This window comes from Humulus lupulus, chromosome 5, assembly GCF_963169125.1.
Source record: "Humulus lupulus chromosome 5, drHumLupu1.1, whole genome shotgun sequence".
In the NCBI taxonomy this organism is placed as follows: Eukaryota; Viridiplantae; Streptophyta; class Magnoliopsida; order Rosales; family Cannabaceae; genus Humulus; species Humulus lupulus.
In genome coordinates this window covers 240996178-241057125 of record NC_084797.1, presented here as the reverse complement: position 1 = coordinate 241057125, position 60948 = coordinate 240996178, and the positions used below count along the sequence as shown (strand labels likewise).

At 33.7% G+C, this 60948-nt stretch overlaps 4 protein-coding genes across 8 annotated transcripts in view; 3 read left to right on the top strand and 1 right to left on the bottom strand.

The window, feature by feature from the left end:
- Positions 1-217: 217 nt before the first annotated feature.
- On the top strand, positions 218-5198 carry LOC133778562 (uncharacterized). 4 transcript variants are annotated; one of them, XM_062218531.1, is made up of 4 exons: positions 218-398; positions 1055-1242; positions 2333-3250; positions 4308-5198. In XM_062218531.1, the coding sequence occupies exons 3-4, from the start codon at positions 2338-2340 to the stop codon at positions 4775-4777; spliced, it is 1383 nt and encodes a 460-aa protein (XP_062074515.1). In that variant the 5' UTR covers positions 218-398; positions 1055-1242; positions 2333-2337; the 3' UTR covers positions 4778-5198. The 4 variants fall into 4 exon arrangements, with proteins under 4 accessions (XP_062074515.1, XP_062074514.1, XP_062074513.1 ...); XM_062218530.1 differs by having other exon boundaries at positions 1051-1218; XM_062218529.1 differs by having other exon boundaries at positions 1051-1242.
- Positions 5199-11098: 5900 nt separating this feature from the next.
- On the top strand, positions 11099-18841 carry LOC133778561 (protein SPA1-RELATED 2). 2 transcript variants are annotated; one of them, XM_062218527.1, is made up of 8 exons: positions 11101-11327; positions 11877-13496; positions 14504-14661; positions 15538-16363; positions 16650-16796; positions 17206-17511; positions 17686-17745; positions 17904-18841. In XM_062218527.1, exons 2-8 carry the CDS (start codon positions 11961-11963, stop codon positions 18093-18095), a joined length of 3225 nt encoding a protein of 1074 aa, XP_062074511.1. In that variant the 5' UTR covers positions 11101-11327; positions 11877-11960; the 3' UTR covers positions 18096-18841. The 2 variants fall into 2 exon arrangements, with proteins under 2 accessions (XP_062074512.1, XP_062074511.1); XM_062218528.1 differs by lacking the exon at positions 16650-16796 and having other exon boundaries at positions 11099-11327.
- Positions 18842-19121: 280 nt separating this feature from the next.
- On the bottom strand, positions 19122-22310 carry LOC133778560 (uncharacterized). The gene is made up of 3 exons (XM_062218526.1): positions 21883-22310; positions 19545-21567; positions 19122-19455 (listed from the first exon to the last, which is right to left on the bottom strand). The coding sequence occupies exons 2-3, from the start codon at positions 21493-21495 to the stop codon at positions 19295-19297; spliced, it is 2112 nt and encodes a 703-aa protein (XP_062074510.1). The 5' UTR covers positions 21496-21567; positions 21883-22310; the 3' UTR covers positions 19122-19294.
- A 35651-nt stretch (positions 22311-57961) lies between these two features.
- LOC133780180 (uncharacterized) overlaps positions 57962-60948 on the top strand; it is a gene marked incomplete at its 3' end in the record, with an annotated part of 4457 nt that continues 1470 nt past the window's right edge. The window contains exons 1-3 of the mRNA XM_062220052.1: positions 57962-58094; positions 58718-58779; positions 60072-60948. The exon at positions 60072-60948 is cut by the window's right edge and continues 1470 nt beyond it. Coding sequence (XP_062076036.1) covers positions 60088-60948 — 861 coding nt within the window. The remainder of the gene's footprint in view (positions 58095-58717; positions 58780-60071) is intronic.

Genomic DNA, 60948 nt, shown 5'->3' with positions numbered 1-60948 from the left:
TTTATATTTAAAACTTTGTTACTATTTTTGCTAAATTTGAATGCATACCATTGGTGTGTGAAATACCATATTATACATCCTCTCATCAAGATAATATCAAGATTAAAAATAAAAAGAAATTACAAGTTATTTCTAACTATGGCATATTTAAAAAAAAATGAAAATGGCAGAATTTCTAAAGACATACATATTTGAAAAAAGAAAAAGAAAAACAAAGTTAAACAGTGGTGGTTGGAACTTGGAAGTATTAACGACAACTGATGTGTAAATAAATAACCCTAAAATCCCTTTCTATTCCAGTCTTTCTCTCTTCCCAATTCTCTACGGTGCTCCGGTTTGACTTCCTGCTTCAGTTCACTACTTCACTCCTCCGAGCTCCACATCCTTCTTCCCCTGAGGTATTTTGATTTTGATTTTTTTTTTAGAACAATGATACTATCAGTGTGAAATTCATTTGAGCTGCATTGTTATATTGATTCGTTTATTTGATGATCTGTAGTGAATATGTGATATGAGAATCGGGAAATGGATGTTTTTATAGATACTGATGTTTTTAAAGAAAGGAATTGGTCTGAATATGATAGTTGTGTCCTATATATTTGGTTTTAATCTGAGACTGAGACTGAGACTGAGAATGAGATATAATCTTTTATGTTTATATTCCCCAGCTTTCCACTTCTTCACTCCATTTCTCACTTTTTTGGAATTGGTCTGAAAATGATACTTGTGTATATAGCTATTTATTTGGTTTTAATCTGAGACTGAGAATGAGATATATCTGCTATGTTTTTATTCCCAGCTTTCAACTTCTTCACTATGGGTGTGATTGGTAGTGAATCCAGATACAATTTTATCATTTTGGGATTTTAAAATCTGTGGTACCCATGTAAATATATGATATTATGATTGGTAGTTTGTTTTTGAAAAACATATCCAAATCAATCTTCTAATTTTGAGTTGCAAAATTGAAAACAACAATTTCTCGTTTTCTATCTTTTCTGAAACTTTATGCAAAATCCCTAAAACCACTATTCTCCACCATTCGTAAAGACAGCAGAGGAGCCGCCCTTCCTTCTCACCTCACAAGACCGTCGGCGGCGGCATGACTACTCTAACATTGACGGTGCAACTCCTCTAACTCAGCGATCCCAGTTGACTCGTGACCCCTCCCAACTGCCCAGTTGAAGCTAACTTCGGATCTCCCTCTCCTCTCCTCAGGTTTTTGTTGCCATCAGCCACAAGGTCACTCTGAACTTTGAGTTTGAATATCTTTGAATATGCTCTGAGAGTTTTTTTCTTTACAAACTGAATGTTATATATGTATATATACATTATTGTGTGCATCATTTTTGGAGGCTGAATTGAGAGCTTTGCATTGTGCTTTAAAAATGGCTGTGGAAATGAATTTGTTTTCTTTTCTCATTCTAGACTAATAGTGTTTTTGATCTCACTGAATGAGTTTTTTATTTGGTGTTTATGATATCATGACTTTATATTCATAGTCCTACATTTTGATCTCCTCATAGAAGAGATAAAACAATTGTGCTTCGTGATTCCTATGCTGTCTTTATTATTCCCTGTTGTGATTATTTGGAGTCAATACTTGAAGGAAAAAAAATGTATCAGACTGTAATAAACACATAAAACAATGAATGGAATATCATATTTACTAATTAAGCTGGAAAATAAGTCCAATTAGGAATATATATATATTTATATATATACACAGGAATAGATAACTTTTTTTTTGTTAATTAGTGTTGTTGAGTATATGTGTAATAAGGAGTTAATTGATGATACTGTTTGACAAGTGTTTTCAGTTAGTGGTTTGTTATTTATGTTTAGAGATTTGTAACTCGTCTGGTAATCTTGATCTGTTGAGATTACTTATAGGGGATTTGTTTTGAGCAGTTGAGTGACTTTGGAAAGTGTAGAGGAACTTAGTATGGAGTTAATATTAAACTCAAGTGTATAAAATGATTCACTTTCCACTTAAAATACATGTGAGACCCACAAAAATTATTAACTTTACCCCTAAAAAATTGAAGCAAACATAGGAAGTCTTTTAGATTCTCATTCCCACCTTCACTTTACCCTATACCAAACACTCCCATATGGTCTAGTCTTGTGTTACTGTGGTTAACTAACCACTTATATGACCTGTATAAATAAGCCATTTGGTGAGTACATTTTATGGTGATGGTCTTGCAAATTTGGTTAGCTTCTCCCATACTAGAATAGTTGCTATATTTTTGAGTTTCTTAAGCGCTAGTAGTTTGCATTCAATTGCATTTGGATATTTCTCACTTTTTTTGTGGGTTTTGTGGGGCAGTGATAATGGAGGCCGGGTCTCCACCTGGTTGCAGTTTGGACCGTAGTGATGAAGTAGGTGATTATATGAGCATTTCGGAGCTCATTTCAGACCTCAGGACGGCATTTCGGTCCTCTGATTTTGACAGGGTCGAGGAGATTCTGGTCATTAAAGAAAACAAGCTTAAGAAAAAAATCAAGGAGATGGAGTCTGAAAATGTACAACTTGATCTTGAGCTTAAGAGGTTGAGGGAGGACAGTTCAGAGAAAAGAATTTTGCGACAGAATTATGAGATCATGCAAGAGAGAGTGAAGGTCGCAGAGGAGAGAGCTCGAGAGGCTGAGGAGAGAGGGAAAGAAGCTGATGAGAGAGCGAGAGTGGTGGAGGAGAGAGTAAGAGGAGCTGATGAGAGAATAAGAGTGGCAGAAGAGAGAGCAATAGAAGTTGATGAAAGAGCGAGAGTTGTGGAGGAGAAAGCAAGAGAAGCTGATGAGAGAGCGAGAGTGGCTGAGAAAAGAGTTATGAAGGTAGATGAGGGAAAGAAATTGGCGGAGGAGAATTCTCGAAAATTTGAAGAAATGTTAGAACGATTACTGAAAGATGCTAAGAAGAGTGAGAGAGAAAAAGTGGATGAGATTGCTCAGATCATGGAAAAGAACAAGGTTTTAGAGTCTGCAAAAATTAGAGCTGAGGAAGATGCAGAGGTTTGGAAGAAATTTTTTGAGGGATTGGAGAAAAGGGTCTCCTTATTAGAGGCTGAAACGGAAATATATTTAAAAATGGATTCTTTGGTTCCAAGAGTAACAGCCACATGTTCCTCTGAGTCTAACAAGGCAAATGGAGAGAAGGGTGCTGGTAAAAATGATGGATTCGCTGTCGTTTCAGGCTCTGCTCATCTTCCTTCATCTTCAACCGTTTCAAGGAACCAAGATTTGTCAAGTAAGATCTTCATTTGCTTTGATTCTTGCCATTTACTTATCAAGCATGTTTATTTGAATCAAAGGAAAATGCTAAATTGCTAATAGAGTGTAGTAAAAACAGGCATCTGATTCTATGAGAAAAAGTTAAATCAAAATGTGGTTTGAAAGAATTAAATGTTGTGGAAAGGACTTTGTAGTTTGTACTAATAAGTGATAAGTGTAGGAGGACATTTTTGTAGGTAGATTACGGTGCCATTAATGCATTTTGTTGTGCTAGGGACTAATTTATATTAAAGTATGAATGTATCACTACCCGAATGCTGTAATCACCAAAGAACTTGATTGATACGTAGTGAAAGTTATGACTCAATTACTAAACTATGTCCGGGATGAGAAATAATTCACAAAGGAAACAAAGAGAATTTATTACTTTGTTTGCCTTGATTAGGTGGTAGTCATTGGGTATTTGTATTGCTTTATTATGTTCAAGAAACAAGCATAGCAGGCTGATTCTTTTTGCCTGAATTAGCCTAGGTTTTTCAATGACTTTTGCAGGCAAGGTAAGTCAGTGGTACTTAATTAAAGCCTTAATGTTGTCAAACTTGTCAAAGATGAGCTTTTGTTACTCTTTCTCTATAATGAGCTTGTGCTTTGTGTTCCAATCCGAGTTGGCATAAATTTATATAATGAGAGGATCCATGATATGTGCATCAGGTTTCATCGCCATTAATCATTCTATTAGATAAAAATTGTTCTGCGTTATATTTGAAAATGATCGTCAAGTATCGGCTTGCTACTATCTAAGAATACAATGATCTAGTCTGATGTGCTTACCATCTACTTTTGTTATATGCTTCATGTATCAAAGATCAAGTTTGGAGTGGCAGCATAGTTACAATTGATAGACTAAGTAGCACTGCCTAAGTTGGGATTGAAATTTGGTCAAAGAAATTTTTTATCAGGCATTCCATAAATATAACTGAACAAGGATATTCCTTTTTTGAATTTGAAGACAGGTCTAGTACATTTGGGTAGATATGCATTAATAAGATTCCTAACTTCCATGTTCAATGCAGGTGACAAGAAATCTGCTTTTGAACAACAAGCTATTGTTATCATTGATAGTGATGATGAAAATGCTCCACCAGGAAGCAGTTTGCATGATAAAGAATTTTCGCGAAAACTTCCCGATAAAGACCCTATTGATCTGATGGATTGGGATATTAAGCCCATACCACTGTGCAAACGAAAAAGACCTTGGTCACCGAATGTAAGTGAGAGCAAGATGAAGCTTGATGGTTCAACAATCAATAATATGTCTGCAACATCTACAAATGATGCTGAGAACCTAAAAACCCCATCAAAACATGATCAAGTAAAATGTGAAGAGAAGACAGTAGGAGAAATAAGCTCTCCAACTATTCTTAACAAGCTAATGGTTGACGATGAGGCTGATGCTTTCAAATTTGAGGTTAGTACCTCTTCTGACAGTGATGGTAGCATCGATTTAGATGAGATCATCTTAGAAAGCCAGAGATTAATTTAACTAAGTTAAGTGAGTGTAGAAGACCAGCAGTTTGGCACACCATTTTCATCTACTTGATCAGGGCAGTCAAGAGGATTCTTGTACTCTGCATTTTGGATCTTTTGTTGCTGGTTGTTCTTGCTTGCTTGTAGCTCTCGATAGTCAGATGGATTAGACTAACACTAAATGCTGCCTAGAACATCTGTATATATATATATATATATATATAATTAGTCCACTACCTTAGCAGGGGTCTAAAACCCTCTCCTGCCTTTGTTAAGTCAATGTTGATATGATTCTTTTGTCTCCCTCTTGTACAAAACTTGCTAAGTGACTGTTATAGTCAAAGCTGAACAGATAGTAGTTACTAGTATATGTATATCTTTTGCTTGAAGAAAGCTAAATCTCAATAGAACATGGAGAAAAAGCTTGGTGGCCACAATGGGGGGACCTTCCAAAAGCCCATTTGGCCATAGAATGGGAAGCAGTGTTCTGTTCCTTTCTAATCCCAAACAGAAAGTGAAATCCTAAGCTCAAATTTTTCTGAAAAAAAATATAAAAAATCTGCCACGCAGAGCACTTAAAACAAAGAGTAATGATATGTGCACTCAAAATATATACTCAAATATTACACACAATGACGTGTCAATGTTTTTTAAAACAGTGGGTCCTAGTTTTAATAAATATGATTGACTAGGTTAAACGACTATATCACTGTGTGTAATGTTTGAGTGTATATTTTGAATCGGTAAAGCATTTGATTTGTGAGACCATCCTTATTGAGGCACACATCTTGAAAGCTAAGTAAGCAAGCTCTTGCTTGAGCTTCCATGAGTTAATTTCACAAATGAATCCATTTCCATCTTTGGCAATCACTGCTGCTAATACTGACCAAAACACTTGAAAACTAACAAGTATATATTAAGTCACATTGTTTGGGGTTTCAAGCACAAGAAGAAAAGGAAAAAAATAAAAGAAAGGAAAAGTTGATAAATATCCAAATTTCATATCAAGTTAATCATAGATAAAGTAGTTTAATTTAGGTAATGTTTGGTTGGTAAGAATTGGGTGGAATTGATTCTGATTACCATGTTTGGTTTCCTTTTTTATTTAGGAATTTATTTTCCAACGTAATTGCTTTTCAATGAAACAAAGGAGATGTTATTCCATTGTAAATTGGATGGAAAAGCCATTCATAAACTGAGTCATTTTTATGCTAAAAAAAAAAAAACTGGGTCATTTTTAATCATACTTTTTGTTTATAAGTTTGTAATTTCCGCCTTTTATTTTTGTTTTTTCCTTGTACTTTTTATTGTCTAGTTAGTCTTTGGGTTAAAAGAACGTGTTTGATATATATATATATATATTTATATAATAGATACATGCATGTTTTTGCTTAATTTTATTTATGGAATTTATTAATTATTTTTATTAAATTTATATTATTTTCATATAAATTTCAAATAAATAAAAATATTATATATAAATAAATAACATAACCATATTAAATAAAAAATTAAACCAAAACATCATTAATAATTAAAAAAAATATATATATAATATAACAACATTTTTAAACATAAATGATAATTTTTTTAATAAAACTTTAGATTATGTATTATATTATATTATTATAATGATATTTTATAATATTTAAATTTATATTAATATGAGTATTAAATATTGTTATAATAATAATATTTTATAATATTTGAATTCATATTAATATAATTAGTAAAAAAATGTGATTATATATTATTATCATAATAATATTTTATAACATTTAAATTTTTATTAATATAATTATTAAATATCTATTCTTGTATTATATATATTTTAAGAAATTGTATTATAATTTATTATAATAATGATATTTAACAATATTTGAATTTGAATTATATTAATATAATTAATAAATATATATTTTTAATTAATTTTAAATATATATTTCGTTAAATATTTAGAATATGAAGTTAACAAAACAAACTATTAAAATTAAGAATTTTCGTTATCTACACACTTTTTATATAGAAGAGATATAATTTTTTTTAAATTATAAGATATTCAAGTGATTGTGCTTATTTTCCATTGGTTTTTGAAAACCATTAATATAGAAATAAAATAAAAATAAAAAATCAACTTAAAATAAGATGAATATTTTATAAATATTGGTTCTCTAAAAAAATATACTTACTATATTTTTAATATATTACATGTAGATATGCTATAATTATATATCTTATATTTATTTATGTACATAGTATTGCGATTATTTTTTTAATATGATTATAATAGATAGATCATCTTTTGGAAATATATGGATTATATGCTTAAATTATATGTGTATGTAATTTTTTTTTAAAACAAACATTCTGGTTAAAATTTTAAATTATATAAAATATAACACCAATTACAAACTATTAATAGTGAAATATATATATATATCTTACTATAAAAAGTATATTTTTATAGTATTATGTAAAAATAGTTTATTAATTTATTTTTAATAATCAAATCTAATAAAATACAATAATAATAATGCGATACTCATATTTAAAAAAAAAAAAAAAACTAGATCCATTTAATTAAGTACATTTTTCTAAGAATCAATGCTAGTTTATTGTATTTCTTTCTACAAAACAATGATGTATATTATATATTCTTTATTTGTTTAATTAGTATATAAGAGTAATTTAATTAAAAAATAGGGTTTATACCTTTTTGGACCCTGTGTTTTTTCCCATTACCTGTTTGGACCCTGTGTTTTGACAAATTACTTTTTAGACCCTATATTTTATAAAATGGTTAAAATAGAACCCTAAACCCGATTTTGATTCATGTTTTCTCAACTAAAATCACAAATAATTTACCAAACTAACAATTCAGAACAAAAATAAAATCATTATGGTTAAAAACTGTGTTGTTATATTCAATTTTTTCTTCATCAAAATTGAGTTTAGGGTTTTATTTTAACAATTTTACAAAACATAGGGTCCAAAAAGTAATTTGTCAAAATACAAGCTCCAAACAGGTAATGAGACAAAACACATGGTCCAAAAAAGTATAAACCATAAAACATATTTTCTAGAGTAAATAAAAGAGGCAATTGGGTCAAAATAATATAAATTTCATTACATTCCATATTATACCAAATTATTATGTTGTTGATTTCAAAGTCTCGGTCGAACAATAGAATCAAAATTACATTCCATTCCTATTACCATTATCATTTTTGTTTTGCAACCAAACGACACTTAAATTCTTACCAAACTATCATCATTTACATTGATTATTATATAATTTCTCCTAGGGGTGTGCATAATATATCCAATCTAATTATATCCGACCGCCAAAAATTAAATATCCAATTACTATTGGATTGGAATAGATGTAATTTTTAAAAATCCAAATTGGATCGGTCGGTTGTTGGATGGTGGTCCAACATCCAATAAAAATCGACCGAACCGATCCAACAATCATCCAGTTACATATATGCTTCTAATTTAGATGAATTTGTGCTGTATGCTTCTAAATTATTAGAACTAAATAGTGTTTTCATTTTGATGATTAATTTGTATGTTTTATAATGGAAATATACATGAAAATTAGATTTAAAAGACTTTAAATGATTTGATGGATTCGATCCGATCCAATAAATAACCCAGAGATGCATCAAATGGATGAAACTGATGCAATCCAATTGAATTAGATCAAATCGGTTAACTCTATTCAATTGGATTGGATTGGATTGGATCGAATGTAAAAATTCAATATCCAATGAATAATTAAATTAGATTGGATGAGCTTAAGTTTATTGAATGGATCCAATTAACCCCTAATTTCTCCTGCATCATCTTGTGACACGTAGAAAATTCCCACATATTCTATTAATTTTAATTGGGAATTGGGAATTGGGATTTCATCAGTTAGAGCAACTCCAATGGTGGATACCCTAATGGTGGCTTAATATATCCAAATCATCCCAAAATATAATTTTTTATTTTCTCTCTCATCCACATCACTTTTGGCAACTTTTTTCATAAAAGTGCTCAAATGCTAAGTCACTCCAAAAGTTGTCAACTATGGCCCCACATATTATTATTTAATATATTATTTTGTAATTATAAATATTGCCACACTAAATTTTTAAATCCATATATTAATATAAATAAATATTACATCAAATTTAAATTAGATGAAATTTAAAGGAGCTTATAAAATGACATAATCATAATTAATCAATCTAACATAATTAAAAAATGCTAATTAAAATGATTTCTAAATTTTGACCATATGTGCTCTACCAAGTCTGCTTGAAGATTGCGATGATAAATTTTGAAAATTTGGATTTTGGGGATTGGTATGTGGAGAAAATGATGAATTTTGAAAATTTAGATTTTGGGAGTTGGTATTTGGAGAATTTTGGGAATCCATTGGTAAGAAAAGAAATTTTGTGATATTGATAATTTGGAAGAAGATGTATGTAATTATGTGAAAATTGAATGAAATAAATGAGTATTTATAAAAAAAAATAATAAAAAAAAATTATGTGATAAACGGTAAAAATAAAATGGTAAAAATAAAATAGTAACAAATATATATACATCTCTGTAAAACATTTTATTTATATATATATAATTTTAAAAAAAAAAGAAAAAGCACCGTTGCCTCATAGTGGCAACGGTGCCTTAGTTTTGTTTAAATTTTCAACTCCTCCAATGCATAAACTGGTATGGTGTCAGAAAATGGTCAACAGCCACCTTAGTGGCAACGTGCGTTGGTGATGCTCTTAGTGTCTAAAAATGTAGTTATTCAAATAGCCCAACATTGGTGTTGGGCCTGGGAACCAGAGTTCTGCTCGCAACTTGGTGTTGGATCCAACAGATTGGACCATACAACTCCAACTCCATGGTCAATACGTGTCTTTAACGCCCGCCACGCCCACCTGAATCATCAGTAGTTGGCCAATCAGATTAAACTAAAGGCGGTCAACAATTAAAATTGTATCTAATTCAATTACATATAATATATATTTAAAAATATTGAATTATTTATATATTTTTTTGAATATATTATTATTGACTAACTACTAGTCTTTTTCTATACCTTCCTACATATAATTAGAGAAAAAAATACTAAAGATACACATTTATTCTCATCCCTCTCTTATTTCATTATAGGTTTTTGAAAATGAGTGAATCCGAAACAATTGTAAAATCTTCTACATGGTTTAATACAACTCATTTTCAATACTATATAACTTTAATCAAACTAATTCATCTTAATTCAATAATACTTAAAATTTTTAGTTGAATTAATATGTAAAATTGATAACTTTATGTAATATTAAACCTAAATGAATGATACTATTTATTTTATATTTTTAAATTAATATTAAAAGTTACGTTCAAACTTAAAATCTAATTGAAAAATCAAACCAATCCAATTATATTGGATTTAATTTTAAAAATTAATTAGATTAAATTAGATGATAATTTTCAAATTCCACTCTCTAATTGAATTAGATTGTATTGAATCAGTAAAAGAAAATTGGATAGGATCGGGTGTACGGATGCACACAGCTAAATTAAATTATCTTATGGAGTGAGATGATTTAGTGATGACGTGGCAGAAGGAGAGCCTAGAGTTTATTTAACGTGCCACAGTTTGTGGCCCCATGCTGGACCTACGTGCCCCATTCCAATCTAAAATCAAAACAAGGTTCTTCTTATATCACCATCAAATCAATCTTTCTTCTTTTTTTAACCTCTTTTCTTTAATCTATTTTCTACACACAAATTACTTCCTCAAGAAGAAGAATACTATTCTAAATTAAATTATATAAAACAAAATTAAATTTCACACAAAATAAAATTCTTTTGTTACATATTTATCAACAATTTTATTTCTGAACTCAGATTTTTTATTTATTTGTATATGATTTTCCAGAGTTCTTAGTTATTATTTACTTGAATGTTTATAGTTTGTATAATTAATTTAATTTTATATTATTTATTTCTAATAATTTTATCAAACATAAACTAAATTTCGTATTTTCGTTTCGAAAGCAAAAATAAATTTAGATAAAAATTTATATATATATATATAAATTAGTGGTAGTGAGCGCCAGTTCACACCATACACCGTTTTTTATAAATATCTTTTGTTTTTATTTATTATTTTTAATTAAAAAAAGTCGGTACTCTTTTTTATTTATTTATTTATTTTATTTTTTATCTGCTGTCTTAAAAAATGAATTATCTAAATTCTCAAAAAAATTATATAAAAAAAGAAAAAAGAAAAAAGAAAAAAGAAAAAGAGGTGAAATGAAAGGATTGTGAGGTTGCTGAAAAGATATTTGTCATTGCAATACATTTTCTTTTTTCTGGTAAATACCATACGCTTCTCCATCCATCGCTTTATTATTATTGTGTGCTTTTGGATTGTTCTTCTTTCACCACTGCTCTCAGTTTTGCTCTGCCTTTTAGGGTTTCCTTCTTACCTCGTTGAGGTTGCATTTCGCGGCTTTTCATGTTCCGGTGCTTCGTTTGCTTTGTTGGAATTCGTATAGGTATGCCTTTGATTTCATTGTTTTTTCTACAGTTTGAGCTTCCAATTCTTTACCTGTTTGGTTGCCGAGAAAATTGATGAGAATTATTAGGTGATTGTGTGTGTGAGAATTGTAGAATTAACAACTCATTTGAGCTGAATGAGATTTTGTTTCATGTTTTGAGTCAGTTTATATATGTGAAATGGAATTGTATGCATACTGTTACGTTTTTCTTTCTTTCTTTCTCCCCCTTTCGTTTTGTTTTCTTGGCAGCCAAACGGAAAATAGTTGTGGTCTATCTCTCGTGTAAGTACTAGAGACTTTATAGAGCTGTTTGCCTCCGTCCATTGATCGATCATGAATATAACGTACGTGGTGTGGTTGCTAGCTTTGTTCTAAAACTTGTTGTTTGTAAAATTGAAAGTAGCATATTACTGAGGTCTGGCTAGATATTCATATTTTCTAGTTAAGATGAAGGGTAGCTAGAATAATTTCATGTTTTGATCTTTTGGGCATTGCCTTTTAACTTGCTAGTATTGTAATATTGACAGTGGTATTTCTTCTATGCAGAAGTATTTAGTGTAACAACATTAGTTGGTTTCGGAGTTTTGACTGATAGTGCAACTCTTGTTCATGGATATATGTGAATAAAGTATGTTTAGAAGCATGGATGATGGTGTGGGGGAGGAGGTTACCCCACTGGATGCAGTTGAACGTGGACGCCTTCAAGGCAAAGAGAACGAGTTTTTTCTGAAACCCACAGGAGAAATGTTGAATTCGCAGGAGATGCTACTGCCAGGTGAGGGTGACTATGCAAGGAGCTCGCATCAGGAATTTGAAGAAATGTTAGATGGTAAACATGTACAGAGTTTAAACCATGTAAATACACTAGAAAACCCGTACAATAGTTGTCCTCGCACAATGGATGATACTGGTGTCTCAGTGGAAGAATTAACCGTGAGAAATTTCAATGGGTCTAATTTAGCTATTGTTGGGACATCAGCTAATTTAGGAAGAGTGCAGACTAGACAGACCCAGTGGCAACATCTATATCAATTAGGAAGTGGTTCAGGCAGTGGAAGCTCACATGCAAATACTGCATACAGGGATAACGGTCAGAGAATGCCAAGTAGTTTGGAGGATGTGGGTTACTCATCTTTCCCTGAGTTTTTGGCACAAAAGGCATGTGATGATAACCAAAATGAAGTTGTGGAGGAATTTGCAAATTCTGAAAATAGGATGATTTCAAGTAATGCTCCAGGTTCTATCCGAACAAAGATTCTATCTAAATCAGGATTTTCGGAATTTTTTGTGAAAAATACATTGAAAGGCAAGGGGATAATTTGTAAAGGCCCGCCTAATGTCACCTCTCATCCTGAGGCTAGGGTAAAGAATAAATCCAGGCTTGGTGGTGGAAGTATGGCAGCTCCCGACACATCACAGGGTCTGGATTCTAAAATTGTTAATCCGCCTTCCCATGAGTTGAAAACTAGATCTAGGGCTGGTGGTTCTGATTGTAGAGGAGTCAATTTGAGAGAATGGCTCAAGGTTGGGCGCTTAAAAGTTAATAAAGGGGAGCGCCTGTATATTTTTCGACAAATCGTGGAACTGGTGGATCATTCTCATTCTGAGGGAGTTGCCTTGCAGAGCTTAAGTCCATCTTATTTCAAGCTGTTGTCTTCAAATAAGGTCAAGTATCTTGGATCACCCGACAAGAAAGAGATATCACAGAGTGTGAAGGATCAAGATTTTTCTCACTCAGAGCATGGTTTGCGTAGGAAGAGACCAGTGGAGCAGAATAATTTTGCCTCAAGGCCAGTGGAGCAGAATAATTTTGCCTCAATTGGTTTAAGTGCAAAGAAGCAAAAGTTCATCCAGAATGCAAGAGGTCTTAAACAGTGGTTCCAGTTTTCTTCAAATTCAGGCTTTAAACAGGAAATTGCAAATGCTAGTCACATTAACATTACAGATCAAAAAATTACCTTTAATGAATTTGATGAAGGTGACTTAGTTACAAAACATGGAATGGAAAGCAAGTCTAGTAGTCCCCCAATCTCTCATGCAAGAGAACAGATGACATATGGAAGTGAGCAGTTGGAAGAGAAGTGGTATAGAAGTCCCGAGGAACTCACTGAGGGGAGCTGCAAAATGTTATCAAATATCTACTCGTTGGGTGTTTTTTTGTTTGAGGTATGGAGATTGTCGAACAACATTTTTTCTCTTACTTGCTTTCATCTACCATCTATATCCTGCTGAAAATGTATATATATTCTTTCATGTTATGTGAAGTATACGGGTACAGCTTAATCGCATTATTGTTGCAGTGTTATATAAGTCCCAGCTTTTTTTTTTTAAAATTATTTGAGATTGAACTTTTTCCTCAATTTTATGGTTACAGGCATCTTTTTTACATTTTGTGTGTGTTAAAAACATCACTTAACATTTTTTTTCCCTGAATTTAATAAGAGTTGAATCTTAAGTAGAGTTTCATAATTTAGGAAGCAGCCTTATCAAAAAGTACATTTGTCCACTTTTTATCTTTATCCTTGACATCGTTTTTGTCTACTTTGAATGTTTCCAATTTATTACCCAACATTCCATTCCATGTCAGAGAAGTAACTAAGAAAACTGATTTATTCTACTGCACTTATTTTCCATTGGCTTTTCCTCTGTGGAGATGTTTTAATTATTAAAGTTTTCTGGACCAATAGTTGATAATTTGTTAAGCAACGATAAAGTGAGCTCTGACCCAAGGTCATGACGGTTAGTCTTCCATTCTTTACTTCAATTCTTTCTGCTTTAATTAGTTGCCATGGTTCACTTAGTTCTTTGGTGCTTGGTGCTTTCTTATTATCTTCTCCGAGTCTGTTTAATTTCTGAGAGGTATTTCTTTCGTATTCGGTCTGAAAATACCAAACGTTGTTAATTTTGAATGGAATAAGAAATTTTAATTCTATTAATTATGGTTTCCTGCTGTTGATATTAGCTGTATTGCTCCTAACAGATAAAACTGTACTAACGGTTTTTAGAAAATTTCTGCAAGCAGCTTATTTTGTGAGTGTTTGTTTTTATTTTGGGCTTTGTTTGCAAAGATCATGTTAATTGATATGTTATTTGTTAGCTATTTCTTACATGTGTTTGTGAATGTGGGGATTGACTGAAAAATCTGATGGATTAATTTGGGTTGTTTCTTTCAGTTACTTGGTCATTTTGATTCGGATAGCACACTTGCCACAGCTATGTCGGATTTGCGCCATAGGATCCTTCCTCCAAATTTTCTTTCGGAAAATCCCAAGGAAGCTGGATTCTGTCTATGGCTACTTCATCCCGAACCATCATCACGCCCAACAACAAGGTAGCTCTAAATTCTTGTCCATGATTAATTCAAAGATGGAAATGCTAGTTGTTTCAGATGTGATTAAAAAAAAAAGAATAAGATTTTCTAAGACGTTTTGCCTTGGTGAATATAGTTGATATATTAGAAAATAATTTTGATTGATAATATTTCCAATTTTCTTGTATATTATATTTATATTGACCTCCTGAAATGGCTTTGTTGACAATTAGGCTATTTATATGTGCAGGATATTAGAACCCTTATAAATTGGTTCCTTGTATCTTTGTATTGTGATCTGATAAATTGTCACAATTTGCATCGCATGTATAGATGACCCTTTGTAGGATATGACTATATGAGAATTGACTTTAAAATAATCACCATTGCCATACCATGGTGAATGTCAATATGCATTTTCTGGTTGCTACTAAAGGTACAGCATACTCGCAGGTCCATTAAGGAGATATTTCAGGCATGCAGCAGTTAGTCCCCCGTTTTGGAAACCAGACTTCAAAATTGCCCTACTATGGTCATTGTATTTGTTGATATGCATTTTTCTGGTTGCAACTAAAAAGTACACCATACTCTCAGGTCCCTTTAGGAGATTTTTCTGACAACATTTTTGGAAAAATAGCCTAGGCAATATGGTTTTTCCATTAGTTTCTTGAAGGATAGTACAAACCTCTTAACCTTTGTGATTGGATTCTTTATCTATTCATATGCAATTACGTTGTCGATTCCTGTGCCTCTGTTAGAAATTTTTGTTTCTTCATGTATTGGAAGTCTTGGACATGTGGTGGATTTAAATAGAAACTGCTTTTTTAGTCTGTACATCAACTGCCTTTATACCATGATACAATATTCTCAGTTGTTGGTTGTTGCTTTTGACTACAGGGAAATCCTGCAATCTGAAGTAGTTAATGGATTGCAGGAAGCATGTCCAGAGGAGTTGTCTTTAGCCATTGACCAGGATGATGGTGAGACAGAATTACTATTGCATTTCCTCGAGTCATTAAAAGAACAGAAGCAGAAGGATGCCTCTAAGTTAGTGGAAGACATACAGTGTTTTGAAGGAGATATTGAAGAAATCAAGAGAAGACACCCTTCCAAACACTTGGCTCATGTTGATTCCTCTGTGCATGGAAAGCAAAATGTATCTGTTCAGAGAGAGCCTTCTAGTTCAGATAAGCTTTCTCAATTGTCCCCTGTTTCTAACACAAGTGAATCAAGATTGATGAAAAATATGAGTCAGCTTGAAAGTGCATACTTCTCTATGAGGTCCAATATTCAGCTTCCTGAGACTGATGCAGTAGTGCGCCAAGATAACGAGTTATTGAAAAATCGGGATAGTTGGTATTTGGCTCAAAAAGATGAAGAGAAACAGAATCCAAGTGACTGCCTGGGAGCCTTTTTTGATGGCTTGTGCAAGTATGCCCGTTACAGTAAATTTGAAGTGCGCGGAGTCTTAAGAAATGGGGAATTTAGTAATTCTTCAAATGTAATATGCTCCTTGAGTTTCGACAGGGATGAAGACTACTTTGCAGCTGCTGGAGTTTCAAAGAAAATAAAGATATTTGAGTTTAATTCTCTCCTCAATGATTCTGTTGATATTCACTATCCAGTGATTGAGATGTCAAACAAATCAAAGATCAGTTGTGTTTCCTGGAACAACTACATCAAAAACTATTTGGCCTCTGCTGATTATGATGGTGCAGTCAAGGTTTGTATATCTTGTGCTATAATTGTGACTTAATGTTATCGCACAGGTTTTTCATTGTGATTTACCAAAAAAAAAAAGTAATATTGGAAGGGTGTTCAAGTAAAGAGCAGATGTTTGTAAGTTTTTCCTTTAGATATTATAAAATGTGGGGATTTCTGTCTATACTTGACACACATCACGCTCAGCTTGTTTTCACCTTAAAATTCTGTGGTATATACTACAACATATATGTTTGTGTTTTGTAATGCCCATACTTTCTCATGAAATGGTTGACTTGAATTTTCAGTTATGGGATGCTAGCACTGGTCAGGTTTTCTCTCAATACAATGAGCATGAGAAGAGAGCATGGTCCGTTGACTTTTCAAAAGTATACCCCACTAAATTAGCCAGTGGAAGTGATGATTGCTCTGTGAAACTGTGGAGCATCAACGAGGCATGCTCTCTCTCTCTCTCTATGTATATATATATATGATTTCTCTCTCTATATGTATATGTAATGAGGATTCTAGCTTTATTGAAGTAGAAAGGTGTCGACATAACAAGGATGAAGTTTATTACCTTTGGATCTTTTTCTTTCTACTTAAAGAAATAGTTTGTGTTTGTATGATACAGATATTATCTATAGGAAATGAAAAAGCTCCCTACTGGAGTCCTTTCACATGATTATACAAGATGAGCTTTTTCATTCTAAAAAAATGTGAAAGGATCCTGTTGTGGCCAAATATGCCTATTATACTTTGTCACTTTTCTTTCCTTCTAATTATCCATGGTACTTGAAAGAAATTTTTTACTTTTTGCTTCAATAAAAACCTTATATATAACTATATATATTTTTTGTGCAGAAAAACTGTTTAGGAACTATTAGGAGCCTTGCAAATGTCTGCTGTGTCCAGTTCTCTGCCCATTCGACCCACTTACTGGCTTTTGGGTCTGCGGATTACAGAACCTACTGTTATGATCTGAGATATGCTAAAACACCCTGGTGTGTATTGGCCGGCCATGGCAAAGCTGTAAGCTATGTGAAATTCTTGGATTCAGAGACCCTTGTTTCTGCCTCCACCGACAACACTTTAAAACTATGGGATCTCAAGAGGAGTCTTTCTGCAAATGCTTGCAGCTTAACCTTTACCGGCCATACTAATGAAAAGGTATTTTTATATATATTTATTTTTACTTTTACTTTCTTTATCTCTTAAAATTTAAAAATTTCCTATATGCTAGAATCTGAGTCATTTTTCATCTATTTATGATTTTGATTTAATGTTTGCTTTGACATCCTAAACATATCTCTCCCTAAGCATGTGAAATGTTTGCTTTCTCAGAACTTCGTCGGTTTATCAGTTAATGACGGTTACATAACATGTGGTTCAGAAAGTAACGAGGTACGTGATTTACCTTTCTGTCACTTAAATAATTAGATGGGGAACATATAACTAAAATGCATTTGAGGTTCTGCCCAATGTTATTAAAATTTATCCTTATCTGAAAATATGGTCAATTGTTAAATGCTTCCATCTGTATTTCTCTTTTTCTTTCCCAGGTTTATGCTTACTATAGATCTCTGCCTATGCCGATTACTTCTCACCAGTTTGGTTCCATTGATTCTATTTCTGGAAAGGAGACAAACGATGACAATGGTCAATTTGTTTCTAGTGTCTGCTGGAGAGGGAAATCAGATATGGTTGTCGCTGCCAATTCAAGCGGATGTATAAAAGTGTTGCAAATGGTTTAAGGGAAATTATAAAATCAAGTTTGGCTCCTTCTGAAGTTGTGAGCAACCTGTTTTCGTGGTTTGGGGCTCGTTCTTGAGCTGAAACTACAAGTTCTGTTGTTGCAAACTCGGGAGATTGAGTTGACATGAATGAACAAAACACTAAGATACCTTAGGAATGTCTATTCATCCATGTGAGACAGAAAAAGGGTAGATTCATCTAACTATGGTACATCATTTCAGCATTAAATTCCATGGCTGAAGGAAACGCCGGTCAGTGGCTAAACTTGACACGAATCTTGTTCGTCAGAAGAAGATTGTTATACCTGAACGAGCAATGACAAAAGGGATCTAAAAGTTTGCTTTGGGATACAGCAGTGCGTTTAAATTTTGAAGCTAAAGTAACAAAGATCAAAGTGAGATCAAGTGCACGATGGTTACAAACAAAAATAGGGTTCTGAGAACAGCAGTGTTTACGAGGAATTGGGTGCTTGATATTAGAGATATTATGACACTAGTTTGGGACCCCATCGTTTGCCAATGTTCTTATATCATTATACAGATTATTGTGAGCTGTTCATATTAGTAATTTGCAGAGAAATGGCATTTTTAACCCAGTTTATGCTCAAGAGTTGGAGACAAATCAGAAGCATTTTAACAATTTCTTTCACTTGTATCTATATGTTATCTCAGTGCTCAGCTAGTGTAAATTTTCTGAGTTGATTAATAAAATATTTCTTATGAAGCAAACATCATTCTTGCAAAAATTTTGTTGTATTACACTTGTTAGTCTATAAGAATTTAGGATTTGGCTGCATGCTAGAAAGAAATTTAAATTGTCCTTGAGTGGAATTTGATGAATAAAAAGCTCTTCTTTTTTGGGTCAACAAAAGGAGCTGTTTTTTTTTTTTTTTCTTAAAAATAAAGACAGACTTTCTTATAGAACAGTAATGGAGATGAAAAGAATAAGACAGGTTGTAGCAAACTATGATAAATTACACGAGTCTGAAGTTGATAAGGGAGGAACAACTTTATCCACACTACCATAAAAAACTAAAATTCTGAAATTTTTGTTCAAGGATTACAAAACAACAATACCTGTATGCGTAGAAAGTTAGAAGCATAGTGGAAATCATCTCATACTTTAGCCTTAAAAAAAAATTACAGTAAAAAAAAGGCTAGAAAACTATATTTATGAATGACCAAGTATGTAAACAAAGCTAATGCACAATCTCTGAATCTGAGACATGACCAGACTTTCTAACTCGGCCTTGTCTCAAAGGCCTCATCAACAGCTTTAACTGACTATCTTCATTCATCTTCAAACTGTGACCTGAACGAGCCAATGGTGTTTTTTTAGGCGTTTGAGATTTTAGTGTTCCTGAGAAACCATATCAAAACACTGTTGAGTCAAAAACAAAAGTTTAAATGAGATGAAGAAATGAGTTGGGGTTTCGCTTGTAAACTGACCTGAACTTCTTCTGCTCTTCACTTCAGGAGATTGTTTCACAGATGAAGCTCTCTTCAATGGAGCCTCCGAGCAAATTGATCTTGTATCACTTGCTGGTAGCATTGAAACGGGATCTTCCATTACAGGTGGAAGATAGTCAATAGTACAGGCTGAAGCTGAATCTCTGAAGATTGAGCCTGTGTCGTATGTTGATTCGGGTGCGCTGTCTTTGCTTGGTATGCAAGTCTTCTCCTTCTCCAAAAGTCTATAAGAAAACATTTGAAATGGGATTTGGGATACAGAGGCCATGTTAGAAGAACAACACCCTTCTGCAGCAGACATTTTCCTCAGAAAACTAGCTTCTAAATCACAGCAATCTACTAAAGGCGATTGTAGCTCTGGCAAAGTTTGATCCGGGTTCATAATGAGATACTTTTTTATGTAACGTAGAATCCTGCAAATAGATGAGAAGCTTGGACGCTGGGATGGTTCTGTTTGCCAGCATTTTTTGGTTAAGTTAACAAGATATTTTGGTGAAGGGTGTGGGAAAAGAGGCCTCTCTCCTGCTCTTATGTTTCTACTCATCTTATCTCCTTGAAGATGCCCATCTTCAAAAGGAACTTTACCAGTCAATAGCTGAAAACAAATCATCCCAAAGCTATAGACATCTGCTTTTTCAGTGTACTTAGCAGTAGAAGCATCCCCTCCTGCCTGTTCTTGCTTAGCTAAAACTTCCGGGGCCTGCCAAATGAAGGTGTCGACTGGATCTCGAGGCGGTGAGTTTCGAGTACTGGAATTGTTGGCTACAGATGATAAACCAAAACCAGATATCTTTGTTTGTACATAACCTTCAGTGGAATTCCTCACCTTGAGGAAGATGTTAAAAGGGTTCAAATCTCCATGATAGATCTTCTGTGAATGAAGATATTCCATTCCTCTAGCAATCTGAAGCATGAGATCAACCACAACTGGGAGTGAAAACAAAGCTCTCCTTCTTGGACAGGAATTCTCTTTTATGTATGATGATAAATCCTTGCTCATCAACTCCATAACAAGATAACATTCCTTTTTATCCTCATCACAAAATCCACAAAGGTATTGGAGTATATTGGGGTGGGAAAGTGAAAGAAGGTTAGAAATTTCAGGAACTAATGGTTGAATCTCAGCAAAGAAGTGCCTTACAGCAAAAGCTTCCCCCAACCACTGGATTTCTTTAAACTGGTTCCCTCCTCCTAATCGCCTCCGAACTTGGTAATCTTTTCCACCCAATAAAACTAAACTTGGGAAGAGTTTCCCTCTACAACTCTCTGACCCATTCAATTTATTGAGTAGCAACTCAGAAAGCTTAAGCTCATTCTTTGTCAATGAAATAGAAAGTGAACTTCTCTTCTCCTTAAGTGCTTCAATTAGTCTCCACCTATCTTCCTTCCAAGCACTCTCCAACCTTTTACAAATCTCCTTAGGGACCAAATACTGCTTCCCAAATCGCCATTGGAAAAGCTTAGGATCGCTCCATTCCTTATCATACTTCTTGGTGAGGGCAATCCTTCTCTTCTTCATCTCATCATGATCAAGACCAGAAATCTCCCCAGCATTTTCAATGGCCTCAATGACAGTAGGAAAATGAACAAACAGGTTGTGAACATGAAGTTCAACGCAGTCTTTGTTCTGGTGGAAGCTGATTGCTTTGCCCCACCAGTCTCTGGAATCCATGCATTGCCTCATGTAAACCTCTCCTTCTTTAAACACCCTTTGAAGCTCCCTCAATGGCTGATCAAGAGCTTTCCATTTGGTATTCTTCTCTTCAAGTTTCAGATTCTGTCTGATCTCTTCTGCTATGGTTTTAAAGGCTAAACTGAAAATATCAAGCAGCAAACGACACTGACTTTGGTTGATCTGAATGTCATCCTCTAACACCATTAAAGCTCTCATGCTCCCCAAAACCTCTCCCACATGCCGGAATTGCTCCATTCCGGCCAAGAAAACTACAAATTCCGATCTGGGCACCTTCAGAAAACAAATCAAAATAACTGCAAAACAAGCCTACATAGAAAGCAACAAAAGAAATAAGCATATCAAATATGTCAAAGACAAAAATGAAGAAAATGTCAAACTATAAAGCTTCATATTAAAAAAAATTACTTACATGACCAAAACCAACAGTTATTAACAATGAAAAACTTTGCATATTTATTTATTTATTCCTAACAAATTCATTCAACCCAGAAAAAGAAAAAAAAAAATCAACAAAACGATATGATCAAAGTATATAATAACCAAACGGGCACTGATCAAAAGATCTAGAAAAAACAAAACAGAACGAAAATAACCACATGATGATGAGAAAAACCAACTTACAGGTTATCTGAGGCCCTGAAGAAAACAGAATATTTTCCCAGAAAGAAGAAGCTGGTGTATCTGAATTTGTTTTTTTTTACTAAGTTTAGCAAAATAATAAAATAATAATGATTAAAAAAAACGACAAAAAAGAAAACTGAAACTCCAAAGGTGGATTTGTCAGACTATTAGGTAACGAAAAAAAAACATTTAGGAAATTGCTTTCTAAGAAGCAGTTTCTTATTTTTGGGTATTTGTTAAGAATGGAATGGAGGTGTGGCCGTTGGAACTAGTCTGGTTTTGTCATACATTTATACATATTTACATGCAAATATTTATTTATTTATATATATTGGTTCGGTGTATTTCCCGCGAGTTTCGTGTTCCCGTTAGTTAACGGTCGACCCCCGTTAGCCATTCTTCTCGTAAAAACGACATCGTTTTTGTCGTTTGAGGTAGCAAAAGTTCGTTAGTTTAACGGTGGAACATTCTCATAGTAGTACAAGGAATAAAAGAATTTTAAAAAATAATAATAATTTGGTAGACAAAATGAACTATTCTTTGACCAGATTATATACATATATATTTATACAAATTTTCCCATTTTTTTATGTTTGATAAAGTGGAATGGTTTTTGTCAAATAAAAAAAAAGTGGAATGGTTATCATGACATTAGAAAACTGTTATTTTCATAATTTTGTAGTAGGAGTAATACAAAAAAAAAATCTTAAAAAAAATATTTTATGTTTCATTTAAGGGAAGAGTTATCATGACATTAAACCACATTAAAAAAAAATAAAAGAAAGACATTTTTTAGCATAATTATTGTGTATTATTATTATTATTATTATTTTTTTTTTTTGCCAATATTGTGTATTATTATTTGATTTGTTTACATTTGTTATTTTTTAAAAAGAAAAAAATGATTTCGTGGTTTGTCAAACGTTGTAATAAAAAATTATGCTTATCTATTCATATAAATATATATAGTAATTTGTGTTACGTAATTTTTTTCTATTTAAAATGCAATATTGAATAATTTCAGATGTTACGTTAATTTGATATCGTTTGATTAAGATGTCAAAAAATAAAAATAAAAATTGTACCTCACTCAACTACTCTCGTAATATCTTAAAAAAATATATAATTAATTATGTGATCAAATCATGGTTGTGTACACGTGGCAGAATCAGGGAGGTGATTAGGGTGGGCGGCACGTTTTCAAGTGTGTGACGTCCACGATGTCAACTGCCTTCGAAGCTAACGCAAAAACAATTAGGAGTGGTCGTAGTGGTGAGTCCACGTATTTATTGACCAATTAAAGTTTGCCACGTGGAAAAAAACTCTTATGTTCGTGGTCAAAGCATCTGGGAGTTGAGAGAGGGGTCCTGTTTGTTTGGTAACAGGCACAACCCTATCCACGAGGAAAAGGCCATTCTCACCACCGATTACTAAGTTATTTGTTTGATAATGTTATTTTGTATTGTCCGTTGGTTTGGTATCAATCCAAACATCATGATTTATGCTCTAATTAAAATTAGTATAACATGAAGGTTTTATACGTTTTTTTGTAAAATAGTTTAAATAAAAATCTAAATTTGATTTTGGTCAAAATTTTCTGAACTAAAATTACAAATAATTCACAAAAATAATAATTTAAAGCAAAAACAAAATCATTTTCTCTAACAATTGTGTTATTATATTTAATTTTGTCTTCATCAAAATTTGATTTAGTAGTCTATTTAAATCATTTTATAAAATATAATGTCTAAAAAATAATTTATCAAACCACACGATTCAAACCGTTAATAAAATAAAACACATAGTGAAAAAAAATATAAACTTAATATGAATGATGTCTCCCTTAAATTTCAAATTCGTTTGTTTGTAATTTATAATTAAAAATGAAAATATTGTTTTTATGAGTCACGTGAACAAGTTATATATGAAATGAAAAAAAGAAAAAAAAATCATTTAATAATAATACGTGTAGTTTTGCTATAAATTTTATCAGTTGTTTTTGTTATCATCATAGCTTTGAATTTTTATTTTCAGTCCATAAAAAATTATAAATTTCATTTTCGTGTTATTTATAAATAAATTAAGTTAAATATTAGCTTTGGAATCTGTTAAATGTAATCAAGTGAGGAAAGTTACGAAAATTCTTATAATGTATTTTATCAATAAAAACATATTCTCCATTTAATATGGTACAAAACAAAATTATTTATCAAACATATCTTACATTATTATATATGAAAACCTTATTCATATATAATTTAAATAAGCAAACCTTATTTGTAATGTCGTTACCATGGTTTTTCTAGTTATAATATATATTTTTTGGTTTCCATTATTTGTAGTTTTTATAATTTTATAATGTTTGTCTTTTCTATTTTTTTTGTTTTTTGTTTTTGAGTTTTTAAGGTTACTTTCACTTTTTAATGTCGAGATTTGATGTTGTCCTACTTTGTTTTTAACTTAAATTTAAGGGCATTTTTTTTTATCTATATATACAAATAATTCAAATTATAACACAATATGAAACATATTCCTCACCATTTAATGCCACAAATCAAGTGAGTTTCTATATATATAAATATATATTATAATGTAAATATGTTAAACTGTATTAATACTGTGTCATATTAAATCTTAAAGTAATAATGAAAAATGTAATTTTCTCTAAATTTAAATATATCTCACTATCCTGAAAAAATGCTAATCATATCGATTTAGTTTTGCCTTTAAATGAGTAAATGACAAATATTTATAATATCAGGTGATTATTAATGTTTTTTTTAAATGATAATGTTATTAATGTTAAATTTCAAAAACCTAACTTTTCCTTTTACAAAATTTTCTAGTTTTGCAATTTTATAAGAAAAATAATTATGAAATTTTGCTGCTTTGAATAAATTAGTTTTTTTTTTCTTTTACTCATCAAATGCACATTTTAACTTCTGGTTAAATTCTGTAAGTTTCTTGTGAGGTTTTGGATTTAAAATTACACAAGGATTGAATAGGTAAACTAAAATTATTAATAAACTTATTAGTCAAGCACAAAACTGTAATAAATCAGCTTATGTCATAACTAGTAATGAAATGGTCCAAAACTTTTAATTTACTCCATCATATCCTTATGAAAAGATATATCTCAATCATAAAAAAAAGGTATATTTATTTAAAAAAATAAAAATAAATTGTCAACATAAATATTATAAAATTGTGATTTTTTTTTTTGTTAAATTTGGGACATAAAATGAAATAAACTATATTAAATTAAATATATATATATATAGTGAGTTAAATAAAAGTCTTTTAAAGAATTTTTTGTGATTTTTCATTTATTGTCATCTATCATTATATCCTCTCTTGCACGAAATAAAAATAGAGCCAATATGAAAAGCAATAATATTTTGAAATAAGTGGTTGAAAATTTATGATAATAATACACATAAACGTGGGTGGTGGTGCTATAGTGCACCCCAAATTATTTATGATGATACAATTTATTTTACGATCGTGTACATTTTAATTATTTAGAGTATTTTATAAAATTTTTAGAAATTTTAAATAATTTATTGTGTTGAAAATAAGGTTTAAATAGTTTGTTGCATGCGTGATTATTTTTTTATGCACGTGGAAAATAACTAGTTTGAATCTTATTTTTAGCATAGTAAATTATTTGTAATTTTTTAAAAATTTGTTGGTTGCTCTAAATAACTACAATATACAAAATTATTAAAAGAAATACCGTTGAAAATTATTTAGGTACCGGAAACATACATCGGGTGCATCGTGCACCCAAAAATGGAGGGTGCAGTACACCTTAGAACTTCCCAACAAAGTGATAGAAAATATAATTTAAAAAAAAAGTGATAGATATTTACATATGCTCAATATATATTTACATTCTCAAAATTTATATAAATATTTATAAATAAAAAAATAACTTAATTACATCACAAGGGTTCCTGAAAAAACAAAGTCTTGTGTCCCATTAAATTTGATTTTTTTAGTAGTGATTAAGATTAAGGATGTAGATTTTATATCCTGTGATAGAGACAATTCTTTATTTTTTATTTGTTCCTAATACGAAGTCAAATAAAGATGTAGACCACACTTCATGCCTTAATCCCAATCCTATTATATTTACATTTTTTTTTCAAATATATATATATTAATAATATGAGCTAATTAAAAAATCCTAGCCACAAGAAATATAACCCTTCTCACATCTCATGCAACACTAATATATATGACTAACATGCAAAATTTGTGTGTATTTTTTTAATGATATGTCACAAATCATTTTAACTAAGTGAAATTTATTTTAAATAATTGTGATTGATTAAAAAAACTTATCACCTGAATATGTGTAATATTTTTATATAAATTGTTCATGCACATATCATCTCTTTTTGTATTCGGATGATATTTTTCTGGCAATTCTTTATCTTGTTTGCATCTTCATTCATGATCATTAATATAATTTAATTTAATCACTTCATAATAATTAAGGCACATTATTTCAAAAAAATAAATAAATCTAGAACTTATAAGAAGGTAGCTTTTGGCAATTTCATTCCACTTGATGGGAACTATCTAGAAGCTAGCTAGGCATATCCACATATAAATTATAATTAATTATAGGGATATTTGCGGTAGAAATACCTAATATTTTACACTTGTTACAGTTAAATACTTAATTTTTTATTTTTACGTCAAAAATACCCAATGTTCAATATATGTAAAAGATAAATACCTAATATTTTTTTTGCGGCAAAAATACCTAAAGTTTTTAAAACATTACTTTTTTCAATTCCTCATCTGTTAGAGTTGTTAAGTATTGACTCACCAGATATATATCTCTCTTTAATTTAGGTATTTTTGTTATCAAAATATGTATTTTTAAAATTTGTATTACTTTAAAATGTCTTTTCAATTCATTTTTCTAAATTTAAAATATCTAAAAATAAATAAATATGAAATTGACCGATTACAGAGTGATAAATGTCTGCTTATCAATATGCTTAACAGTTCTAACACAGGAGGTACTGACAAAAGTAATGTTTTAGCAACTTTATGTATTTTTGCCGCAAAGAAAAAAAATTAGGTATTTATCTTTAACATAATATTAAACATTGAATATTTTTGCCGTTTAAATAAAAAATTAGGTATTTAACTGTAACAAGTATAAAATATTTATTATTTATGCCGCAAATACCCCTTAATTATAATAGTGCATCCAAAAATTAAACCAATAATTTTTTTAGTTTTTTTTAAAAAAATAAAAAAATTGGACAACTTTCAACTTTAAAAATTCTCATTCATTGAACTACAAGTATAAACCCAACCATATGAAGTTGCAATTTGTTTTGGTAACATTTATTGCCCCCCCTCAAAATTCAATATGCTTCACTTTCAAGAAATAAATGTGCCTCTATTACTTTCTTTTATAGCATAACTACTCCAATGGTCTCAATGTATCTCATCTCATCTTATATCTCATATCTCACATCTATAAATAGAGCACCTTTGTTCATTTGAGTGTATTGCTCATCAACAAAGAAAGAAAGAAACACAAGTAAGTATTTATTTAGAGGAATAGGATTGAACAAACAAGGTGAAACAATGAGTGGAGTTAGTAGCTATACAATCCATGGATTGGGCCAAAATGGGTGCCATCATTTGAGCAAGGAAGGGAAGATCAAGAATTATAGCCATTTTAAGATGCCTCTTCACTATCCAAGATACAAGAAGAAGGACTATGAGATCATGCCTGAGTGGAAGCTTGACTTGCTTTTGACACAATATGGTTTGCCTACCAATCTTGGTGATCTCAACAAGAAGAGGAACTTTGCCATGGGAGCTTTTCTTTGGCCTTCTCAATATGAATAGATTTACAAATATTCTCATTACTCATCTCTTTCTATATATTATATATGCTTTTGTTTCACAAAGTAAAGAATTTATGATGATGTTCTATGTTCTATGATTATATAGAATTAATGAATCTAGTGATCTTGGAGTTGTTCATCTTCTCTTTGTAAATTATTCCAAACTTTCCATTTAATATAATTAATAATAATAATAATAATACACCCCTTTTGCCTTCTTGAATTATTTCTTTTGAGTATAAAAATTCTTGGTACTTTTTTCTTCTTTTTTCTTTTGCACCCTTTGTTTGATAGATTAATTAGTAGAAACCTTTCTATATTAGTAGTTTAGTTTATATCTTTAAAAGGGTTGTTTTTGACCAATTTCATAAGAGAAATGTTATATATACTATATATTATATTTTTTGTATCAATAAATGACATGCTTATCCACTCATGATTTAAAAAAATATTAAAATATAAAAAATTGAATAATATCCATATATCATTCATAGATAAAGGATAACGTAAAAAAAAATGCAATAAATAATTTCCTTAACACTCCTCATTTCGTATATACAAAACCGTGTTCTAGGGTGTCTCGAGAGTCTAGACCTTTCTACTAAAAGAGTCAAAAATTAATTATCAAACTTGACTATAATAAAGACATCATTTTTCGTATTGAGTTATACTTTTGATCAATTTACGAATCATTAATTATAGCTTCATTTGGTAACGTTCATTTCATCATATTTACATTTGTTCTCAAAATAACTGCAAAATTTGCTTCACGTTTATAATTTGGTTTGGGGTGAACAAAACAACCAAACTAGACAGTTACTTTGGTGTGTTGTATTTAACTAGTTATTACTAGTTAAATACCATTACTATATATATACCCATTGGAATTGCCCATGGTTTTTTTTATTATTGAATTCAATTTTGAAATACATAATAAAATAAAAATAAATGAGCTTAGAATCTCTTGATTTAACTATAATTATAAAACTCTTAAAGTGTCAAAAGAGAGTATATAAAATAACTCATGAACTAGCCAAATATGTATTTTCAACAAATAATAAGTGTATTTAATTAAAAGGAATTTCTCCATTTATTATGAACTCTCTGCACTTCATGATTCATTGACTATTCTTCAACTTTTATTTGGTAAATATTATTGTTGAATGTTTTCATTTCAAGTGTGACTTTTATTTTGTTGAATCTTTTTTAACTTGAAGAAAGCTGACATAACATATTTTTGTCTTTAGATTGGTATTTCCAATCCTCTCAATCTTATAAATATAATTTACTTGATTGTATTTTAATTTAGCAGCATATATTATGATATTTTACTTTTTAAGTACATGAATTTTGTTATAACTTGGACTATATAAGATTTTTGTTGAGTACTAGACTTATGCAAAATTTATAATCACTTTTTTTTTAATAAAAATATTAAATAATAACACCAATAACACCCAAAATTTACCCACTTTCCCTTCCAAATCTAATAGGATTGCAAAATATCAATTTTGTGTTGATCCTGCATCATATATCACTCCAATAGGACTGCAAAATAGTGAACATGATCAGAACTACGACATTATTGATGTGGCACTGTTCACCACGTTAATTTTTTTTGTTTTATAATAATATTTTATAAATATAAATATAAATATACGTATACGTATACTATTTAATTTATAAGATAAAATAATATAATATGTACTTTGTAGAGAATATAATAATGAATGATATCTTTTTTTAGTGTAATTTTTCGTATTATAGTTGAATTAGAAAAAAAAATATGGTGTTAAAATTACTTTATTTTGATGTTGGTTCAACACCATTTTTGTGTTTATGGTTGGAGTTGCTCTTGTACGAACTTTCTTTGGCACTTTTAAAGTTTTCTTTTAACTTGTTTTTCTCAAAAGCTCAAGAATTTTTCAACACAAACTTCGACATTTTTGTCATATATGTTTTAGCTTCTCTTCTTTGGTATTCACAGTGATACTAAGAGCACTCCTAATAGATTAGGTAAAATCGCTAAGAAAAAAATCCAAAAAAGTCTAAAAACACTCATGCATCTAATGAGCTATTTTACCTTATGATAATTTCTTAGTCAAATGTAGCTAAACTTTTCTAGTTTTTAGTGCTACTTCAAATGCTTTTTTAAGTTTATTATTATTTTTTGGGTAGGTAACCATTTGATACTCTGTGTTTTTGCAAAGTATCATTTTGGTATCCTCTGTTTTCAATAATGCTAATATGATACTCTGTATTTTAAAATCGTACATATTTGGTACCCTAAACTCAAATTTAATTAATAAAATTTTATCAATTTAATCAAACTGCTGTCAATTATGTAAGTTCCAAATTTAAATTTAGTTACTTAATTACATATAACTAATGACAGTTTGATCATATTGACAAAATTTTATCTATCAAATCTGAGTCTAGGGTATCAAATATGTATAATTTTAAAATACAGAGTACCATATGAGCATTATTGAAAATAGAGGGTACCAAAATGATATTTTGCAAAAACATAGGGTACCAAATGAGTAAATTATCTTATTTTTTCTTACTTTATCTCTCTATTTTTTTTTATTCTTTCTACTTTTTTTCTTATTTTAATTAATAAAAAATATTAAATATATAATATTTAAATGATGTGAAAGAAATTATATAGAGAATCATAAAGTGGGGAATGATGGGCCTATTTTTCTAATCTTTCTCAAGAGTCCTTTTCTCAATGAAATTTTGAGAAATGACTTGGAATAACTATTCAAAATTTGATGAAATGGCCCACATTATTCACCCCTTATTTGTACGTGAATCTATTCAATGTATGGAGTTACTCCAAACTTATAAAAAAGAAGTCAGCAACTAAACTAGTTTATACTTATCTAAAACATCATATATATATATATTTATATACTATAATTAGACATTGAAAAGGTGTGTTAATTTCAAGTTGATTGGATAAATTTGATGTCTCCATTCCATTACTTAAATGGATAAATTTGTTGAGATTCATTTATGATAGTATCCCAAGAGGTACAAATCAATTTTATATGTGATTTGTTAGGTGTCAACTTAGATAGGGTGAAAGTTACATCTATATATATGACCTCTCTTCCAAGGCATGAACAGTTCCTAGAAGGACAAAAAAAAAACTTAAAATATTGTCCTTTTCTAAATAAGTTCTCTCTATTTTTCTCTCATCAAATTTGAAGAGACTGAAAAAAAAAAAAACATAGCTCATTCTTCCTTTTTTTACTCTTTTACCAAACATTTCACTCTTTGGATTTCTACTAAAAAAATTTCTCCATTTATTTTTTTTCCACTACCAACCTTGGATCTTTGGCATTTTGACCCTTTTCATACACTAATTTGACAAACAAAAAGAGACTTACAAATATAAGCTGAAATAGAAAATCAAAACCACATATAATTGACACTGAGTATATTCACCACGAAAAACAAATTAATAAGAGTACTGCTACTCGTCACGAGGACGAGTTCCAGCTCGAGCAGATGTGGCCGAATAGTCGACTTTTGTTTTGTTTTTTTTAATTTTTACATTTCAGAATTTTTTTTATCATCCAATGATGGAATTGGGGATGAATAGCATTCTTGAATTAATAATGGTAACAAAAAAAAAGGTACAAAAATGTGTCTTTTTCAAAGTTTGAATTTGAAAATCATGCAGTCTCTGCATATATATATATGTGTGTGTGTGGCTGAAATGGCACTACAAACTAGTACGTATGGGGGGCTGTAGAGCAGCTTATATATGAAGCAACACAGACTGAGACAGTTTTCTTTTTATTACATTATTTGGTTAAGACAAAATATTGGCAAAGATAACTAGAAATATAAGACTATACGAAGTACATTGACATGATTGGAACCATATTATAACATGGTCTGTCTATATTACTAATTTATTTAAAAAAATTTAAATGTAGTGAAGATCATATAGGAATTTTTTGACATTTTTTGCCAAAGTTGGGAGTTAAAACCCTCCAAGCCCTTGGATTTATATAGACTCGCATATATTTGTGCTCTCATAGGTGGTTTTATTTGGTACTGTGAAAGTCGGTGGTCTTCTTATCTTTTCTTATTAGGACGAGATTAATTCGATAATTTTTATTTTAAGGTGACACTGAAGATGTAATATTTCTGATAAGTCATTGTTAGTTTTGAGATCTCATATCATTGTTGTTAGATTTGAGATCTCGATATGTATTGGAATTGTTGCTATAATGTGTGTATGTACCAACTATTGAAAAATGTAATGAATTTAAAAATAAAATAAAACATTTTGATAAGAAAAACGAAACTTCATAGTATGTTGTGGTGGAATACTCACCAATAAGGGCTAATTCTAAGGAACCTTCACTCTCAATATATTATATTTTCTGGTTATTAATCATATGATTTGGCATTAGTAAATGTTGGAGACCAAGATTTTGAAACATAAACCATAATCCCACCTTTCTAATTTATTTGTTTATTTTATTAAAAAAAATAATGTAACCTTATTTGTTTATTTTACACATGGACACACTAGCATTCTACCTTTTTTATTTTATTTTATTATTATTGAAATAAATAATAACAATACCACTTTTCGTACTTACTTTGTGTAATGTATCGCCTTTGTTTTCTTCATTTTTTTAATTAAATAGTAAAAAATTCAATCACATTCAAATAATTTTAATAAAAATCTAAAGTTATAAAGTATTAATAATAATATTGCACCATTGGAACTACTGAAATTTTACTGATCATTTATTATAAAATGATGTATTTTTATTAAAAAAGAACTCAATGTCTTAACTTTTTCATATAAAAAGTTAAAAACTCTGTAATACAATTTTCTTTTTAACATGACATTCTTTAATGTGTATTATATTCAAAACATATGCATATATGGAAGACTTCTTAATAGTTATTAGCCATATATGAGTACTAATAATTATGATGATGTGTCAACATAGTGACTTGATATAGCAAGTTACCAACAGGTATGGATTTTTTTTCTACATTAATTTCGAGTTTTCATATATAATGCTTAAGTAAGATTTTTTTTAATTCTTTAATTTAATAAATATGTGACCACCATATAATTAGATAATCTTTCTAAAAATTTAAAAAAAAATCAAAATTTAATTTTAGAAATATTAACTAACAACTATAAATATGAATTATTGATCTTAATTTAATAATTAATATTAAAGTAATCATCAATAGGTAATAACCAACCATTACCCGTGACTATATATATATATAACCTTTGCTAATTGATAAATCAATCTCAGTAAGCTCAAGTAGTTTCAGTTGATTAGTTAAAGGTATCAAGATCCATTGGCTAAAGTTAGATATGGCAGCACAAATACTACTTCTTTCTTCAACTTCAACAAATGCTTATGTTCTTAGCTCTTCCAAATGTTTGAAACCTTATTTTTCTCAAATTTGTTAAACTTTTCTCTTACAATAATCAAATTTGTTCCTCCCCAAGAACCAGTTAATGGATCAAATAATCTTAACTATGGTGCATGGAAAAGAAAATATCAATTTCTTTTTTTTATAATAGTTTATGATTTAATGACTTTTTCTGTTCTAATACTTTATTTGAGTAGACAGAACTAGTATATAAGGGAGGGGCCTTGGTCTCTCAAAAATATTTGAAAAAAAATTATATGGTATTTTATATAATTATCCTTAATTTTTCTATAAATTGTATATTTACCCTTCCTCAAACAAAAATTTATCTTTTGGCCTCCTTGCAACACAAATTTGCTTAATGAATGTTGAAGTACATTAAAGGAATTGGAATTTTATTTTATTTTTTGGGTATATAAACATTTGGTATCCTGTGTTTTATCGAAATACATACTTGGTAACTTATGTTTTCAATAATGCTCATTTGGTATCTTGTAATTTGAAATCGTACACATTTGGTACCCTAGACTCAAATTTGAATGATAAAATTTTATCAATATAACAAAACTGTCATAAATTATATGTATTTAAGTAATCAAATTTGAATAAAAAATCCATATAATTGAGTGCAGTTTGGTCGTATTAATAAAATTTTATTGATCAAACTTGAGTTCAGGGTACCAAATATGTATGATTTCATGAACATTATTAAAAATATAGGTTATCGAGTATGTATTTCGATAAAACACAGAGTACCAAATAAGTATTTACTCTGTTTTTTCCTTCTAAATTTGGTATCTCTAATGCATCATTTTACTTATTTTATTATATAAATAATTATATAGCATAGAATGGTTTAGTAAATAAATAAATATAAAAGGATGTGATATTTTAGAATATGTAAGACCATCTTAGATACATAAAAATTGACATGAATTCATATGTGGTTAACTTATAATATTAAAAAAGTTTGTATTCATATGTGGTTAACTTATAATATTAAAAAAGTCAACAAGAATAAATTAAATTACAAATGAGATATTTGATTATAATTACTAGACACAATTATTTAATATTAGATTTTAATCAATAAATTGGCCCTTTTTCGAAAAGAGCTTTAAACCATGCACTTTTAATGCATGACTCATGAGGGCACATTCATTGATAATTGATATCATGTCAAAAGAATATTATTTTTATTTGAGTAATTATATTGGCACTCTTTCTTTTCTTCTCATCCCTCTAATTAATAATTTACAAATGTATAAATATAAACATTTGTAAATGTAAGTTGTGATGAATATTTTTATGTAATTTAAACGATAAAATTACATTACTTAAAACACTACACCTTGTTATTGATGTTTTAAAGTTATTTTTCATATAATCAAATAATTTTGTATTTAATTAAAGTTTAAAAAGAGTGATTTTTAAAAATTATTTTATGAAGTATTTATTTAAAAGGAAGTGAGAAAAAAAAATCTTTGAACTAAAAAAAAAACATTACTAGAGGTCTCTTATAATGGTAATAATCAAGCCTAAGTAGTAGGTGTAACTTAATATTTTTAGTATAGCAATGCACATACATTATTAGATGTCATATTAGTATTGTTTGTATATGAATTAAGAATAATTAAATTTGATAAACAATAATTGACTTCTCTCTACTATAACAATAACAATGGGATATTTTTTAAAAGTATTTTATAAATATCCACTAAGGTTTTGCTCACAAAACTTACATTAATTGACTAGTTTTGTAAAGCACATTTCTTGAGCTACTTAATTAACTTTGTAATTTATTTAATAAGCATACAAATTGTTTTTTTCTTTCTTTCTATGACCACAAAATAAAGGATTTTTTTTATCAAAAGCTGCCGATAACCATGTTTCTGACCTGGAGGAATGCTTTAAGATACTAAGAGAATACGACATGAGGCTTAACCCGTAGAAGTGCACTTTCGGGGTCGCATCAGGGAAATTCCTAGGCTTCATTGTCAATACCAGAGGAATCGAGGCAAACCCCGATAAGATCAGGTCGTTGCTCGAGCTGCCCTTACCTCGGTCGCGAAAGGACGTTCAAGGCCTGACAGGAAGGGTGGTGGCCCTTAATCGGTTTATTTCTAAATCCACCGACAAGTGTCTACCATTCTACAACCTGCTCCGGAGGAATAAGAAGTTCGAATGGATCGGGGAGTGCGAACGTGCCTTCCTTGACCTGAAAGCACATTTACCCGAGCCACCCGTATTATCCAAACCAACGGCAGGAGAGCCTCTTTTTCTTTACCTAGTAGTCACGGAAGATGCGGCTAGTGCCGTATTAGTCCGAGAAGAAGACTGGTCTCAGAAGCCAGTCTATTACATCAGCAAGAGGCTTCTTGGAGCTGAGTCCCAGTACCCGTTGATGGAAAAGATGGCTTTCTTTCTCGTTATGGCCTCCCGAAAGCTCAGGCCATATTTCCAGTCCCACTCAATACACGTCATAACCGATCAACCTTTAAGGCAGGTTTTGCAAAAACCTGAAGCATCGGGGCGTTTGTTGAAGTGGGCTATTGAGCTCAGCCAGTTCGAAATTTTGTACACACTGCGAACTGCAATAAAAAGCCAAGCCCTGGCTGATTTTGTAGCAGAATGCACAGGATTCCGAGAAGATCCTGTGGAAGATTCAGCTCAGGCCTCCATAGTCCAGGCCTCATGGAAGGTCTTCGTGGACAGCTCGTCTAACGAGAACGACTCCGGGGCTGGAATCATTTTGATATCCCTAGAAGGGCATCGATTCCACTCGGCGTTGAGGTTCGGATTCAAAGCGTCCAACAACGAGGCTGAATACGAAGCTCTGCTGGCCGGGCTAAGGGTGGCCCAGGAGCTGAAGGCCAGCTTCGTCCAATGTTACAGCGATTCACAGCTCGTAGTAAACTGTAGAGTCCCAGAATTTACTTAGCTAGTTAGATAGTAGTAGTAGTAATAATAGCTAGTATTAGTTATAGTATGTTCATTACTGTAGATTTTGGTTCAAGCCGGGACTTAGTTGGAAACTCATAGCAATAGTTATGGATTTTATAAGTTTAACCTATAGTTTAAGAATATTAATTATAACATAAGGTTTGATTAATATTGCTGGTTATTAATATGATAATTATTATAACCTAAGGTTTAGATAGAACCAATAGGAATATGACACTTGTCATATGTATGATTATTAAGGAATTATTATTTTAATGATAAAATAAGGGAAATATAAGACTTAGTCTTCACCAGAATTTGTTAGAAGCTTGACATTTGTCACAATTTTATTTATTTGTGATTTAGATATTTTATTTATTTGTGATTTAGATAATTAAATAGATTTTTCGTAACTTTAGGGTACTGTAACTTCCGACCTATTTTTGACCCAGTTATGTTATGAATTTCGAAAAATAGTATTTCTAAAAAGTTGTAGATAATTTAATTAGATTTCTAACATTATAAAGATATTCTAAATCGGAGTCCTACAGCTCCAGATATGTTAATTTTACTGTAGGTTAGTTTAGAGTTACGGGATTTAGAAAGTTATAAGTTAGGATTCTATTTTAGATTTAAATTTAAATTTGGATTATAATTAGAAGATTTTTATTACTAGAACTCTATAAATAGGACCTAGCACCAAGCTTTTTCATTCATTCTTCAAGCATTGATCAGAGCCTTCTAGGTGCTAGTGAGACTATAGAGTGATAAACACTTAGGTTGGGGTTATAAGCTTTGTCATTCTAAGCTTATTAGACACTTGGGAAGTAAGGTTCATAGAGTGTATTTCGGTTTCGAGGTGTAGTTCGGTCATAGCAATTTCAAAGGTATTCGTATTCTTAGTTCCTTTTCTGTATTGTTAGTTCTTATAGTTTTTCTCCACTCAATTCCTAACCCAATCTTCTCTATTCTTGGTTAGGCATCTAAGTTCTTCGAACTTGAGATTTCTTGTTGGTAAGTATCTTCTTGATGGTTTAGTTCATTCCTCTTCATCTCTTTCTTTTAGAAAACTCACCTCTCTATTAATAGTTTTTAGGAGTGTTCCAAAATCCCGACTTTGTTCTCATCATCCCGGTATTTTGGTAAGGAAAATAGGATATATCTTGTATGTTTGTATGATATGTTATGATAAGTTTATGTTATGATATGTTTATGCTATAATATGTATATGTATAATATGTTTTGTAGTCCTTGGGCATATAACCTGTTTAGATAACAAGCTCCAAGATTATGTTTTTAGTCGCTTGGGCATATGACTTGCTTAGAGAGCAAGCCCCAAGATTAGTTTATCATTTTCATGGTTTAGAGTTATGGTTTACCCTACCTCAAATATTAGACAGGGGACCTAGATGGGTTATCAAATACTACCATGTGATCTAACCTACCTCAGATATTAGACAAGGGACCTAGATGGGTTATCAAATACTACCATGTGATCTAACCTACCTCAGATATTAGACAGGGGACCTAGATGGTTTATCGCATGCCATGTTAATGAGTTAATGGCCATTAATATTGTAGTCCTATATGGTATATGTTTTATAGTGTATGCTTATGATATATGGTATATGTTTTATAGTGTATGCTTATGATATATGGTATATGTTTTATAGTTTATGTTTATGATGTAGTTTTATGCTTATGATATATGATGTATCTTTTTAGTAGGTTTTCCTTGCTGGGCATTAGGCTCATTTTTTTATTTTTTAGTGTGATGCAGGAAAATGAATATGGAAGGCGGAAGGATTCTTGGTAGCTTGGCTTGTGTGTTGAGGATGGATGGAATGTGTGGACTGTGAGTCGATCGAGGATGAAGTTATTTATTTTTAGTCTTTTAAATCATGTTTTTTCCGCATTTAGTTTTGTAAATAATTTTCTTTAGTTTAAAATTATGTTTTATGTTTTAAACAATGGGTACCCATGCCATATTTTCTATTATTATGTATTTGATACAATATTTCAAGATTTAATAAATTTAGTTATATTATTTCTTATGTATCTTTCCCAAAATAGTAGTTATGTATAGTAGATCTAATGGTCCAAGGTCTTAGAAATAGTTGAGTCGTTACATAAACTAAGTACTAGGGGAGTACCAAGCATGTGGAACCAAGATGGCTGCTTACCTGGCCAAAGTAAAGAGCGAGCTGTCTGCATTCGAGCGTGGTTCAATCGAGCAGATACCTCGGGAGCAGAATGCAAACGCGGACGCACTCGCAAAGCTCGCTACCTCCGGGGAAGCAGAGACTCTGGGGTTAGTGCCGGTAGAGTTCTTGGAGAAACCAAGCATAGAGAAAGTCGGGGCAGAGGTCGAGATGATCGACGCCAGACCGACCTGGATGACCCCCATCCTCGAGTATTTCACAGCAGGAAAGCTACCTAAAGACAGTAATGACGCAAGGCGAGTACTTTACCAGGCCCCAAGGTATACCGTGCTGGATGGGATGTTATACCGGCGTGGACACTCTCTACCCCTTTTACGATGTGTTCTGCCAGGCGAAGCGAAGGCCATTTTGCAGGAAGTGCACGAAGGTTTTTGCGGAGATCACACCGGGGGGCAAAGCCTGGCCCTGAAGATCTTAAGGCAAGGATATTATTGGCCCACTCTGTCAAAGGACTCAATCTCCTACGTTAAAAAATGTGACAAATGCCAACGATTCACCTCCGTTGCCCGAGCTCCCCCAGTCAAGCTGACGATGATCTCGTCCCCGTGGCCATTCGCGGTCTGGGGAATCGACTTGGTTGGCGCCCTCCCTACTTGAAAGGGAGGGGTCCGTCATGCGGTGGTGGCTATCGAATACTTCACTAAGTGGGCAGAGGTGGAGCCCCTGGAAACCATCACTTCAAAAAGATTCATCGACTTCGTGATCAAAAGCATTATTTGCCGATTTGGGCTGCCAAAGAAGATTGTATCAGACAATGGGACGCAGTTCGACATCGACCTCTTCACCAAATTCTGTGAGAGGCACAGCATTGTAAAAATCTTCTCATCCGTAGCCTATCCCCAAGCAAATGAGCAGGTCAAGGCCGTCAATAAAACGCTAAAGGAAAGCCTTAAGAAAAGACTCAATGATGCCAGGGGAGTCTGGACAGAGCAGCTCCCCCAAGTACTGTGGGCATACCGGACCTCACATCGAACGCCGACGGGTCATACTCCTTTCTCCCTGGCTTTCGGGAGTGAGGCAGTCCTTCCTATCGAAGTAAAGGTAGCCTCGCTTAGAGTCCAGGCATTTGACGAAAGACAAAAGACACGAATTGCTCTGCACGTCCCTCGACCTGATTGATGAAAGACGAGAAGATTCGCAGCTACAGCTCGTACATTATCAGCAAAAGATCACTCGTTATTTCAACTCAAAGGTCAAAAAGCGTGCCTTCAGCGTTGGTGACCTGGTCCTCAGAAGAGTCTTCTTAGCCAGCAAAGATCCCAAAGACGGAGTATTGGGACCGAACTGGGAAGGGCCATACCAAATAACCGAGGTCATAAAGGAAGGAACCTACAAGTTAGCTCGACTTAATGGAGAAGCAGTCCCCCGAACTTGGAACACTATCCAATGGAAGAAATATTATCAGTAATACCTTTGTAAGGCTTAGTCAGAAAAGCCATCTTTTGTTTACTAAGTAATGAGAATTAAGTCTTTGTACATTATTGTGTATATTTGTGGGTGTAATGTCAAGTAACCACGAAAGACCCTTTCCTAATTACTTGGGGGGCATATGTCCTGGATATAACCAGGTCGACCTAAAAACTTGGATATAACCAGGTTGGCCTAAAAACTTAGAAAGTTGATTCAAATTGATTGATCGATGTTTTTGTTAAAAAGCATGAGATATCGATAAAAGGATTAACGCGAACTAAGTTGTATCCTGGATATAACCAGGTTGGCCTAAAAACTTAGAAAGTTGATTCAAATTGATTGATCGATGTTTTTCTTAAAAAGCACGAGATATCGATAAAAGAATTAACATAACTAAGTTTTCAAATTAACGTCCTGGATACAACCAGGTCCTAAAACTTAGAAGTTGATTCAAATTGATTGATCGATGTTTTTCTTAAAAAGCACGAGATATCGATAAAAGAATTAACATAACTAAGTTTTCAAATTAACGTCTTGGATACAACCAGGTCCTAAAGCTTAGAAGTTGATTAAAATTTATTGATCGATGTTTTTCTTAAAAAGCACGAGATATCGATAAAAGGATTAACACGAACTAAGTTTTTTTAAATTAATGTCCTGGATGTAACCAAGACTTAACTCTTAGAAGTTGGTTAACAGGTTATGTTTTTAGAAAAAGGCAATCACAATACCAACAAAAACTAAGAGTATTGCCAAATGCATAAAAGAGAAGTAAGATAGAGGCAAAAAGGTGCAAATCAATTAAAAATAAAGTTAAAGAAGCCAACTGTCTCGAGGTTAAAAAACCTCATAAAATAAAGTTACAAAAAATCAATAAAAGATAGAGGACAAAATTCCTAGGCCCCGCCAGGCCGCCCCATCGCCATCCTGCTCGGTGGCAATGGAAGTCTCCCCAGTCTCGGAGGGCGCCTCTTTTTGAAGGCGAGCCTTGAACTTCTCTAAGAAGGACTCCCACGCTCCCGTCCCCAAGAAGGAAAAGTCACCATCTGGGTTGAAGGCCCAGCAATGGTACAACATGTTCTCCATGGAGGTGGTGGAGGTCGCCTTCTCCGCCGCAAGGGCAGCCTTCTCCGCAGCGAGCGCAGCCTTCTCCGCCGCAAGGGCGACCTTAGCTTCTTCGAGTTCCACCCTCGCAGCTTCCAGAGCGACCTTGGTGGACTCAGCCTCCAGCAGCTTAGGTCGAGATGCGTCCAGCTCAGCCCGCGCGGTTGCCAGGGCGTCTTTGGCGTCCTGTTCTTGTTTCTGGGCAGTCTCAAGGGCGGCCAGGGCAGTCTGATGCTCGCTCCTCATCTCCTCGAGCCTGGCCCTGGATCGGGATATGCTCCGGTGAAGAGCCAAAGACGCCTGCGAGAAAGAAAAAATGTGTAAGGCAGGTGCTGTAATGACCCAACTATTTCTAAGACCTTGGACCATTAGATCTACTATACATAGCTACTATTTTGGGAAAGGTACATAAGAAATAATATAACTTTATTAAATCTCAAAATATTGTATCAACTACATAATAATAGAAAATATGGCATGGGTACCCATTGTTTAAAACATAAAACATAATTTTAAACTAAAGAAAATTATTTACAAAACTAAATGCGGAAAAAACATTATTTAAAAACTAAAAATAAATAACTTCATTCTCGATCGACACGCAGTCCACACATTCCATCTATCCTCAACACACAAGCCAAGCTACCAAGAATTCTTCCGCCTTCCATATTCATTTTCCTGCATCACACTAAAAAATAAAAGAATGAGCCTAATGCCCAGCAAGGAAAACCTACTAAAAACATACATCATATATCATAAGCATAAAACTACATCATAAACATAAACTATAAAACATATACCATATATCATAAGCATACACTATAAAACATATACCATATATCATAAGCATACACTATAAAACATATACCATATAGGACTACAATATTAATGGCCATTAACTCATTAACATGGCATGCGATAAACCATCTAGGTCCCCTGTCTAATATCTGAGGTAGGTTAGATCACATGGTAGTATTTGATAACCCATCTAGGTCCCTTGTCTAATATCTGAGGTAGGTTAGATCACATGGTAGTATTTGATAACCCATCTAGGTCCCCTGTCTAATATTTGAGGTAGGGTAAACCATAACTCTAAACCATGAAAATGATAAACTAATCTTGGGGCTTGCTCTCTAAGCAAGTCATATGCCCAAGCGACTAAAAACATAATCTTGGAGCTTGTTATCTAAACAGGTTATATGCCCAAGGACTACAAAACATATTATACATATACATATTATAGCATAAACATATCATAACATAAACTTATCATAACATATCATACAAACATACAAGATATATCCTATTTTCCTTACCAAAATACCGGGATGATGAGAACAAAGTCGGGATTTTGGAACACTCCTAAAAACTATTAATAGAGAGGTGAGTTTTCTAAAAGAAAGAGATGAAGAGGAATGAACTAAACCATCAAGAAGATACTTACCAACAAGAAATCTCAAGTTCGAAGAACTTAGATGCCTAACCAAGAATAGAGAAGATTGGGTTAGGAATTGAGTAGAGAAAAACTATAAGAACTAACAATACAGAAAAGGAAGTAAGAATAGGAATACCTTTGAAATTGCTATGACCGAACTATACCTCGAAACCGAAATACACTCTATGAACCTTACTTCCCAAGTGTCTAATAAGCTTAGAATGACAAAGCTTATAACCCAACCCAAGTGTTTATCACTCTATAGTCTCACTAGCACCTAGAAAGCTTTGATCAATGCTTGAAGAATGAATGAAAAAGCTTGGTGCTAGGTCCTATTTATAGATTTCTAGGAATAAAAATCTTCTAATTATAATCCAAATTTAAATTTAAATTTAAAATAGAATCCTAACTTCTAACTTTCTAAATCCCGTGACTCTATACTAACCTACAATAAAATTAACATATCTGGAGCTGTAGAACTCCGATTTAGAATATTTTTATACTGTTAGAAAGCTAATTAAATTATCTACAACTTTTTAAAAATACTATTTTTCGAAATTCATAACATAACTGGGTAAAAAATAGGTCGGAAGTTACAGTACCCTAAAGTTACGAAAAATCTATTTAATTATCTAAATCGCAAATAAATAAAATATCTAAATCACAAATAAATAAAATTGTGACAAATGTCAAGCTCCTAACAAATTTTGGTGAAGACTAAGTCTTATATTTCCCTTATTTTATCATTAAAATAATAATTCCTTAATAATCATACATATGACAAGTGTCATATTCCTATTGGCTCTATCTAAACTTTAGGAATAACTATGCTCATGACAAGTGTCATATTCTTATTGGCTCTATCTAAACCTTAGGTTATAATAATTATCATATTAATAACCAGCAATATTAATCAAACCTTATGTTATAATTAATATTCTTAAACTATAGGTTAAACTTATAAAATCCATAACTATTGCTAGGAGTTTCCAACTAAATCCCGGCTTGAACCAAAATCCATAGTAATGAACATACTACTTATCTAACTAGCTAAGTAAATTATTGGACTCTACAGGTGCCTTGGAAATAAAGTAAATAAAAAGAAATGAATGGTAGAGTTTACTTACCGTGAGGGTCATCCCCAAGGAAGACTCCATCGCGTTCTCAGGACTCCTCGTCTCGATCTCTCGAAGGTCCCGCGGAGTGGCGTTATAGTAGTGGTCTATGGTGTAGCTCGCGGTCTCATAGACCGTCCCCCGAAAGACATCGGGGATCTGCTCCAAGGCCCGGGGATTCACCGGGACGCGCACCTTGGGGAGCGTAGTCGACAAGGTCCCATCGGTCACCTCCTTTTCCCGAGCAGGGACGGGAGGTCACGGTGGAGGTGGGGCCATCGTCTTTGCGGCAGGAGGGGGTGGAGGCACCTTTTCAAGGGCAGAAGTGCCTAGATTTTCCCCCTTAGCTGGGGACTTAGAGGATGTCCCAACAACTTGCTTCGTCGCCCGAAGCCTCTTCACCAAAGGCCCGGAGGGAGGATTTCCCCCCTGGAACATGGCTCGCAAGCTGTCATCCCCGACCTGCGACATCTCTGTTGGAATAAAGACAAAGCATTAACATACATGTGAAAATAGTTATACAAAACAACAAAAATAAAAGGGAAAACAGGGCTCAAGTATGCAATTAAAGGGGTCCTACCCTCCGAGCTAGAGGAGGAATCTATGGTCACGACCTCCGGCCCCGGAGCTTCAGCAGGGGAGTCTAAGATAACGACTTCGCGGGCTGGTAGAGGCTCTGGGTCTGGATCTGCCTCGGGACTGGACTCTTCTACGTACTGCCTAAGACCCGGAGCTACTACAACCTCCAGAAGGGAGGGCCACGACCTAAGATTGGTCCCGTATTCCTCGAAATAGGCTGACCTAAAAGCTAAGGTGTTATCTACAACTACGGTACCCCTAGGGCGGCTCATGTCATAATGTAACTCGAGCTGATCGACGCATTGGAGTAGGGTGATGTCTCGGTCTGGGTCACTTCGGTGGCGGTGAACGGTTTGGCTGGGGTTAAACCTAGCAAGCCGAAGGTCGGCAGTCGCCCTATCTAAATCCCTAAACAAATAAGGATTACCTTGGCTGGAGGGGCCGGCTGCTGCCCCGGACTGGGCCCTCTCCACGTTTTGGGCGACCTACAGAGCCCGCTTCCGCCGCACGAGGGGCACCTCGTCCCCCTCGTCCTCGTCCTCTTCCACGGCCTCCTCCTCGGGGATGGGCGCCATCTCGCGAATAGGAGGGAGATTCCGCGGTCTCCTCAAGGCCAAAGTCTGGCCCGGAGAGATCAGCTTGCACGCCAGCATCGTCTCGTTGGATACGAGCTGGCGATAGTCCTTTTCGCTTGGGGGAAGCCCCGCCAAGGTCTCATACTGACCCCCAAGGGTCACGGACTTGGTCGTCCTCGCGAAAATGGCTGCATGAAAATTTCTAAGTCAGGAATGAATAAAAAATGGCCAGTCAGCAATCAACTTACGAGCTGAGAGTAGAAGCTACTTACGAGGACGGTTGAAGTAGTGGTTTTCACAGTTACAGAACCCCGTTGCCATAAAGAACTGGTCCTTATAGTCGTTGGGGTGGTTGGGCAGCTTGATGATCGCAGCCGAATTTGGAAAACGGTCAGATAGTAGAACCTTTCGCCTCGCCCCCGCTACTCTGGGCTGGCCTTGAGGTAGAAGAAGTAGAGGATGTCTGCCGGCGTGGGGACCTCCCATTCCTACTTCAGGAATAGATACTTCAACCCCGCTAACAGGCGGTATGAGTTAAGGGGAGCTGGAAGGGAGCCAACTTCACGTAATTTAGAAAATTAGCGAAGTACTGGTCCAATGGGAGGAAGGTCCCAGTCTTGAGATGCTCATCGCTCCAGGCAGCGTATTCCTCGTTGAGCGGCGCGCAGCTCCGCTCACATTCAAGGGGAGGTCGGGCGTCTAGGGCGCCCCTCCCAATCTCAATGTTGTGGGAAAGGAAGATTTTGTTCACTTTCCCCTGGGTGTTGACCTTTGAGGCGATCCTCTCGACCTCGAAGAAAGCATCGGGTCCTACCTCGACCTCCTTCTCCACAACTGGATCGAAGACGGGGATCGGGGAGTCTGGGACCACCTCTTTTCCTTTGGACTGCTGGGAAGACGAGCTGCCCACGCTCTTCTTGGGTGCGTTCTTTTTAGGTCCCATCTGATCGCCTAGCGAACAAAGAAGAAAATTTAGAAATGGCGACCTGAGTATAAGAAAGAATCTTTCGCAAAGTGTTTCCCTTACACGAGCTGAGGTAATCTCAGCCCGTGGCGAGTGAGACCACGCGGTTCTATGAACACGCGCCTGAGCTCCCAACGAATCCCCGATTCCTCGAAATCCGTGTGTCAGGAGGGTCAGAGTAAAAGTTTGCCTTGGAAGGAAAGTTTTAGAAGGCTACTGTTATCCCCAAAAAATGGAGATCGATGACGTGGCAATAAAGGTGACAAGTGGCAGTACATGGTCCGTAAAAGACACATTAATAAGTCAATAAACATATTGGCTCCTCAGAGTTGTGATAAAGTGATCTGGCTTAGAAGTGGCCCAGTACATCAATGAAGAGTTTTGACTGCTTGAGAGGTGTCATGACCGACCGGGTAAGTTGCATCTGACCAGGAGTGACTTTGCTGTCCAGCACTTGCATGTCCTACCACTTGAATATGTCCAGCATGCATGTGTCCGACCAGCACTTGCATGTCCTACCAGCAAGTGCATGACTGTCCAAGTAGAGATATGGCATGCTAGACCAGAGTGCCATGTTAGATGAGAGACATGGCATGCTAGACCAGAGTGCCATGTTAGACGAGAGATATGGCATGCTAGACCAAGAGTGCCATGTTAGACCAGAGGAGTGTGTGTCCTACCAGCCAAGTGCATGAATGTCCAATAGAGGTGTGTTCGACCAGCTTGAAGGAGATATGGGTCGACCAGATAGAGGAGGACTAAGTCAAGATTCCCATAAACGGCTTCAATAAGAACCGGTCTTGGCACACGCGGGAATCTCTCATTCTTCCCACAAATTTGGTGTTCTGTTAAATTTTGAATATTTTTGTAATTTATATATAATAAATATAATGAAATATCTCGATTCTAGGGGATATCAGATGTATGATCCTAAGCCTATAAATATATGGCTTATGAGATTAGAAAGGGGTCTGCTTCTTCTTTTGGGACTTTTGGGAAATTTTGGGTCTGAGTTTTCTAGAGAGAGAAAGTGCTTGCATCTGAAAGAATTCTTGTATTCTTGTAATCTGTACTGAAGAAACTCAGTTGGCTCAGTTCATCTGATCTTGAGTACAGATCTATAATCACAACTCTAAGTGGATTAGGCTATTACCAACATATTGGGGCTGAACCACTATAAAAATTGCGCGTGTTATTTATTTTCTTTTCAAACCCGTCTGTGTCGTTTTATTTCTCTTGAAGGTTTCATCGTTTTTGACGTTCTCACGACGTTGGCCAAAAACGCGGTCAACAGCTACAGTAGGCAAAATCGCCTGAGAAGCGTGTCCCCTAAGCTACCCGGTTTTTGCACCCTAAGAACCGGCTTTTCCAAACAGGCTTACGAAATTTTTTTACCCAGAAAGTGTAACCTATGAGTCATGCTACTAAATGGTTTTTCCTACAGCCGAGGCCCCTAGGATAAAAACCTACGCCTAAAATACCAGTAACATACTGCATGCGATTACAGAGAAAATTTACCTAAGCAACAGTGAAGGAAAAAATCTTAAAACATGCACAAACGGAGGACTTACCGAAATATTTTGCTGGGGTGGAACTGAAAGGGTCGTCTAGGTTGGAATCCTGCTAGGATTGCTGGTACCGGAGTCTCGAAGGAGTTCTCGTGCCTGAATTTCAGGAACGCTGGGAACAGTGACCGGAAGAAAGAGAGGGTTTTGAGACTGAGAAGAAAGAAGAAAATGAGAAAATGAGAAAATTTTCAAATGAACGGGTAGCCCATGCGAAAGGTGGCCAACCCTTTTATATACGTAATAGGCCAAAGGAGGGGAGTCGTTGGATCGCCTTGATGTAGGATACAAGGATCACTACTCGAAAGACGAAACGACGGCTGAGTATAGGCTAGACCATTTAATGCGGTTCTCGGAAGACGTACCGTCATCAACCACAATGCTCCACGTATTCGATACCTGCATAATGAGCGGAATGTGAAGAGTCCACAGAGAAGCCTAAAAGCCCCCACTGTGGCCCCAAGTGACGTCGTGTGCCACGAGCAGGGGCTTGGGGGGCAAATGTACGCCCTAAATATCCACGGGCTATTAACGAGCTGAGAAATGGCATAATTATATCAGCCACGTGGATGTCACATACCCGGAGCTGCTGTTACCAGGTCTCACCTTTTTAGCTCGAGGTAACCGAAGGCTTAATGAGATTACTAAGAGTCGGGTAAGAAGTATGAGATCACGAGTTGAGATACTCTCAGCTCGTGGTGCGAGCTTGAGTTGGCCCCTCTGACTCCTTGTAAAGTCAACCACGCAATGTAAACGTGCATATATCAGATATCACGTGTCTGATCCATCCCTGAATTATCGGACACGCAGCATAAACGTGCGTGTTCAGGCGCCCATGACTGGGTTGGGCCATGCGACCCATTATCCCCCTTTCCAAAATATAATATAATGAAACAACCAAAATATAATATTAATTTAAATTTATTAATAAAATAAATAAATTAAAAAAAAATTCGGTTACCTTTCTTAAATCTAAAAAAAAAAACCATGTTAATGGAAATGAAGATTGGTAGCTTATCCATCTCACCAAGTGACCACTATTTATCTTCCCTATGTTTTTATCATGTAACATATTTCAACCAATGTTATTAATTGTACCTATAATATTTTTTTTAAAACACAACAACTTCATTGATGTCTTTTATTCTCTCTATTTTATGTGAACACACAAGTTGATTCTATATATTTTATAGATTTCCTCCTCTTATATTCTCTACATATCTCATCTTTTGCTTATAGTTATAACGGAAAAGTAACCATTCTAGTCCCGGATTATGGCTCCTCCCGAAATTATAGGTGATCCATACTACCAAATAGTAACAGGTGATATTGATAACACCATCAGACTAGGTGAAGGTTCTGACTCTTTCTTTGTTATTCACCTCTTCGCAAAATTTTCACGACATCCACTAACTAGTAGCGAACCAAATTTTACAAATTGGATGGTTGATAACTGTAACTCCCATTTCTTTTTACAAATACATTATAACAATTATGAGAAATAAGAGAAAATATTTTTTATTCATTTTTGAGTGCATTACAATGCTAACCGAATGTTAGAGCTATTAAGTAAAGTGGAAGAATAACTAATGAATATGCAACTATAACATTCATGGGCATTTCATTAGTATAATACTCATAGAATGATGCTAAATACAAGCAAACAATCACTAAAGTTATGAAAAATAAAGAGAAATTCATGTTTTGATGATGAATTTTATCTAGAAGGTTAAGAGATGAAGAAGTTGTGCAAATAAATGGTTGAAGGAACAAGTATTTATAGGACAAAAACTAGCCGTTTATGACCGTTGGTGAATAGTGTTCATGACCGTTGGGGGTATAGTTGTTTTCTATTATGAGATTTTAACAATTCTAAGTAGTTGAAGTAACCAACAGGTGGGAATAATAAATTTATGGGTGTTAGAGAAACTTTTTCAGAAAAGTTTGTGAGTAAAAAATGCTGGACTAAGTAATATAAGAAGATTGGGAAATTTTCAATTTTTTTACTATTCACCGAGTACTATTCATAGTGGGTCCCACAGTGGGGTCCGCAAGGGTCCCACAGTAGGGTCCACATGGGTCCCACTGCGGGGTCCACCCCATGGGTCCCACATGTTGATGCAGCAGTGACACAGTGATGACTTAAGCAAATTACTATGCTTGATATTTTGAATATGTTATTATTCCACTATGCTTATTATTTTTAATATTTTATTAGAATAGTATCCCAAGTTTTTCCTATAAATAGCCTTTCCAAAACTCATCTTGAAATCACAAAAAACCTCATTTCCTTTCTCTTACTCTACCCAAAAATATTCTTAACACCCTTCTAAAGTTCTAAACCTCGAAGATCTAGGCGAAGTTCTGTCCGTAACGCTAGCCTACGAAAACCTTTTAGGTAAGCTCTTTCTAAGCCTTTCATTTAAGTTATTTAGTTATTATATATACACAGATTATTTTACTATGTCGTTATAATGCCAAAGTATATATATAGATTATTTTACTATGTCGTTATAATGCTAAAATTTATATATAGATTAAAGTACTATGCCGTTATAATGCCAAAAGTTATATATAGATTATTTTACTATGCCGTTATAATGCCAAAATTTATATATAGATTAATTTAATATGTCGTTATAATGTCAAAAGTTATATATAGATTATTTTACTATGCCGTTATAATGCCAAAATTTATACATAGATTACTTTACTATAATGCCAAAATTTATATATGGATTATGTCACCATGCCATTATAATGCCAAAAGTTATATAGATTACTTTACTATGCCATTAAAATGCTAAAATTTATATATAGATTATTTTACTATGTCGCTGTAATTTACAATGCCAAAAATTGAAATATAAACTATTTTTTTTATGTATCGTTATAATACTAAACTTATATAGGCTATGGTCACACTTTGGACTATTTGGACTTTTATTATATGACCTTATTCCCTATTATTAAGGATTGATACTATGACCTGGACATTTCCGTATGACCATGACCACGACCACGACTTTTAGACCAGGACCATCCCATGGACAAATATAGTATGACCATACGCCTGGACATAAAATAAACAATAAGAAGAAAAGAAAAATAGAATAACAACAATTATAAACTAAAATTACATCATGTAGATTTTATGTAAGTTAATAGTTTGTGTTTTTATCAGGAAGCTAACAATTTCGGTTGTTTTATCAAGACGCAAGGTAAGCAGAATCCTCATCTACAATACATGTCTTTTATGTGTCTTATGTGCATTTATATGTTTTATATGTTATTCTTCCATGTTTTTATGCATAAGTTATTTTTAAGAATGTTATATTTCTTATGCATAAGCACGCTTAATGTTCACAAACAAGTTATTGAAAGTGTTAAAGTAGATGTGCTGCTTGGGAGACCTACGTCCCAAAAATGTAAGGAGGGAGATGTACTTCCCTATATAATGAATGTTTATGAGGGAGAAATTCCCTATTATCATGTTTATGTTCAGGTGGGAATGTGATTCCCTATGTAATGCCGGCAGCAGCATCCTCTAGGGCCCAAAAGAAAGGAAAGTGACAGAAAGAAAGAAAATACATAGCATGTTGCACGTTTATTTTTAATGCATATGAGGTAGTTATTCTGCTTACTGAGCTTTAGCTCATCAGTTAATGTTTTGTATTGTAGGTAAGAGGCCTCAAATATAAATCGTTGATGAGTATACGTGGAGCCAACATGACTGTACATATGGGGCTGACCTGAAGGGAGTGGAGTTCTGCTATGCTATTTTATAAATAAACAAGAAACTTGGATTTATTATATTTCATTAAAAGTATTTTGTGAACTTTATCATTTACTTAAAGCTTTAAAAGTATTTCATGGACTTTGTAATTTACATAAAGCTTTTCAATTTATTGGTTGGATACACTTTCATCTCTACGTTAAGGTGTAGCAACGCCACGAAAATTATTTATAAAAGTATTAAGATTTGTATGTAAGATAAAGTTTTTATTTAGTTGTGAGTATTGTATGGTTTGAGGTTATGAACATTAGTTATGTATTGTTTAATAAAGTTTTTGTAAATTCAGAATTTAAGTATTGTTATATTCAGGTTAAACTTTGTTTTTACACTATATATATGTATGTTAAGATTGGAGGTCGTTACAATAACGGCATGGAAGACTCTGTTTGTTGCGATACTATTGTATTTCTTTCAAGACAAACGTTGATGGCCAATGAAAATAATCATGCCAAAGTTATCATTGACGAGATGCTAGGTGAGGCTTATCTCCATCCTTCTATATTTTTTCTTTCAGATAAAATTATTGATTACGCTCGAAAGATGTGGAACGAAGATGATTTTAATTTCTGTGTAAAAGTGGATGTTCATGTTTTTGTTTATGATCTTCCTCCACAACAAGATTCTGGCATTGATGGTGACGTTGATAGTGAGGAGTATATGGATAATATGACTATTAATTTCATGGCGGCAAGCGAACAATCCATTGAAAGATTGGAGAAAGTTTTGATTAAAGATGATCAAATTGTATGTTCTATTTTCTTTGAGAATGTTCATGTTGGTTTGGAAGCTACAAAGTTACCTTGCACACACATATCATGAAAAATGTATTGTTCAGTGGCTACAAACTAGTAAATTTTGTCCAATGTGTCGATTTGAGATAGTTTAAAAAAATCATTTTTATATTTGTTACACAAATTTCAACATGTATTAAATCCTATTATATACTAATAATCCGAATTTTATTTACAATTTTTACATATAATTTAAAAAATGTGGGAACATTTGAAATTCAATATTTATATAACAAAACATTGCATGTTTAATTAGAAAGACTTATTCATTTGAAAGATACATATTCATCTTCCCAATAAAATAATAAAAATAAATATAATAGTTATATATTTATAAATGAATTAATCCACATTTATTCTATCAACACAACTTTATCTACAATTATTAAATGACATGTTCACATTAAAAGGCAAAGGTTTATAGAACCTATACATATTTTCGAAATACCCTATTGTAATGCAAAAAAAAAAAAAAGAATTCCAATAATATTTTGAAATTTATAATTTTGTACATCAAAGATAATTATTATGGATGTAAATTGTTCAACTTCCCATATTAATTTATGATATTCTCTATTTTTTTTATTAATTTTTAATTGTTATTATCTAAATCCTATTAATTTTTATCATGTTTAAATATAATATAATACTTTCAAATTTTCAACCACCCCACTAATTATATTAAATGCATATCTTCATATTTAAATACTCTAACCAACTATCTATAACCTAGCATTAAAATGAAAAAAAAAATTATATTGCACAATTGTGGTTCTCTAAACCCTAATTTCGAAATTTGTAATGAAAATTTTGAAAATTATAACAATTATATTATTACACATTAATTAGGGTTTACACTAATTACTTTTTGTACCATGCCCATGTCTATTCGTCTGCCAGCTTTATGCCGCCATCATCACGATTACACTCGTTCGTCCGATCTAATACCGAATCCAGCCAATGGCCCAGATTAGCCCGACCTTTGACCTCTTTTTGGGATTTACATATATGTAGCCTCATCTTCTCTTTTTCTTCACTTTCATTGTCAAGTTTCAAGTTTTAGAGAAGAAAGAAAGAACCAGAGCTGAAAACTCCTCTTTCATCTTTGCATGTTCTCCAAGCTGAAGAAACATAACTCCCTCGACATTTACGACTCCGTGAAAGCTTTCTTGCAACCGCTCCTACAATCGTCAATTTCTTTGTATCCGCAAACCGCTGTGTGTAAATCTCTGTTCTTGATCCCATATGTTCACATATATATATCTATATATATATATTACATTTTCATGTTTTTGTTGCATCATGAGCATATTTGCTAGTTTTTCACTAGAATGTTTATAGCAATTAGTAACCGCAACCACATTGTTTAGCTGATATTGCGTAGATTTTGGATTAAAAAGATTTCTGATATCATGGGTTTCAAACCCAGATTTAGCGTAAAGGATGCAAATGTAGCTTTTTATTAATTTTTAGACTACGGGTAATGTATCGTGTAGACCAAGAAATGGGGTACTGATTTAGGGTTTTAAATTGTATGTTTCCCAAAACTATCACCTTTTTTAGTAACTGTCAACTTTTTCCCTGAAAATTCGGGATTCTTAAAATGAATCCACTTTCCCTCCTTCGCATCAAATACACACTCGAAGCCCGAACCTTACAATGGCTTGGGGGTTCCCTCGAGTTTGTCTCATTCCTTCGAGATTTCGATCTAGATCAAGCGTATTCCGTGATTTCGGGCCTTCGAGCTCGAACCACCTAAAATTTTACTCTAATTTCTTGTGTGCCTGGCCCTCATCCTTTCCTTTCTTGCTAGATGTCGCAGAATTCTGAAAAATGGTGGGGATCAGTGCTCTCAATTCCCTATTCTTCGACAACTCTAAGTCCAAAATCTCCCTTCACTCGAAACCAGCGGCTAATAAGCGAACACAAAGTGAAGTGTGAGCAAGAAGATATTCGAACTCACTTCCGATGTCAAATCGATGAGGTCGAGGAGAGGAAAAGGAGGAAACTTCGGGTCGTAATCTACCCAGATCCTGACACCAAGAATAGACCGGTCCCTCTCGACCCCACGCTCAAAGTAACTGTTTCCTTCAAGCCTGGTGATCTTGCATTCTCACTGATGGAGGATTCATCAAACCTCCCATCCACTTCGCAACCGACTGCCATTCCTACCTTAAGGGAGGAATTTTTCGAGGCTAAGCACTATTGGAGCTCAGTTTCTTCATTAGGACAAATCTCTGACATCCTGGCTCGTCACGGCCTAGGATTGTCAGGCTTGTTGAGGTGTCAAGCTCCTACCTCCAACGAACGAAGTTGCTACGCCTCGGGTGATGGCCGTCCTGACAATAAACTTAAGCTCGCGGCCTGGAGTCGCGAGCATATGCAGGCAGGGGCTCTACTGCCCTTGAAGTCCTTTTTTAAGGACTTTCTGGATTTTTTTGGGCTCGCGCCCTTCCAACTCTAGACCAATTCATATAGGGTCTTGTCAGCCCTGAGGTTGCTGTACCACAAACTGAAGTCGAAAGGACCTTAGCCAAGAGAGATCATGTATCTCTTTTGTCTGAAAAGCAACCCCTCCCGAGCTCGGGGAGGAGATGGATTCTATTACTTGTCGAGCTATCCTAAGGAGAAGAAGATCTTTGAGGACATGTCCAACTATCCCCCCAACTTCAAGCTGGCCTTCTTCTGGACAGATGGCCTGTCTCCTTTGGAATTCTATTCGTTCCAGCGAATTCGTTAGTGTATATCCTCATTTCTTTTCATGCTCGATTATTGCTTAGGCTCGAACTAATTGGAATGTATTCGATTCTCCAGCCAACTATCACCGTCCCACCCCCACAGACACAATGAGGGAGCATAAGGAGGCTTTGCTCCAGCTGTCATACAGTAGGCATTCTCTATCCTATCTTCTCCATGAAGATAAACTTCGAGCCTGCGGCCTTCTGGAGCAAGATCAATCGACGGATGACGCCACCTACCGAAAATACAACATGAGGGAGCACGTACCACTCCCTATTGACAAACTTCCCCTGAGGTAGAGGTCAAAGAGCTCGACAGCCCGATCCCCAGCCCGTCACCGTAGGAGTCCATGCTTAGGAAATGATGCGAGCGACGAGGCTTCGAGCTCGAGTGATAGAGGTAAAGTCATTCTCAGCTCAGCCTTGTGGTCCCCTTCCCTACTTCAATATAAACCCGACACCTTGTAACTATTCCCGGATTCTAAGGATAATTTCCACGTATGGTCTTGGGTAGATGATAGGGTTCATAGGTTCGATAGTTGGCTAGGGAAATACCAAACTATGTATAGCTTAAATGAAGTTTGGGATGAGGTACCCCTTCAATACGAAACAAATGACTATAGGGACCTTTCGAGGTTAACTTCCACATATAGGGAAGGGACTCCCCCAGCCTCCTCTGAAGATAGGGGATTACTTGGTCGCCGAGCATGAGCTCAGGGGAGAGTTCTAGTTAGTTTTCTCGTCACTTGAACCTTTGTTTACATTAAATGTTTGCTTCACATTTACTTTAGTATTTTAAGCTCGTATACTAATGTGAGACTTGATTATGCAGACGATATGGAATCTGACCTCGAAAACATGCTCAATAGCCTCTAGGGAGCCAAGCAAAGCAAACGCCTGAGAGCGTCACAAAAAGAAGGACAACCTGCTAAAGTCCCCAAAAGAACTGAGGTGACTCCTCCTCCTCCGGGCCCCCAAGGCCCAAGCCAAGTTGTGACCTCAGACCCCCAGGTCGGGGTTCCTGTTGTAGAGTCCAAGAACTTTACTTAGCTAGTTAGATAGTAGTATAATAGTAATAGTAGTATTATTGTTATGACTGTGGATTTGTGGTTCAGACCGGGATTTAATTGGACACTCGTAGTAACACTTGTAGATTTTCTAAGTTTAACCTATAGTTTAAGAATATTAATTTTAACCTAAGGTTTCATTAATATGACTGATATTGAGGGTAATATTTATTATATTATAAGGTTTAGATAGACCCAATAAGATAGTAGCACTTTTCATGTGTATGTTTAATGATGATTAAGTATTTTTGAGGAATAAACTTATTAAGAGTAATATTTGAATATCCTAGGGTCTTTCAGCAGCTTTAAAAACGTTAGAGGACTTAGTCAAGGCTGTTTACTCAATTCAAATTAGGCTAAAAATGTGCAATTTCGTGATTAAATATTCAGCGTATGCCATTATATCGCAGCTATAAGGGCGATATGTCGCAGTACGGGGATACGAAAAACACGAAACTTCGCACGATCACCTGGGGCATGCTGGCCCAGGCGATATATCGCCTACAGGGGGTGATATATCGGCCCCTTCAGTGTACTTTTGAATATTTTTGAAAACGTTCCCATTTAAATCTTTACCCTCTTGATAAGTCCAGCATCTTTCTGAACGAGTCTTCATCCTTTGCTGAACGACAATTCAAATATTTTTTTCACTTATAAAGCCATTATTTTTATTCAAGTTAAATGAAGATCTTTTCATCCTTGAAATCTATAAATAGGACCTAGTACCCAGCCATTTATTCATTCATTAAGCTAAGTTCAGAGGCTGCAAGTTGCTAGGTTATTATTGAGAGTGTAAACACTTGGGTTGGGGATTATAAGCTTAATCAGTATAAGCTTACCAAACACTTGGGAAGTAAGGATTATAGCACATTTCGGTTCGAGGTTTAGATCGGGCATATAAGTCTTCAAGGTATTCCAAAACTCTAGTCCATTTCTGTATTGTTTTCCTTAAAATTCTTATAGTTTTCTACTCAACATCCTAACTCTATTATTTATTCTTGGTTAGGAAATCTAAGATCTTGCACATAAGTTTTTGGTAAGTATATTCTTGATGGTATAGTTCATCCATTCTTTTCATCTCATTCTCTTAAGTATACTCACCCTTCCATTTATGGTTTTTAGGAGTGTTCCAAAGTCCCAAATCTGTTCTCATATCCCGGTACTTTTGGTAAGGAAAATAGGATAGAATTCTATATGTTATGTTATGTGTTATCTTATAATTTATGTGTTATGATTAACCTATGATTTATGTGATGTTATGTATGTTTGTAGACTTGGGCATATGACCTGTATAACTAACAAGCCCCAATAAATTTATGGGCATATGACTTGCTTAGCTAGCAAGCCCCACAAATCTAATGGGCATATGACTTGTTTAGTTTATGGGACCACAAGTAATAATGGCCATTATAGTATATGTGACATATGTTTATGATATGTTTTATGTTGCATTATGAATTTTATGTATATGGTATACATGTTAGGTTTTCCTTGATGGGCATTAGGCTCACTCCTTTTTGTTTAAATGTGCAGGAAAATAGCTTTAGTGGCGGGAAAGGTTCTTGGAAGCTTAGGGATGTGTGTTGAGGCGGAATGGAATCGAAGGGCCGAGAGTTCGATTCGAGGATGAAGTTTCTTTACTTATGGTTTCATATGTATTTTTCCACACTTTATTATGTAATCAGTTATATCTACAATTATGTTATGTTTTTCTTTTAAAACTGTAGCACCCACATTATTTTGATATATATAGCCAATAATCACATGATTGCATTGCATTACATATCATACAATATGTATAATTTGAGCATATGCATATTCTTATAAGTGTTTTCATGTATAAGTATAAAAGTTGTGTATGTGATGTCTATATGTATGCTCAATATTATTAACCTTGTGGCATTTGAGTTGTCTTTTATGGGTGTTTGATGTGCTCAAGATATAAGAAAGTATGAAAAATATGGACAAGGCATGGAATTAAGTGTTGAAAGTGAGATATAGAAGGCAAAATAGGTTAAGTAGTGGAAAATAGTACAATGTCGATTACTAGTATTTCGGTGTAAAATTGAGTATTTATGGATTTACCAAATGTAATCGAGGTATGATTAAGGTCTCATTGATGATGTAAAAATGGTTTTAGAACCATTAGATCAATTCTTGATGGGAGGTATACATAATCAGTGGTATTGATGCAAAGTCAAAACGAGCTTAGCATAAGTGCGCTACGCTCGATCGGGTAAGCATAACTATTGGGTATGAAGTCATATGGACCTAAGGTTTGGTGTGAGTGTTTTACACATAAGGATAATAGGCCTAGCAGATGATTAAGTCGAAATTATTGAAGTGATAAGGTTTTCATAAGTCAAAAGGTGAAATGATGAGATGAAAGGTGTCAACTTTTGACAATAAGGCTAAATCATTGAAAATAAGGAATTTTCATCAAACCTTATCACTTTGCACGACCATTATTCTGAAAAACAGAGAGAAAAGAAAACCAAAAACCATTTCTTGGCTGGTTTGAAGAAATTCTAAGGAGATCCAAGTGAAAGCAAAGCCAAAGAAGTAGATTAAGCTTAGTTCTAGCCTTTTTATGGTAAGTTCTTGTACTTGGAAGTTAAACTATGTTTTTGAATTTTTCTGAGAACTTATATATGGTGTTTTATCCTTTTTAAGATATTTCTTGGGGTTTCCAAGTGGTTTGAGGTTTAGAAAAGCTTGAAGAGATTGTTTTCGCCGAAAAGTTGCTCGGTAAGTGAAATTTTGTGTTTTATGAGGTTTTTGGGGTTCTTGGAGTACAAGATGATTTTTGGTTATTTGATTGAGTTTATAAGAGAGTATATATGTTTATAAATGTTTGAATATATGTGGAGACTCATTTAATTTGGGTGATGATCTAGGAGATAAGAATTTTATCAAAATCGGTATATGATAACTTTATGATGAATCATGTTGGTATTTGGGATATATGGTTATGGCAGGTTAATTGATGTTGATTATTGGTGTATTTTGATATTTGAGGATAGCTAAAATTAAGGGGAAACTCTGTCAAAATTTCCCCAAATGTCTAAGATAAATCTAGTGCTCGATCTAGGTGGTTTAAGGCATTTTAGGCATGTTTTGGGTATGAAATTTGATATGAAGTCTTATGGGTATTTTTAAATGAGAGTTCAATGTATTACTGCCATCATTATGATGAGAAATCCATGCTATTGTCAGGATAAGCACATCAATACCTAAGACATCACTTGTTACACGGTGAAATATATTGTGGACAAAAGGTAAGTAAAGTACTCAACTGCAACACAAGAATTATGTGTTATGTGAAAGTATGCATTATATGAATATTTTGTGAGTAAGTGGTATTAACATACAGTGACACTTCATCATAAATTTTTATGCATGGCATAATAGTGATATGGTAAATTATTATATGATATAAGACCATGCATGATATTATGATGATTAATTATATGATGCCTTTGCAAGTTTTGTGCAACATAAAAGAAAGCTGTAATAAGAAGTTTAAGTTAAGTGCCACTGTTTTGAAAAGGCAAATGAAAGTGTTAATAAGTGTAAACGGAGGCCTATAGTAGGCTTATAGTGGCTGCCCAATAATTTGGGCTAGGTTTTAGTGAACCAATTATATTGTTTGCCATATTTCCGTTTTTATTTCTCCTCCATATGAGTTATTGTTATATGCATTGACACCACAGTGTGTGGCCGCCTTAACTCTTGAGCCTGACGGGGCAACGATGGAATAAGGTTTTTAATGTGCCCTACTGTGGTGATGGCTAGCCGGAGGAGAACCCATGGGATTTTGTATTATATGTGTAACAAGCCCTGCAGGCATTGACCAATTCAAACAGTGTGCACAATATTAAGGGGCCCAAAAATTTAAAAAGAAGTTGTATATGTCCATTGATATTGGGTAATCATTAGCATTGCATGCATTACTTTGCTTACTGAGCTTTAGGCTCACAGTTGTCTTGTGTTGCAGGTAGAGAAAGAAATATGTGAATGATATGAGGAGAACTGAAGCATGGTCCTGACCCTGATTTGTACATATTAACACATCGACATTTTTGTGGGTTATTTCAGTTATCAGTGAGATGTTTGTAATAAAGTGTGAAGTTATGTTTTGAAAATAAATTGGGTTATTTAATACTTATGTATAATATGTTTGAGACACACTTTATGTTTAATGTAAATAATGTGAAATAAGTTTTCAAGTTTTTTTAAAAAAAAAAATGTCCAGACTTTCGCAGAAATAAATTATGATATAGTTTTAAAACATAACACCTCAAATATGGTTTTTAACTAAAATAAGTGAGGGTGTTACACATAACACCTCAAATATGGTTTTTAACTAAAATAAGTGAGGGTGTTACAAGTTGGTATCAGAGCGCCATGGTTAAAATGTTCTTGTAGACCGTTCATATGTACACATTGAGGAAAGGATAATGCTCAGTTCATCTGTAAGTTTTATGTGTGCATTTATTATGTGCTGGTTGCATGCATCATGTGCTTTATTGGCTAAATGACATAAGTTATGGACATTTTGTCTTAAAAGATATATAATAACACAGATGGATCATGAACATGGTATGGGGGCTACTGAAGGCTCTTGCAGCAATAAATATGAACAAGAAATGGCTCAACTTCGAGCGGTGGTGAATAGACAGGCTGAACAAATTGAGAAGTTGTTAGCAGAACAACGACAAAGGCAAGCACCAACACCACCTACTGAAACTCCAACACCTCCACAAGCTCCACCTCCACAAGCTCCACCTGCAGTGCACCCCATGGAACCATTATATGAACGGTTCCGAAAACAACGCCCACCAGTATTTGAAGGTAGCACTGACCCACTTGACGCACAAGACTGGAAGAGTTCTTTAGAAGACATCTTTGAGTTCATGCAACTAAGTGACAGGGAAAAAGTTTCTTGTGCTGCACATACACTTAAAAAGGATGCTAAGTTCTGGTGGGAAGTGGTTAAGCAGACTAGAGAAGTGAATCAGATGACTTGGGCAGAATTTGAACTGGTCTTCAATGAGAAGTTTTATAATGAAGCTGTGTTGACTGCCAAAGTAAGTGAGTTCACTAGATTGCAACATGGGAATCTATCAGTGGCTGAGTACGCCAGGACATTTGACCGGTTAGCCAAGTTTGCACCAGACTTGGTTAACACTGAAACTAGTAGAGTGAATCGCTTCCTGGAGGGTCTACAACCAGAATTGGCTAGAGATGTAGATATGGGACGTACAGGGCCTCTTTCTTATGCTCAGGCTGTGGAGAAAGCTTTGAGAGCTGAACACAGAGAAGAAAAAATAACAAAAGCTAAAGCTGCTACTAGCATGCCTCGTAGAGACACTCCATTCAACAAAGAACAAAGCCGCTTTCACAATGACAACAAAAGAGGGGCCCAGAATTTTCAATTTAGACAA

Excerpts from the sequence above, each read along its gene's own strand:
- LOC133778560 (XM_062218526.1), bottom strand. The coding sequence starts at position 21,495 with ATGGAGCAATTCCGGCATGTGGGAGAGGTTTTGGGGAGCATGAGAGCT. Across the intron at positions 19,456-19,544 it reads GAAGAGCAGAAGAAGTTCAG|GAACACTAAAATCTCAAACG; the intron begins GTCAGTTTACAA and ends ATGGTTTCTCAG.
- LOC133778562 (XM_062218532.1), top strand. The coding sequence starts at position 2,338 with ATGGAGGCCGGGTCTCCACCTGGTTGCAGTTTGGACCGTAGTGATGAA. Across the intron at positions 3,251-4,307 it reads AAGGAACCAAGATTTGTCAA|GTGACAAGAAATCTGCTTTT; the intron begins GTAAGATCTTCA and ends TGTTCAATGCAG.
- LOC133778561 (XM_062218527.1), top strand. The coding sequence starts at position 11,961 with ATGTTTAGAAGCATGGATGATGGTGTGGGGGAGGAGGTTACCCCACTG. Across the intron at positions 16,797-17,205 it reads AACTGTGGAGCATCAACGAG|AAAAACTGTTTAGGAACTAT; the intron begins GCATGCTCTCTC and ends TTTTTTGTGCAG. Across the intron at positions 17,512-17,685 it reads CCGGCCATACTAATGAAAAG|AACTTCGTCGGTTTATCAGT; the intron begins GTATTTTTATAT and ends TTGCTTTCTCAG.